The following is a 72,089-nucleotide window of genomic DNA, read 5'->3' on the forward strand; positions in this document are numbered from 1 at the left end:
TGTGTGATAACTGGTGGATAGTAATGCTAAGATGTGAAAACAATGCTAATCCAGACAAAACATAAACTCATATCATTCACCAGCTGCTCTTGTATATAATGGAGCAAAAAACAAATTTTGACTGTACATGCAATTTAGTTTAGTTTAGTTACACTGGCCATACTTCATATTGATTGTCTAGATGTAGATATGTAACACAGCAGCAGAAGTCATGAGTAGATCTGATGAATCATTTCTATTGATTATTATAAGTTGACCTTTCAAGTTGTTGGACTGATGTTTTGTTGGTGGGAGAAATTTCATTTACGCATAGCAGCAATTTAAGTCTGATTGCTACCAAATATAATCTGGCTGGTGTGACTGAAATGCATTCGGCATTCATATGTGCCTAGCATTAATTTAAGAATGCCCTTCCTCAGATTAGTCATCCAGATACAGATCAGTGCACCAGTTGTAAAAGGAGATAAGTTTGCCAAACATTAGGGTAGTCAGCAACAACCACAGTGTAGTCTCAGATAGCTTTCTCTTGTGGTTGTTAGGCATAAACCTAAACAACAACAGATCATTTGCAGTCAGTAGGACGTTTTTTTTTTTTTATTAAAACAACCTAAAGCTTAAGACTTTTTGATCTGTGTGACCTGTTGTACTAACTCTATGGAGATCTTGCTATTTCTCAAACAGCTAACAGTAAATGGTTAATATCAAATGCATCTATAGTATGTTTTGAATCATGCAATTAAAACACACATTGCCTTGCATCATTTTCTCCCTCGCAAACTTGATAAATTCACTTCCTCTTTTAGGCATTTGTTTTTCTTTCTGTCACTTCCGTAGCTATTCCACGCTCTCCTCCAGAACACTTCTGTTTTGTAAAGTTTTATTTTTTTCTACTGCTGTTGTGTTCTATTCAACTTCCTTTGTAATCAACATCTATTAAATTGTGTGTGCCTTTGTAGTATTTTTCTTTTTGTTAGTGTTTCCTCAAGTTCCACTGTGTTTGATCTCTCAGGGTCACCACAGAAAACTCAAACTTTTTACCTCAGGCAAATTCCTTATTAATGTTTCCAAGAGAGGTAAGCCAAATTGCCGTGTTCCTGCAAACACTGAGAGCTTTTAGCTTATGTCTATCAGATTTTATATTAACCAGCAGGATATGAGCTTCTGTGCTTAACTCCTCTTATGAACCGTTCTTTTGTTCCGTGTGACCTCTTGCTGAATTTTTTGTGGTTCTCATGAATGTACAATTCCCACAAGAGAAATGTTTTCTGTTCTGTGGTGTACAGCCTTATCTGTGAAAGGAATCTGCACCAACATGTTGGCAAAGCTGCAGACTTCTCTGTTCAAATTTTTAGTATTATTTTCTTTTGTTTAAAAAGTCCTGTGGTGTGTCAAAACAGAGTTGTACGTAGTGCAGTCAAAACACCTACACATAATCTCTTGTGTACACAGTATACTGTACAAAATCTTCTCAGAGTTAATTATTGTCCCCAGGCTGGCTCACTGCCAGATTCGTATAAGACAAGCTGGAATCTCCCCAAGCACGTGAGGAAAAAAAGAAAGATAATTTGTTATCACTGTTTGTGTCATGTTTAAATTTTATAGACTGGCAACACCTTGTAACTATGACACTGTTTACATTCTAACTATGACCAGGTGTAAATGTTCAAATTATCGTGGACAACCAAATAAGAAATAAGATGAGTGAATGCTTTTTTCTTTTTTTTTTTCCTCTTTGCTTTTGCTCCATAATTGCTGATAAAAGACACTATGTAGCTGCACTGGCTCATCCGGTATCTAAAACAGGTAACAACAGATAAGAGCATAACAAGGACAAAGTTTCCATTTGTTGTTACAAGTAATGAGTGGTCTATTTTTTAAAAGATCTTTTGGCAATATGGCAACTTTAAAGACCGGGATCCAATTGTGTACAGTAATTGAAAGGAGAAATGAGATTAGTATAAAACCCCTGGAAGAATAAAAACAACAGAAAATGACACAAAGATGTGCTCACAACACATCAAACAACTCTAGTTAGGACTTGATTGATGATGTAGAGGCCCTCACATCAGATGGTTGTTTCAGTGGGGTAAACAAATTTCTGACTATGAAGACCGAGAAGTAGATATAATATATATAAGTCTTATACACTTCAGTGTAAAAGAGTCTTATTGGAAGGCACATTATCTGTTTGTAAAGTAGTTTACACTTGTCATAGTGGCAGAAAACTTTCTGGTACTCTCTGGTATATAAAGTCGAAAGACTATAAGTACCAGAAAGTACTAAAGACAAACTCAGAGAGCATCAGAAACAATCCAGAGAGTCTTCATTTGACTCATTTACGAAGTTATAGCAGAGCTATCCTCTGAACAAAATCTCTACCAAATAAGCCTCAGAGGAAAACTAAAAATAGAATTTCTTCTTTGTAAACAGGACAAATCAATTGAACAGCATGACACCTGCTCTAAGAGTAATATTTATTGCACTATTGTTGTATTAGGCTGGGTTAGTGTTAATTAGGTCAGCTGGCTAAAGTTCCATTGTATCTTTACAGTCCAAATTTGACCAACAATGGTGCAATGGTATAATGGATGGAAAAAAGTGAAAAGTTTATAAAAATGTTCCTTTTGGCCTGAAATTTACCAAATGTGCTGTTGTGTTTACTTTTTTGTATCTTGCATTCACTTTCAAACAAGACAACATACAGATGGTTACTGAATTGTGGGAATTCTTATATGAAGCTAAATTGCATAATGGTTTTAGATCAAATCCACATCCATCCATCCATTCTCTTTTGCTTATCCAATTCAGGGTCACAGGGGTGCTGGAGCATATCCCAGCTGTCTTAGGGAAAGATGCAGGCTACGCTAGCAACAGTGCTAGCCACTGCATCACTGTGCTGCCACATGGTTTGCTGCATGTTTTTTTTTTTTTTTTTTTTAAATTTTCAGTTTACTGTGTGGGTAGTTAGGGTTCAAATGCAAGACAAAGGTGCACTTGGTAAGAACAGGCTAGCCTATTTATTAATGCTCAACATGAATAAAAAAAACCCCCCAAAATAAAAACAGATCAGAGGATTACAGAGACAGAGCAGCTTGGAGTAAAACCAAAACCACCCCAAAACCCTGGAACTGGACCATAATAGTAAGTTATAGCTTGCTGATAACTTAGGTGATGAATTAATATATTACGTTATTAATTAATTTTATTTCTGTAAATATTCAACCTAAATAGATGATAAAGTTAATATCAACAAGTCATAGTCTTCTCCTGGTAATATATGATTTCTACAATACAATGTAAGTTTTTGACAAGGGTAGCTATGCACAAAATTAGTAACCAGGTTGTGAAAGACACAGCAAACAGTTCTATCAGTCATTAAGCCGCAATATCTCTCTGATATGCCATGGAAAGCGTCATCCAGTAAGTGTAAAGATCTATTACTGCATCTGACATTTACCCAGCAGTCAATAGTTGATGGCAAACAGTTCTTTCATTGACATGTGTTGGCAGTGCTGGGCCCACTGCCCTGATATGACAAATGTATCTGGCAGCAGACTTTTTTCAGTGATGAGTGTTCTTTACTCTGGTTTAATGAGGCTGTTTACATGCTGTGCACAAACACAGCTGCACTTGGTTGATGATTCCGTTTAAGTTATCATGTTCGTCCTCCGCAGGGACAGATGCTGCACATGGTTTATGTGCACAGGTTGTTTTTCTATCATATATCAAAAGTTCTTTACCAGCACTGTTGCCGTATAGACAAAGAGCAGTAAGATAAATACAGTAAATGAAATTAGTTGCTGTTATCTAAACTATCCTCAAAAGTACTTTCTTATGGTCATCTCGCTTCGACTCTGACAGTTACTTTTTTTAAAGAAACCACTTGCTGTGAAAGTTGTTTTCAAGAACCACGACTTTCCTGTAAGAATTTCCAATAAAAGCTTTCTACCTTAAGGGAGACAGATAGGAAAACTTGAACAAATACCAGCAAAAACATCTTACTAACTAGAAACTTCTAGAGGGAGAAATGCCAAAGCAGGGTGAACTGAAGAACTAAATCACAAATTATACAAACAGTGAAAAACATCCAATCCATTAACAGATGACTGGGAATAAACATGGCAGGAATGCCTCTTTCAGAAGGGAAATGTCAAGTTAAATCACACAGCGTTTGAATATTCCCATCAGCATCCCTCAAACTAGGAAAAGAAAAGTAATAACAACAATTATTCAAACTTAATACAGCTTTGTTACAACAGACATTTAGATTTAGAAGAACAGAAAAAGCATTCTAGTAATCGCTAAATATTTGATAGAAGTAACACCTGTGCTTAATAAGACAAATGCTTTCTATTACCACACGACGAGTAAAGAAAAAAAAAAGAGTGATGCTATATTAGGGCGTTAGAGCAAAACAGAGCAAAAGTATTCTGGAGAGTCTTGAATAATTATAAATCATTACAGTCTGCTCTGTTCAAATCAATACTCTGGTCAGGAAAGCATTAAAGAAAACATTACGAACTTTAAGTTCTGCTTCCATGTTTCACTGCTAGTGCGCTTCAGTCGCACATGCTCGCTCAATGTTGTGGTAAATTACTACATTCAACTGGAACATAATAATTGCAGATGTTATTAGTCACACCCAACAAATCAAAGCATCCACCACGTAAAAGCTCTATTATACAGGATAGTGTGGGTAGATTTGTGTTTTGTTTAGGTGCTTTTGTTTCAGGCATTTTAAGGAGGAGTTTACAAACAAAGAGCAAGAGGGATTAAAAATGAATTAGAGTTAAGGTATTCTGTTTTATTGCAAAACCCAAAAGGAAAAAATACTCAGCAAAGAGAAATGTGTGCTGTCTCAGTGGCATTTGACTCCACCTATAAGCCCTTGTTTTGTGTCCTATTAATGTTGCCAGAGAATGAGTAATCAATGAATGGTCATATTCAGTGACTGATTAAAACCAGGCACTGAATATGACATGAAACAAAACAAAAAAAAAAAAAAAAATCAAAATAATGTCACAAATCTTATTGTTTACTAAAGAAGCTTCCTTTTAACTGAAGTAGCCCTAGAGTGATCCAGCACTCTGGGGATTCAGGGGTTGACTTTAGTTCACTGAGCAGCCTCCATTGTTGCTTTCTAAAGCCATAAATGTGTGTATATGTATGTGTGTCACCACAACACACAAGCACAGAAGGCTGCTTTGTAGTAAATGTGCCCTGTTGAGAAACGTGATAATTGTGTTCTTGTCAAACATCTTGATCATATCTTTATATAAGTCATAAAATATGCAATAACATTTTAGATACTGCCATGAAAATTGACATTAATTATAAAGATAAAATAGTAGCTATGTGATAATTTTACTTTCCCCCATAGAGATAAAATCTGATTACAATGAAAAACTAATTAGATACAGTGGGAAAAGTGAGGCAGCTGCAGTAGGGCAGAGCTGCAACACTCACATGTACTGCATTCATCGTCTCTAAGCTGCTGCAGTGTCAGTGGGCACAGGTCCACTACTGCATCAACTATTATGTCTGCTCAGGATAAGCTTCTCCGGACATCTTCTCAGTTGAAAGATAAGAAGATTAACTGTTTGGCTTCTGAGCATTCAACCTTACAGTTAAATAATAACTGAATGTTCAACATAAGTTGAAGCAGTAAAGAACTAAAATAAATCACACTGGGAAAAGTAAAACTGTTTGAAAACATTTAAGAGGGCAGAGCAGCAGGAGACATCCAGTGAGTTCAGTATACAAACAAATCCCTGAATAATCACCACATCCTGGACACTACTTCTGCTTTCTCTAAATATACCTTAAAACTTGTAATCGTCTCAAAATGACCAAGCTGCTCAGATTTTTAGAGAAGACTTTACATACACCATCAGGCAGGCAACATAGACACCAGCAGCTGTTCAAATCTCCCCGATGTTAGCTTATTTACCACTGGGGCTTCACAGGTGCCAGCAATTAAGGAGGCTGATTGCCTTAGGAGTGTCTCTAAGCATACAGTAAACCTGAAATCTTTATCTTTTTATAATTATCAACACATCTCATTAAAAGATGAAAACCAGATATAAGCGGAGATACTCCAAGCCCATTGCCTGTAGCCTGTGTAGTGAAAACTGAAATAGTGAATGCGTCAAGGACAACATACTCCAGATGTCTCAAAAACTTAATTTTCATTTCAACAATTCTTCCACCCCAAAAAAAGTCACTTTAATGCTATTTTGTGATTTAAATATCCTATTTGTTACAAAATAATATATGTTCTGTGTTATATCACTTCCTTCCTAACACAAGAGCTTATACACCTTTCATAGCACTGAAATACATTTTTCATTCTTTTATAATACAGTTGAGGTATTGGAAAGAGGGATTTTCAGTGTTTTTCTATGCTCAGTGAATAACTGGATAAATACATCGCTTTAGGATCTTTAGCCATGCTACCAGCTGTGTGAGGCTGTACATAAAAACACAGTAGTGCTTTGGTATCCTTTTGGTATCCTTGAAGTAAGAGTGAGTGAAAGGGAAAAATATATATAAAACAATACTAATCTAAAACTGGCAAGTATAATTTGCATGGTTGCAAAAATGTGCCATTCAAGGATGTGAATGTTGTAGGTTTGTTCCCTGAACCAGTAAATTATATTTAAGTAGAGGAAGTGAAAAATGCCCACCTTCCTGCTTTCCTATACTAAGGAAACCTTAAGCAATGCAACCTTTAAAGAGGAAAGAAAAGTTTCTAACTCCAGCATGTCGGTCCGGGTGAACAACCTGTCACATGACATAAACAGGCTCTTCCACACTTATCATATTTATAATGTGGTTTAAAAACATGAACATTACAGTAAACATATGGATTTTCCTGTTTGAATGCAGCTAGCCATCAAACATTACAGCCACTTACTGCTAAAGAGACAGACAGTGAAAGTGGAAAGTAAAACTCATTGTTGCAGCCAGTGGCAGCCCAAAAATGATCCCTTTAGACTGATTTTTAGTTTTAGTGTCCTCTGAGTTATCCATTCTGTCACTAGTTAGCTAACATAAAGTAATGTAAGCCTGTTAGCCGCAACCAACTAACCAACCACATGACATCACATTCCATACTGACAGAAGATGGCACTAAGCATGTTTTTAAAACTTCAAGTTTAAATCCAACTTCCCAGACAGTGTTACATCTATGTCAGTTTGTGAGAGGTGTGGTGTAGTGTTTCAGTTAGTTTTGTTTGTTTTTTTTTTTTTTTTTTTTTTTTTTTTTTTTTTTTGCAGTGGACAACTAGAGCTGTGTCTGGGCTTAAATATTTAAGACAAGATAGAGTCGATATGTCAAACGACCTACAAAATGTTACTACTGGGCATTGAAACCTGCCACTTTTTCCACTTCCTGTCTAACTGGTGGATGGTTAAATGACAAGTATGGAAAGCTACTAACTGACGGAGTTACTTTGGCTAGAACACTGTATTGTCCATCAAGGTGACATTTTCCACCCCTTAGATCAACTAGTAAATTTTATGTGCCTCCATAATAAACTAAGAAATATCTATCTATCTATCTATCTATCTATCTATCTATCTATCTATCTATCTTTCTTGACTGTATAACAAGACAGGTTTATGATCATCATGATGACAACAGTGTGCTATTTTATAGTGATATTAAGTTTCACTTAATGATTTTTTTTCATCCTGCCATCATGGACACTATTGCAAATAAAGGTTTATGTGAAAATTCAATTCAACATTTAGAATGTGCTGAAAGATTGGAACTACAACCTAGGCAGATTGTTTTAAATGTTAAGCGACAAAACAAGCTTGAAATAGACATGAAAACAATATGTTTAAACTCACCTCATGTTGGACAGGCTCAAGTGTTCCTTAGCTGGACTTTTCATAACACATTCTAACCTGTTCTGTTGTCAGCGCTTAGTGAGAAGTGACTCACCACTGGATCAGTAAGCTTGTGGGCACTCTGTTAGCTCTGCTAGTCTGTATGTGTTTTTGGCCCTCCCTCTGTCTCATTCTTTTTCTCTCTCACTCACTCTTCAGTCTTTGTGTTTGTGCGTGAGCATGTGTGTGTGAGCGTGTGTGAGCGTGTGTGTGTGTGTGCGTGTGTGTGCGTGTGTGTGTGTGTGGCTCAGGAACGTGGAAAGTAGTTTTTTTTGCCTCAGAGGCTCCACATATTTTTAATCATGTTTGCTACGCTGTAACACGAACATTAGAGCCAGAACTGTTGAGAAATATCAGTTTCATCACAGCCATTACTCTGGTCATGCACATAAATTTTATTTTATTTTGTTAAAACCTTGAAATATTGTTTTTTTTTTTTATCTAACCCAATAAAACTCACACTTAAAAATAAAGATTGACTATGTGCTAAGACTATTTTGATAGTGAAAACAAAAAAGTTAAAATAACAACTGCTGAAAAAAGAAAAAGCAGTTTTATGAAAATGTCCACCCTGTTCCAAGTTTCAGTGAACACCTCTGCCAAAAACTGCCTGTGTAATTAGACAGGCCCATGAAGATAATCTGTTGGGTGGAGGAATGTCAGTTCATCTCTGCCCTCGGCCATTTTCACAGTTTGGTTGTCTTATTCATTTGTATATTTTATTAGTTATTATGTCATTTCCTCTGTGGGTTTACATCCCTATAAAACTATGAGTGAGGTTTTGTCTCTAACTACAGCAACACTGCAACAAACTGAGAAATATTTTGTAAATATGGTTTGGTCACAAAATGGTGAATAAATCACTCGCTACACTGGACAGCATCTGTCTCCTGCACTTCTTTAGCCACGAAGGTCAAGTCCTACCACAATCAGACCAGATATTTTTGTTTCTTATGGTCTGAGAGGCCCTCAAATGCCTTTTGGGGCTGCAGTGTGCCTTTTACTGAGGAGTGGCTTCTATCTCACCACTCTACCATACAGGCCTTATTGGTGGAGTGCTCCAATACGTTTGAAATGGTTGTCCTCCAGAGCAATGCTGGAGCTGGAGTAACAACTGGGTTCTCAGTCACTTACTTACTGAGGCCCTTCTACCCCGGTTGCTCAGATCAGCCAGGCGACCAGCTCTAGGAAGAGTCCTGGTGGTTCTAAACTTCTTTCATTTATAAATGATGGAGGCCATTGTGCTCATTGGGACCTTCAATGCAATGGTAACCTAATAGCTGACAGCATTAAACAGCAGTGTTTTTTAAAACTACTAAGTCTATTACCCCAACCACAAATCAAACATATTTACAGCCTCAATACATTTACTTCGAGTTAGAAACTGTAGTTCCCAACAATTAATTGAAAAGACAAATTAGCTGTAAGCCAAGTGCATTTCTTCATATGTAGCTCATTTTTTCCAGAGCCATTTCAAAACAAAATTGTACTGTTTACTTAACTAACAGAAGGTTAGTATGAGGCAAGTGGTGGAGAAATGCAGAAACTCACTGGGTCAAAATCTGTGATTACTAGTTCAGCTCAAGCACTTTCATTTGAAAAAACAAAAGAAAAAACCAGAGTATGAGTATTTCTCCAGTAAAAGTCAATTCTGTGTTTTTTCCCTGCTACAATCACTGAGGAGATTGACATGTGGTTGGTTTCTCCAAATATGTTTGTGTAAACAGATGCTCCTTGTATAACAACAGAAGAATGGATTTAACCGACTAACTTGAATGAATGTACTGGTACCTCAAAGCTGACACAACATAGGAACAAGTTTAGAGGTTCTATATCACAGATAAATGAAGGAATGAAGGGGCTTGTTTCAGCAGTGAGGAATCCAGGAAGTGAAGAAGGAACAGTGAGGAGCGAGCAAGTGTCAGTAGGCTGGCGATATCGCCTGAGATGAGAAAGAGTGGGGGATGTGTTACGACCTGGCTCAAAAACCGCAACATGAAAAAGGAGACGAATACCAGAGTGTTAGTGAGAAGAGGTTTTATCTTAAAATGGCATAGCCGGTTGGCTAAAATGGCTGGTGCCACCAAGGTAAAGACTAGTAAGCTTCTGGAAAGCCTACCTCAAGTATGCTTTTATCCACACCTGACTAGGTGTGGCCAATTAGCACCAGCTGAACACATTGAGGAGATTAGGGGCTGCAGAGGGGCTGTTACATCCTGGAAAAGAAAATAACTCTCCCTGGAATTACATCCTGTTACGGATGTAATTCCAGGGAGAGTTATTTTCTTTTCCAGTGGCAAACAAACCAGAGATGGTAAGAGATGGCTGGGCAGAGACCGACTAACTAACACAATGAGTAATACTGAAACAGGGCAGGACAAGTGCTAACTCAATCACTAAGCATGAAAGATCTTTACCACAAATATGCCAGCAGTGGTAATAAATGGTTGCTATGACAAATCCTTAAATACACTGCAAACTAGTGAGCTGGGGAGCAGGTGCACCTGTCAGAAACCTTGCTGTGGCTGGTATGCAGCCACACCTCTCAGGGATCTAGGAAGTTGGTAAGAACCAGCTTACTAAAAATCAATGGAAAGAACAGGAAGAATAGAGAAGGAAATGGGAGAAAAAGGTGGACCTCAGAAGGACTGCAGACCATGGCAGACTTATGTTTTATTTAATGGCTATTTGTGACTATTAATGACTTTTGGTTTTCCTTGTTTCAGTTAAAAAATAGGTTGGCGATGGACAAAAATTTGCATAGCGAGTTTCTGGAATAAGACAGCAACTCGTATTCAAGATTCTTGATGATAGCATTTCTTTGTTCTCAAGTGGAAAGTTTAAAAATTAATTGAACCGTGGGGAAAAAGTCCCCTTTTAACTGTGGAAGATCTCAAGTGGTTTATATTCATTTTAAAAAGAAGACCAAAGCATGGGCCAAATTATTGCTAAAATCAAAGGTGTGCCCTTAAGGCTGCTTTAAAGGGTCTTCGGTTGAGGAGACACACTTAGGCCCATTATCTTTTATTATTTCACATAGCAAAGCAAGAAAAATAACTTCAAGTCAAAGGGAGTTCTGCAAAGCTTTACTCCAGCATAGGCATATGCATTATTACAAAGAATTCACCAGGGAATTCCTACTAAATTTGATGGCAATCCCTTCAGTAATTGCTGAGATTCACAAAGGGAATGCCACAGTGGAAAGTTAGATAATCCAAGTCAACAGCATAATTCCTCCATGGAAGATAAATGTCTGTACACAATCTTATTGCAGTCCATCCAACATTATTTCTCACTGGATTAGAATAATGAGCTGATTGATCAGCTGATTGATGATGAGTCCTTCTTGAGCCATTCTGCTGCAGGTGTGACTTAATGTGGAACAGCTGGTTTGACAGTTTTGTGTTTGGTATTAAAGCTACTTTAAAGGTATTTCCAGTAGATGCCATTTATTATGCTTTTTTACTAGCTTTGTTCATTTACTGTGCTTCCTCTCCTTTTACAAGGTCACTGCTGTATGCTGACTCATTTGCTTTCATTGTAATACCTTCTGTTTTATGGTATGACTCATCTGATTGCAGACATTTTCCAGAGGTTTCAGAGAGACTCTGACTCAGCTCCGTTTTTGCTCCCATCATACACTACTAACTATAGTACTGTCTGCCTGTTCAGCTCACTGAGTCTGTGCTTAGTCACAGGTTTTCCTGAGCCTTTTGTGAGTTTAATGGTTTGAAGTCTGTGATGATGCACATTCCAAAAGTAATCTGGATTTGTTTGTGATGGAAAGCTCTCAGCTTCTCCACTGACCTAATTTTTGTTTTATAGTTAGTTTTGGCCATAGGAGGGAGTTTACTGCTTATAAAAACCTTAATTTTTGCCTTTATGTACGGCTTTAGTTAGACTTACTGTTCTACAATGATTGCAGTCTATTAGAGAATGCAGCGTTGGAGACAATTCATCGGTGGCCTTCAGCGAGAAACCTTCACTGAACATTTTGTTTTCATATTTCAGCACTAGACATTTATTTTTCAGTCCCTTTTCCCCTCTAATATTTGTAGTAGTTCAAATATGGAGCTGAAAGCTGTATAGTAATGTAAAAGTTATATATAATTACATATACATTTATTTTTCATAAATAAGATTCAGAGGTCTTGAAAAGTAACAATGAAAAGTCATTATTTTTGTGTGCCTATCACGCACATGCCAAGGTGTTAATGCAGCGCAACATCACCTTAGCGTTCATTGTTTTTTTTGTTGTTTTTTTTTTTTACATAATGGGCCACTGTGATGAGAAAATGAGGTTATGAGAAATCAAAACAAAGCCTCTGTGCTCTTTTCCGTCAAATACTTCATTTCCTGACTCACCTAAATACCAGCCCACACAAACAATGAAGCACTTGAGGTTGATGCGGCAGAACTGACCTGTTTCATTGCTGATTACTGCAGAAGTCAGGTTTGACCTGCAGATTATTGCTTTGTTGATTTAAGGATTTTAGCTGAATGCTTTGAAGCAACATGGAAGCAACCTAATAAAGTTAAACGGCATGCAAACAAAAAACAAACAAGGAAATAAATACTATAGACTGGTGTTATGAATCCTTTGGGGCTGTAAAGCCTTTGTAATACGCTTGTCAATATGCCAAATATTGGGCAACAGATGACAAAACCTGCTTGTCTTGACAGGCAAATCCAAATGAGTGCCAACCTCTTGTGAACTGTGTGTGGAAATCTGTAAAATGTGGTGTGAACAACAATTAGATTTTGAATGAACTTGAACAAAATGCAAAAATCTATCAAATAAAAAGTAAAGGTTGCATTAAACAATTAAGACCTTTGTAAAAGAAATGTGTAAAATATATGTAAAAATAATCATTATACTTCCTAAATCAATTATTTATATTTATACTTGTTGCTTTTAAATAAAGACAATACATCATTTATTTATACTTATATTTTATTAATGTTCACCACACATGTTCAGGGAAACACATGTCAAATATGGATTTGTTACATGAATATCTATTATACTATAGATATCATTTATTTAAAAATACATGTTATGAGATGTTGTTATGTAGACTGGCATGGCACCAATATAAATCTCTTTTTTATATAATAGAGTTTGGCATGTTACTTTTAAAATTAGATATATTAAGACACAGAATCATGGGCACACATCATGTACAGTACAGTGTACTCAAAACCCCAGAGCAGACAAAACAGCGACCCGCCTCACTCGTTTACAGCAAACAGCATGATCTAACCAAAAATGGTTTCCTGAAGCAAATCAAGTGCTTGATTTGAAGGAGATTAGCCTTTATCAAACTGGCTCCAATGACAGTTATGAGTGTGAAACAACCTAATTTCAGCATTTCTATGAGTGTCCATATTAAAGCAAGACCTAAAATAAACTGCAGATGTCGTCTCAAGATGCTATTTGGGTTTAAATGCTGTACTACCTTCATTGTGGATATTTGAATAAAGGAATCCTGAAGAACGTAAAAGTGTGGTCAACATCCACAATCTCAGACTTTTATCTTTTTATGCTATTCTCAGATGCAATGATTAAATATACTGAATTCCTATGTAGTCACAATTGTAGTCACCAGTCTATCAGGAGTCATTGGTTAGGTAAGTAACTATTGTGAATGCATCTACTGCAGTACTGTATTTATTTTTGAGTTATTATGCTCATTTAAAAACTGTTACAATTTACCTAGCAAACTAAGAGGAAAAATATCACTGCAGGATCAAAAGCTTGTATACAAGGTTTGCACCTGACTACAACAATATGAATAAAAGAAGAAATGTAACAAAGTAGTTGTTTAACAGTAAAAGAGCTAGCAGTTACACATAAACCCGTCTTCACTAAGAAGATTAAACAATTTTCATTCTCATCACGATTTTTCAGAAGTTTAATTTGACACTTTTCATCCATAACTTCCTCTAAAAATGATATCTGCCACCTTAGATCTTCACATTCATCTTAAAACTAACCACGTCTTCACTCTCACAGTGACATGCACCATATGCCATGCTCAAGTAGCAATGTCATGCTACGTCCGTCTATGCTACTTGTAAAGGACAGCTATTATCCATAAGAGGTAAGGTAAATTTGAGAATATAAACTGCCTCTTAAGCACCAGAACAAACGACTAATGCTTTTCTTTATCTGTTGCTTTCAGTAAGTAGATTGTATGGACAAGGGGCACAGTGATGAAGCTTAAGATATCAGGATCATTTGGCTTGTTAGAACTGGACAGAACAGGCAATTCTTCTTAAAGTGTCCTGAAAAACAACTATCTGGATGAAATTACATCTACCCATACAGTACTTATTAGTCGAAGTATAGAGAAGGTTATCGAGGAAATTACTTTAACACATCTTTGTATGCCGAGTTAGTTTGACGCCAAAATTCTCTGGCAAGATAAAAGTTGTTAACAGCCTCTACTAACGGTTTACCAGGCTGGTGGCTGGTGTTATATTCCCACCCTCGTGGCGACACAGAGACACAAAGACAACTAATATGCATGTTAGACCTGCGGTATTTCTGTGTTTGTTGTTTGACTGAGAGGAAGACCGATGTTGTACATGTGCTCAGGGTTTGTCTGACAGGAAACATTATGCAAGGTATGGAGCAAGGGACTTCACAAATAAGCATAAGAGGAAGCGGTAAGTGCCAGGCGGATGAGGCTCAACACAGCTTTGTTTTTTTTCAATTTTCTTTTTCCTTTTTTGGCACAGTCAATAGGTTGCATCAGTGCAAGGCATAAAATAAGCAGATCCTTAAGCAGCAACACACAACCAAGAAAAGTGAGAAATGTAAGTGTGTCTCACAATTTTCACATTTGGGAACATGTCTGCTGGCCCTATCCCTCATGGTATAAAATAAGTTCTTTAATACAGGACATGACAAGCCAGCTCTATTGTCTAATTAGCTATTAATGACATTTCTGCCACTGTGGAAAGCTCGGCATGGCTAGATTTATGTACCATTAGTGAATGATAATTCTCAAAGCTCTGGAGGACATGCTAATCCACTGCATAATTCATCACCACACAAGTCTACTTCTTTAGTCAGCTGATCAGTATTCATAAGGTTGGGCATAGTTTTTGGCACTTCAGTACTGCTCAACTGCAGCTACATTGACAAATCATTCATTTTGCATTTGGCTTTAATTTGTTTTCTCATAATTCCCCCCAATGTTATCAGAAAAAATTAAAAGACGATGCACTAGGTGCATTTCAAGTGAGACGTTTTGTCCTAAGCCCAGTGTTCTCACCCCTGGTAGTGGTTGCTGCTGTAGATTAGTAAAGAATATTTTTGGAATATGTCAAGCCTTTTGTTTCACAGCATACAAGTGTGAAAAAATAACAGTTGTCCTGTCTGTTTGCTCTGATGTCCCCTGGAAAGAGGTAAAGCAGTCAATGGTCACATTTCACATTCTAACTATGGCATAAAAACCCGAACCATCAAGACAAATCATCACACATGTAGGCAGCAATGGTAGAAATCAGCATTTGCAGAACAATAAAATATAGAACATATACCTCACATCTAAGTACAAGCCTTTATTTCTGCTGAAAAACCACTGAATGCAACTCTGTTATGCTTTCCTTTTAGCTTCATCTGCCCTTATGATAATGTAAGTATGTTATTCTTAAAGTTGCAATACTGTAACACCTTGTTCACATCTTTACACATTGCCAGGCTGGAAGATGTTGTATTTAATTTGCAGCACATTAGCTTGATTTTAGAAGAAATAGCTCTCTTCCCAAAAACCTAATGGACACAGGAGACTAATGACCTCCAGACAGCATACCCAAAACAAGCTCAATGATGATTGTTAACATAACTTTCACACAGCTTTTAGTTATTTATGCAGCTTTGCAGAGATTAATATCTTTACTGAATTCTTATATTTAAGATTTTTCAGTTAAAAGCTTGTAAATTGCAGTTTGCTTTGCAGTTCTCACAAAGTAACCTTTGTATGCTATAAACAATGTTGTGATACTTCTCACATTCTGATGTTTAGGGCATCAAAAGAAAACAAACCAAAAAATGGACAAAGCTGTGAACAAGGCGTAATAATGTCTGATAAAATCTTCTAAAAAGATGCAAGAAACTGCTTTGTCAGAAGAGGAGGTGCAGAGACACAGTGATGTTCGAGGGTGAGCTCGTGCTCACCCGCCTACTTCCTGTCAAAAAGCTGACACTTCCTCCCAGCAATGCTGTTAGACTCAGCTGCACTAATTATAGCGCCAAGTCCAACTGAGTCTGCAGTATTCTGCCTCAACTGCAAAATTGTGCTTAGGAGTTTATGTCCCAGAAGTGTTAAGGCTTTTGAAATCTCAATACCAGACATTTTTCTAAGTACTAATGAGCTATATTAATGTATAGCTCATTACAAGTATAACAAGATGAATGATTAGATGCAAGAGCAGTATTAAAGGTTTACACATTCACAAATAAGCACAATCAATCAATTTCAAAATAAGTAGATAAATGGTAGAAAGAAGTGGCCTGGTATTGGTGTTTTTTGCCAAACTTATAAGATATGTTTATCTTTTTTTGTCAGAGAGGAAAGGTTCGCAAAGCACTTTATGGTTGAATTATGTTTGAACTTGCAAAACATGTGAGTTCATGGACACTAACTCCTAATCACTTTAGTTTAAATGGCCTTGTATCCGTCTTCTATTTTTGATCTGATTAAGACAGCTAAAGCTGCGGCTATTTTGTTTTATTCTAAAAAATATAGAATAAACCCCTTATTCACTGATATTTTCTGGACCCTCTCTAAAAACCGAAATAGAAAAAGGCAAATTGCCGCTGTACAACGCAACTGTGCACTTGAATGCTCTGCGAACCTCATCTCTGAGCAATGGCTCCTTTTCTTTCCTGTCATTGGGAGCCAGTAAGGATGAGGAGTTAGCATTAGTTTTAGCTGCAGTTAATGAAGCCACAGGGTAGCCACGGCGAGCAGGAGTGATGGCCCCAAGGTGAAGGCGAGGGAGGCAGCCAGAAGCCTCCCATCGTTTACCAGCCTGAAGGAAATAACCTCCACCTTGAATCCGTCTTCGGTGGCCATGCAGCGAAAGACACCTTCCTTTAGGGGTGTGTCAACAACTGGCCCCAGGACACAGAAGTCTCCAGAAAAAATGCAGGGGTAGTTCTTAATGCAGTTGTCCTTTTCCCATCGATAAGTGGCATGGAAGGAGTGCACAGGGCAAGGGAGAAAGACTGATGTGTTAGACTGCACGAATACTTCTCTAGGGGAAGTTCGACGCAGCTTCAGAGCTGTCAAGAAAGAGAAATAAGGAATTTTATACCTGAAATTCACCATTTAACATTACAGCTGTAAATGCTGAGTGAAGATCTCTCTGTGGACACCTGATAACCGAACCCACATAACGCTTTTTCATCTTTCATTTTTCCAGCTCTGAACCTTTAGCATTGTTTTATAAATTGTTGCTGAGGGAGAATAAAAAAGCAACAACAGTAAAAAGCTGACAATTGTCAGATGTTCAGGGACCCAAAAATCTGAAGTCTGCATATTCATTATGCCTAATGTTTGTTTATAATTATTTAAAATCATGTGCAAATTTGATTGGGAACATTTACACAGCACAATATTATTATAGTTTAGGAGCCCAAGGCAAATTCTATATTATTTCCTGTCTCTTCAAGTATTCAAAATGGACCCACAGATCATTTTTGGGCTGAGGCCTCTGGTGAGTTCATCTAATAATAACTTTGCAAGAGAAAGTTGTGATTAAGTTTGGATGATTAAGCTTCTTGAACTTCTTTCAGATTCTTATTTAGGTACAGTAAGCAGAATAAAATGCGACTGGTTCAACAGAAGTCAAAATCAAAAGATCTTGAAATACACATCATATTCAAGACCACTAAGTACTGGAAAATACCAAATATAGAAATTACATTAATCACATAACGTCATCCAGCCTCTGGTAGTTATCAGATTTCAATTTTCACTATTTTCTAATTTTTTCTTGTTAACTTGTATAATTCCATATTCAGTATTTCTTACTGTTTTCCACTACACAATTCACAGTTAAACAATTATAATGTAACCAACTGTCCAAGAAGTCACTGGAAATGATAACAAACCCCCTCATCTGAATTTTTAAACCTAGTCATAAAGATGAAGGAAGCAAGGCTGCTTTGTCTTAAGACCAGAATCTGGCTCTGCATTTTGAATATTATCACTGTAAACAGCATACCCTTTGAGGCTAGAAAGCCTGGCAGGCAGTACCGTGCTATGAGATTTCGCACTGCTTTGCATTACTGCTGTTTCTTGGATTAATCCTGATATGAGTTTAAAGATTTTAGGCATTTGCTTCTCATAATCTCTGTATAGTGTTTTTCAAGAAAATAGATCAACCTCTTACTGTATTTATAGGAAGGTCATTTGACACCAGTGGCACAACTTCGAATAAATGCAATGCTAAGGTCAGATCACTTGAGTAGATCGCTTTCTCTTGAGAGACTACAAACTGCAATCATTTTATGAGGTCATAACTGGATTTGAACTCTGAAACAGGGCAAGCCATAATATGTTAAAAAAAATCTCTCCCTCCGGGTTTTTGGAATCTGCTCAATTATATGATAATCATCTTTTTTTTACTGTAGCTGCTCAGAAAGGTTCCTATTTTGGTTTAATTAAGATGCAGAGAAAGTGGAAGAAAGTTGATAAGGGCTCACCAGCAGCTTCCCCGCAAACTGAGGAGTTTGAATGGTCCAAATTCTGAATGATTCCCCTGTTGGAAAATAATACAGAGGACAAATTTCTTATTAGTGCCCCAAATGGCTTATGAGCTACTGCATTGTTAAAAATTAAAACGTGCAGACAAATGACTCCAAAATGTGGCAGAGGAAGGACAAAGGAGTTAAAGGCTTGAAACTCTATACAATTAACTTTAAATTTTTTTTCTAACTGAAAATGAACAACATGTATTGAACCAATTGAAAACATATTAATCATGTCAAACAGTGAAAGCAGCAGTAGCATGTCATGTCTTCCTCCCCCGAGAAACTGAAGCTACTTTGTATTTGCAGCCATTTTAATGCTAAATTATTCTAAATAAAAAAATATGGAATATGTTTTTTTCTGCTGGAATTGATGCTGTGTTGTTAAGATTGCTAATGAAAGCCTGTTGTCTGCTCAAATAAAAACAGACGGTAGCTCTGGAGCAGTAACATCACATCTAATCATACCCAGTTGAGGAATTGTACGCGGGTGGGATGGCAATGCACTTCCTCCTGGACTTGTCCCAGCCACAGTATGGATCCCGGGAAAGGATGCACTCTCTGCATGTGTCACCATAGCGACCGCAGTCAGCCAGAGGCAGTCGCTGGACCTCCATCGCTGTAGCAACATACAGGTGTCCCTTTGGAGGACGATGCAATATAGCAGCATCAATATTAAAGCCATAAATGGCAGACAGAGCTATCTTTATACTTAAACCACTGCAAGTAGTCATCTTGACTGACAGTGAAACTAATACCCAGAATAACATAATTTCACGGGACAAACTAAGGACAAATGACTATTTCATATTAACAATTTCAGCCTCAATTATATCAAATTACCATAAGAAAGCAAATAGAGGATGTATTTGTAGGTTTATTATATTTAGAAAATTGAAAAAAAAGGCAATTGACATGTGGGGAAACTTATTAAAGCAACAATTTTAAATGAACTATTCCTCATTGTTATTATTATAGCTCTTGTTGCATAATATCCACCAAAAAACAAAACAAAACATGGAAATCAAAATGCTGATGGTGGGAAGATGTCCTTGCTATCTTTAGAGGTTTTCTGCACTGCATAGCTGATGAGGTGGCACATATATATAAATGTATTCCAGTGCGTCTTTAATCATCTTGGAGAAAAGGATGATTAATTTGTTCAACATACATTGTATTATATATATTGTTCAAGCTACAATATATATATAATATAATAATAATAAAAAAATGATTGTGAGATAGACCAGCTGCACAAAGCTTACATAATAATATAATATCCCAAAACTCTCAATGTAATACACTCATTGACCACTTCATTAGATACATCTATTCAACAGATTCTTAATTCAAATATCTAATTAGCCAATCACAATGGTGCCACTCCTGCCAGCTAAGGATAGAAAACTGAGGGTACATTTCACATGGAATTGGTTGGTCAATAGAAGATTGGAAAAAAAAACCTGGTCTGATGAGTCTCAATTTCTTCTGCAACATTTAAAAAGTAGGCTCAGAATTTGGCATAAACTTTATAAAAGCATGTTTCCATCCTGGCTTGTAAAAATGGTCCCGGCTTGTTGGGGTTTAATGGTGTGTTGGATATTTCCTTTGCACACTTTGAGTACCTTAGTACTAAGTAACTGCATTGTTTGAATGCCACAGGCTACATGCTTATTGTTGCTGACCATGTTCATCCCTGTATGACCATAGCGTACCCATCCTCCGATTGCCATATCCAGAAGGATAATGCACAATTTCAAAAAGCTAAAAAAGTGGTTTATTGAACATGACCATGAGTTCACTGTATTCAGATGGACTCCAAAGTCACCAGATCTCAATTCAGTACAGCACCTTTGCAGCTGACAAATCTGCAGCAGCTGTGTGATCCTATCGTGTCAATATGGACCAAAATCTTTGAAGAATGTTTTCAGCTACTTGCTGATCAAGTTAGTTCTGAAAGCAAACAGGACACCCAGCCCACTACTCATAATGTGTAAAGTATTCACATTTACCATGATTCTCTGAAAACAAACAAAAAAACAAAACAAGAAAAAAAACCTTAAATGCAATTTCGAAGAGAAACTAGATTCATCTTAACACACTGGGGACTGTAAATCATGTAATTGCTAAATTACTACTAGGGAGGTGTACCTAATGAAGTAGCTTGTGCGTTGTGGCAAGGATAACCAGCTCTAGTACAATTAATTTTCTTTGAATGTTTCACAGGCTGTGGCCCTTCGTAGCATAGCCCAAGCCCTAATGCATATTTATAATGTAACTAAAATCACACTCTACCACACAAATCAACATAATTACTCATACCTTTTGGGAATCAATAGCCATGTTTAGAACAGGACCCTCATTGTGAAACAGAGAGTATTGAGATATGATGAAGACATCCTCATTGGTATGAAGAACTTTGAGAATTTTGCCTTGTTCTGTTTAAGACAAAGGAGAAAAGAGGAAACGATTACATATGAAAAAGCCACACATTCTTTATGGTATTTTTATTATTATTATTTATTTGTTAAAACTTAGTTGCAGCCCCTGTTATGCTTCTGATGAGGTTTTATGACAGATAGGCAGTCCAGATGCAAAATGGCAGTTTACTAAATGTTCAAAAGCAAAGTTTTTAATGCAGTTTCACATTAAAAGTATATTTCTTGCAAACTGAGCTGAAACATTTTGGCCATAACAAAGAGATTATGGTAAATCTCAATTTATTGGCCTAGGTTTGCACAAACCAGGTTCCAAGTGTTCCAAATGGTCTGTCCTTATTAATTAAACAAATTAAATCAACATGCATCAGTAGAACACAATGTCATTTGGCATCAGTAAGGTCTTAAAAGGGCCCCGTGTCAACATTTTGTTTGAAGACTTGCATTATTTCAATTTTATTCATACATATCTCGTCATGAATATCTTGTCGTCTGTCAAACTACCACTCAGCAATCCTCAACCAGATAGTATTCCAACATCAAAAAGAACATGGATTAAAAACAGCCAGTGGCTGTCGGAAGATTAATCCTCCAATATATAATAAGAATTACTGCAAGTTTAATGAGTTCAGGAACAAGAAGTCATACTTTTAAGTAACTTTCAAATTTGAGCTTTTAGTGTGAAAATGCTTCTGCAAGCCTCGATTTATTATTGTTCTATTAGCGTGAGCCACCGAATTTGCTGCAAAACAACTTAGTAAATTGACTTCTACTACACGTCTGTTTTTCTCATTACTGCTGAGTACAATAACACAGAGCTCGAGTAAAAATGCATTGAATGTGTTTCTGTATTTCATTAACTGTATCCTTGCTACTAACTGTTAGCTGCTCTCTCTTCTTTTGGATTGTCTGTATTTGTGTTTTCAACATGGAAAGGGGATTTTTATTGCTGCACAAATGAGGAAAGTCATGTTCACAGCACATCGTCTGTGTAAATACTTGATCCAACTGTCACTTAGAGCGAAGGAAGTAAGCCCTATTTGGAGGATTTAGTACACCATTCTTCAACTTTGCTAATTTATGTTGGTCAATAATGTTGCTTTGCATTCAGCTTGAGTTTGAAAACTGACAAGTCACTATTCTAGCTTTGAGCCACTTTGATTTGTACAATCAGGTTACACTACTAAACAGCCAAGTTCAGCATTGCTCTCAGGTTTTTCATAATCTCTTCTGCTTATTTTCCTTGTTTTTTAGTTCTTTTTTTGCTGCAAACTGTTTCATAAAAATTTGAAATGTAAATATTCTACCCTCAGTGCAGTACATGCACTTCGATGGTCCTTTGTTGCTGCCAGAAAACAAAACAGTTCAAACTTGTTTTATTCTTTTGTTGCGTCTTTTTTTTCCTCTCTCAGTTTTTTTCTCCCTACTGTGAAAATGTGATTACTGTGATACCTTTTTTTTTCTCACATCCTCATTTCCTGAATGCTCCTTCTGTGAGGCTCTTTCTCATTTATAGTTAGACAGGCAGGTTCTTGCTGCCACTTGGACTTCTTTTGTCCTCAAACTGCCTCGTCTCTTTTTCATAAACTTCAAATCTTTTATCCCCTGTTGTCAAAGATAACATTCCACGTTTTATCTAATTTATTCTCATGTGGTTCTTTAATCCTGTCAAATGCTATTTTCAGCTCCTTTATCTAAACAGTGTATATCAGCACAAAGACAGCCGCAAGATATTCTGAGGGGGGAAAGGGTGACAGTGCTGAACTCAGTGGCATCTGCTGAGTAAATCAGTTTTTTTCTTGTTATATTTAGCTTTTTCAGATGGGGTTTGCTGACACATCATACTCATCTACTGTAAATTCTTATCCAAGTACCCTTTTAAAACTTTGCAATTATGTGCGCCTATTATATAAAAGCTTTCCAGGTATGATAACGATTAAAATTGACCTGTTTTTGGTAGCTCTCTTCTCTCTAAGTTATGATACATTCAGTACATTCACTTCCCCAGATTGTTTTTCTAGTCAAGCAGTTCATTGGTCTGAAAATAACATAAAGTCATCTTGAAACAAGTGCATGGCTCCGACATTTCTTCCATCCCTCAAGGGAGATTTCTGCTATATCACCTCAATGACTGAAATGGTCCAGGCAGTTCTGCATCTTGTAGTGTTCACTATGTCACTGAGGTAAAGCAGGAAAACAAATCTTTCACTACTGCCCTTTATCTTTGCTCCATTTCAAGTAGTCCCCTGTAACAAAGGCTAAATGCTCCACTTTTTCCACTGCCTCTCAAAGGTTGCAATCTATTTTTCCTTTGTTGCTTTTTCCTACGTGACGCCTCAGGATTCTTGACACAAGATACTCACAGTCAGAAGTCTTTGGGCTATTGAACTTCAGGGGCCAATTACAGCTCACTTAAAAGTATTTTTTTCCTTCTCTCCCTTTTTTATACATCAATAACACTTAGTCTATATGCCTATATAGATATCAGAATATCTAACATTTGACATTAACTTTTATTGTCTGCTTACATGAGCAGAAAAGGTACGGAGAGAATACTTTACAACACTGGGATTGGAGAGTGAAACCCGTGTTCATTCATCATTTTTCTGAATCACTTATCCAATTCGGGCAGCATGGTGGAACAGTAGTTGTTGCCTCACAGCAAGAACGTCCTGGGTTCAAAACCACCAGCTCTCCACATGTTTTTGGATTAATTGGTGATTCTAAATTGCCAATAGGTGTGAATATGAGTGTGAATGGTTGGGAATTATCTATCTCTCTGTGTTAGCCCTGTGACAGACTGGCAACCTGTTTAGGATGTATCCTACCTCTCGCCCTATTGGAGCCGGGATAGTTTTCAGCCCTCTTTTCCACCCTGAATTGGATAAGTGGAAGTGTCCATCACAGAGAGAGTGAGACAACCATTCATTCTCACATTCACACCTTCAGCTAATTTAGAATCACCAATTAACCTTACATGCATGTCTCTGGATTATGGGAGGAAGCTGGAGTACCTAGAGAGAACCCAGAAAGGCACAGGGAGAACATCGAACTCTGCACAGAAAGGTCCCAGCTGGCAGCCCAATTTGAACTGTGGACTTTCTTGCTGTGAGGTGACAGTGATAACTGTCCCAGTGTGTCTAAAAACAGTGCTATTGAATCTTACAGTGGATTCTACAGAATTTCTTAGTATCAGTTTCCACATTTAAGCTCTGGCCTCTGTGTGTTTCCTTCTTAGGTGTTAGTGTTCATGTCTGTATTAGTTTCTTTTGGCTTGTTTTCCTGTTTTGCTTGACTGTTAGTTTTCTATCATGTTTTGTTTTAGTTCTGCTTCCCACATTTCTCTGTCTGATTTCGTGTCTATTTTCATATTGATTGAGCATTTTGTTCTTCTGTGTCTTAGATTAAGTTACAATTTTTGGTTTAGTAAACAGCAGTTAGGCTTTTGCTTGACTCCTCCGCATTCTGCATTCTGGGTCTACTCTTTTACTCTCTACACAGCTATGTTGAGACAGTTTTTCTGCTGAAGGGGTTATTTGATCTCTCCTTTTATGCCTGATGCCTCAGCAACTTTCAAAGAATCAGTTTCCCGCCACCTTAGCTTTATTTCAATCAGATTGGGATCAGGCTGCAGCTGCCCTCAACCAAGACTTTAACTTTGATCTTAAATGCAGCCCTGGCTCTCGGTTTCTTCACTCCATGTAGCCAAGACTGTGGGATACATTTTTTAAAAAGATTATTCCATCAATACTAAAACAGCATCCAAATCCACACACAGGAGCTAGAGATAACATTTTGTCTATTCCATGTAATTTTCTTCCTTGTGAAAACCCAGCACCTACTGTACATTATCAGACTCAACCACTGGCTGAGATTTGGGTACATTATCTATACCACTCTAGCACTACAATGACTCTGCTGTGTGAAAGCAGTTTTGCAGCAGCTTGCAGAAAATATCCTTTTACAGTTATTGAAGTAGCCAGTTATTATATGCATAAATTCTGTTGAAATATTTGTTGGCTAGAGATCAAAAGACTAAGAAACTCACTCTGTCAAAAACTGCTGTGTTTTGTCAGTTCATATTTTATAGTCTAGTCCCACTGAGACTAGTTAGATGGGTTTAAAAAGCAAAATATACAGTGCACTATTTAGCTAATTAGGAGTTGGGCACCACCCTGTCAGCTTGTTCTAGGTCAACACGCTAAAGTGAGTTCCATTAGCCTTCAAATACATCACTTTGGCAAAGAGCTGTGACTAGAATAAGCAAGACGTTGATGCAGAAATTAGATGAGAGGAAGTTGAGTAAGTCACGTTTTCCACTTCCATAGAAACTGCCATCAAATTGGTGCTTTGCATAACAGCACCAAGAGTCTTGTCGTTCTACTTGAGCCTTTGAGTGTGAGTGCTAAATCCCTCCCCCTCTTCACTTTAATTCCCATGTCTTTTAAACCCTAATTAGGTTACTGACCTATTGCCAACAACCTATCTGGTTGTTATTTTGTTGCTGTTGTTGCAACTTTTTCTTTTGATTCTTTTGATTGTTTCTGTACAATTTCTCTTTGTATAATTAGAAAAAAAAAAGCTTTTCTAGCTTTTCTATCGAAAAAAATAGCTTTTCGATCCTTTTTCTAAATATACTATTCTGGAAAAAACATAAAGAATAATAACTGTATTATATTTAGTGTTACTCAACAAAACTCATGCAATCCTTTTCTGACAGGAAAAAATATTTAACCTGACTTTTCACCATCACTAGGTGTCATTTTATATTGGATCAAAGTTGTTGTTTGGTCTGCTTTGAAATTTGAATTGTAGCATTCTAATCAAACTAAATAAATTTGTCCGAACAGTAGCAAATACAACATAACTGATTTAAAGCAGACTAACAAAGTGTACAACAAAGTGTAAATGCCAGCTTCAGCTCGTCTTCAGCTCAGTCTTACTGGCAGTAATTATATTGAACATTGGAGCACTCAGTGATATTTTTTGTCCTGCCTACTAATTTTTGCTTTGCTTTTTTTTTTTTTTTTTTGCTCTGCTTTGTAAAATACTTTTAATTTAAATGATTTTTTTCATTTAAGAGGAACCTTGCACATAATTAAATTAAAGCAAGGTAAATGAGCCAGAATAGGTTAAATAAGACTTACCAGTGCTTTTACCAAGAAAGACTAATGTCTGAAGAAAATGCCTCTCTATGATTCCATCGTCTGTGGTTTCGAGGTGGACATGAGCTCATCACTTGTACCCCTTTGATTAAATTAAGACTGTTATAATGCAACTACCCAACTATGGATGAGCTGCCTGTCTTCTTCACTCGCTAAAGACTGAATTATTTCAAGAAGGCAGCTTCTCACCATCATTTACACAGATACAAGAGTATGTTTGAAATAATTTATGCAGATTGATGAGCTTGACGGGTTGCACAGAATGAATATTTATACCCAGCACTCTGAGGTGGAGGTGATGCAATATTGAACAGAAGGGAAAATGAACGCTCTCAAACCACACTTCAGAAAAGATCACAAAGGGAATCTGAAACTTCAACCCATAAATTGCAAAAACTGAACTGTAACATATAACCTGTGTTGTAATGGATAACACAAGCTCTGTTCTGCATGCCAATTACTGTCCCTGAAAGTAAAAACAAGAAACAGGAAATATTTTGTCAGTAGGAAACAGTAGTACAACGTGTTCCCACAGCCTCAGATACCAGTGTGACTCAAACTGCTCTACTTTCTTTTTAGGCCACCATAGAGACCCATTGCTGTTCATAGCTCACCATCCGTTCCCTCCTATTACTGGCACAGTTTGTAGAGCTCACAGTGATGGGACATCAACCTGCCTTTTTTAATACCACCTTGTTTTTTTGTGTTAAAAATATAACCAGCCCAGAGAAGCTTTATGAATGACAAGCACATATACACTGCAGCAGTCACAATTTGCACTTTGAAAGATGACACTCGCTCATCTTTTGGTGAACTTGAGAGTGGTGAGACACTCATGCACACACGAGCATAAGACTTGTGATGGTTGCCATAGCGATCTCCCTGAGGCACAACACAATTTTTCCAGTAACTGCTATGGGCACCAGCAGCTCAGAATTGCTGCTTTGATCAAATAGAAATAGTCTTGTGAAGGCTATGGATTGTTTGACTAGATTTTGAGAAGAAAATATTTTGACAGTTTGTCAGTTTTTCACATTTAATATTCACAGCTTGTATAGAGAATTTAAGAATATCTTAGCTGTGATTTTTAAAAAATCATATTTTAGTCTGTGTTTGTTTTTCGTTTCTAATCTAGTGTTGCATGTTGAACTGGGACAGTAGAGAGTGGCTAATATGCAAATGCTGCTCATCAGAAGCAGTATTTGCTTTTCCCTGACCAGCTGAAGTGAAGTGCAGAATATTATATTGTAAAGAAAAACAATTCTTAAGGAAAGGACTGCAGAGGTGAACGTAAATACTACTGATGTGGGGACAATGCAGCTAAAGAACAGAAAATAGTTACTCATTAGTTGCTTTCAGATGGCTAACAAAACACTTTAACATGACAAGAGACATTGTCAGCTAACAACACAAAGCACATATGCTTGTACATAAACACACACTCAGACACACACCTGTTCCAAGGTAAAGAACGCTGTAGTGTTCATCGTTGACTGCCCGTACGATGTCCGCCACTGTATGTGTGATTTGGTCATCTGAGGGCAGGTCAAGTGGAGCCACACCAACAGGCCGGATCACATCCTCAATTTCTGGGTGGTATCTCATCACCCCAAGAGTTTTCACATTGTTTTGATTCTCCGCTGCTCCGGGGGTTTTGCGGAGACACTAAGGGAAAAAGTGACGTACTCTATTCCGATGGACTCCAAATCATTTTTTTTGTATTGATTCATTCCTTTAAAAATAACACCTGAATTATATTTAAAAATATGAATTAACTCATTAAACTTTTTGTACTGGGCTTTAATTAAAAAATTAGCAGGATTGATGGTTTGTTAGGTTTTACTTACAGTCCCAGGGCGTGTGCCAGTGAGTTGACCACTGTAGCCCTTCAGTTTAGATGTGGAGAAGGCCTGGTCAATATCTTCAATGGAGTAGGCACAGATCACTGTTCTGCCCCTGAACAAAAGCAAGGAAGGAGTCATTACAACCACAATAAAGGCATGGAAAGTGGCTTTTAAGTAGAAGACAAGAATTTTGAGTCTGTGTCTGAGGTTAATGTATTAACCCCATGCATGTAAATGTTGCTGAACTGCAGAGCTCCTTCAGTGACAGACTGCTGCATCCTCGATGCATGAAGGAGCGTTTCTGCAGGTCCTTCCTCCCTGCAGCTGTCAGACTGTACAATCAAAACTGCTCCCAACAAACATAGAGGTTTACATCAGCGCTGTAACTTGCACTATTTTATCAACCGATTCACACTACAACCTGGGTTTGCCTCTTATCTGTATTCATTTTATTTAATTTAATAATGGTACAGTACTCTGTTTTTGGTAACCATTGTCCTTGATGTAAATATGTAAAAATTGTGTATGTTTCTGTTCTGTGTCTTGTGTACTGTTTGTTTGTATATGTGTCTTTCTTGCTGCTGTTACACCCAAATTCCCCTTGTGGGACAATTAAAGGATTATTCTATTCTATTCTATTCTATTCTATTACAGATACAACATTTCAAGTAATTATATTAATTGTAGAAATTTAGTTGTTACATTTTATTTTATAAGATGGGAAAACTGAGCTTGATATTTCTCTACACGTGAAAGATAAATTCCCATCTCTTCCTCACAGTGAGGGATATACCAGATCTGGAATCAGAAAAAAGCTGGATCGGGTAATTCATACTCACCATGCATTGGAAAAGAGGCCATACAGAACCCCAGCCCTTTTATCCTGAGCAGTCAGCACCACTGCCTGCTTCAAGTTGTTGTACTGTTGCTGAGTGTTTCCTGCACCGCACATCACCCGTGCCTTCAAGAAGGTGGTCCAAGAGTCTGCCATCAGGGTTTTGACACCCCCTTCATCAACCTTGAAATATAAATAAAAACGGTCATAACAATGTCCTGAAGGTGATTTTTTTTTCCTTTTTGATTTTGGTCTGAAACCAGAACAAAATTAAAGTATCTTTGTCCTCTGCAAAAATATTGTCCTCTAATCCGGGCCACCAGCAATCCTTTTCTCTTCTCTCTGTCAGTTTGGGAGTAATTTTGCTTGAATATACAGGCTGGTCCTGTAACCTAGTTTAGTACACAGGTGGGCACATCAAATCTAGCTTTTTAAAACTTGCCCTCTAACAAATTGCTAACTGAATTATGTGGATTCGGCAAAGTGGGACACAAGACAGAGCCACTGAACAAGCAGTCAGCAAACACATTAATGCTGTTTATTGTAACTGAACATGCACACCAACTGATAACAGATGGAGAAGGGTGGACTAGTTCTGCTAAAGGTCACCTCCACAATATTCTAAAGCTGTCTGTGGAAGGATATGGATATAAATTATGAATTATTGAGCACTTGGCAGGAGTCTTTGAGCCTTTGAGCTAAAGTTTCTGCTCAGTAAAGAGAGACTGGTCAGGACTTATTGTGATGTGCTAGTTTGACACACTTTCCTAACACCTAATCGCAACAGTAATCAATGAATGCCTCAATGTTTTTCTTTGACCATCAATAATTTCATTAAGGATTCTTTTCTTTGAAATTCATTTAACAATCAATTGAGTGGGTCAGTCAGGAATCACATAGGAGAGCAGAAGATTTCCAAAAACGGCAGGATTTTTACCATGCATATTCGGCCTATGCGAGCCCTGTATGGCTCCTCGTCCACTCTGGCTGTCTTGTTGAATTCACTGAAGAAAAAGTAGATTTCCTCCTTGTATTTTTCTGAAGAGGGGATTATAGATGCTCCAGCAAACTGTGGATCTGATAATGAGCCAGATAAGCAACACTTTATTATTTCACATAATAACATATTTTATTAGTGAAAAAAAAGAAATTGGGAGAATCAGTAGCTGTGTAAATGGTTAATCACAGTAGTTAGATTTCTGAGAGCGAATACACCTACATGATTTTTTCCCAAGGGAATAATAGTAGATGATTTACAGACAGAACCACCCACCATCTCCATATGCATTAGTCTAAACCTGTACGGTTTCTGCGTGACTTCCCTCCTCCTACTCACTTAACAGCCAAACGTTCTCTGACTTCAGGAGTTTCTGGGAGCCAAACGTACGCCGTATCGAGCCGGAATGACCTTCTACCGACGACATAGCAGAATACAGACTCCCATCTGAGACAGCGAGGAAGAAAAATGGACAAGAAAGGAGAGGGTGAACAGTGGGTAAAAAAAATACAAGGCATACTGCGAGCTTGATGGATTTGTACAAGGCTCAGGGGGAGAAGAAGACAGATTGGAGTGACATAAGAAAAGGAGTGACTGAGGAAGATACAGAGAAGAGAACATTAAACAGAAAGCAGGGGAGTCGAGAAAAAAAGAGGATCGGGGGACAAAGACAAAATAAAAAAAAAAAAAACAGGGGAGGGAAAGAAAAGCCAGAGCAAAGAAGACATCAAGCCAGAATAGCTCACAGCACCGATGAGCAGCTACCAATCACCATGTTCCTAGAAACCCCACTTAGAGCTCTGTCTCCATAGCAATGCAGAGGGGAGCATTTGAAATCATGGCACTAACATCTTAATTAGGATTGATCTTTATTTGAATGCTGCTCAGCTCAAGCAAAGGGCCGGCTCGTTGCTTCCACAATCGATCCCAATCTGAACGAGCATCCTGCAGTGCGACCTCTCACTGATTTGAGTGTTTCTCCAAACAATCCCTCTGAAGAGTGCAGTTTAACAAATAGTGTCTCTCATCCAGCAGTATGACTATTGAAATGTTGGTTTAATTAGAAACATCTCTATTATGTTAATGTGATCCCAAATAACCACACAACCAGGAGCTCTATTTGCTGGGGAATGAAGCGGGGCATTTAGGTCTTGTAAATCAGTCTCATGAAACGGGTGAATTATATCACCAAAATTTCCCTTTGATTTAGGACAAATACAAATGAAGAGCATTACAGTTCATTAGCAGATCTGTATTTTCACCAAATATTAACTGGGGTTGCCACTTAAGAGGGCATCATCACTGCTTTAGACAGAGATTAGATAATTGGAGAAAAACAATAAATAAAATAGTGGTCTGCGGATGTTTAATCTTTTGTATGATCTGTTAAGGTGCAAGAATACTCATAAAACTGTCCATTTTCAAACCATTTTGAAACATTTTGAGCATAGTTGGTGGTAGCAAGAAGACATGAGCTTTTCAGGGTGTCAGATGTGGCACTCTACATCAATGCTTTAGTGTTTGTGTCCTCTTTGACGTACACCTTAATGCTATAGGTATTATTGTGTATGTAAGACTCATTAAGTGATTCATGTGGTGAATGCCATTATTCATTCAACTGCCTTCCACTAAGCGTTACTCTTAACTATATAAAACTGATTGAAATGACTTATGTTGCTCAACTGTGATGGATAAAAACACACAAACCATTTAACAACTTTAAGTGCTGGAGGCATTAATCTATTAAAGTAATACTTTCATTACTTCCTTTATTGATTTATCATTAATTCTTTAATTAATGGATGACATATATTCTAAGGCTGGCTAATTAGTTTTACTTTTACAACCTCAAAGCCAATATACTGGCCTATGGCTGCTGTCCACATATAGCATTTTATTAATGACTGGCACATAGTGACAATGATAAATTGCACAGTAAGCTTTATATAATACATTATGTGGTTGCACAAGTGGGTCTGTACTTGTTAGATTGGAGTCATTAGAAATGAGTCATGATTTATTTTTGTTCAAAAGTGTTATGCTGAAGAAACTATTTAAAATGTGAACAATAAGGAATTAACCCAGATGGTAATTATTCATTCTTAAAGTACAATAATAGTTTCAAACCTATTTGCATTTACGTCATTTTGATGGCGCAAACTGAACAGAGGACCCAAATTGAATACAGACACCATATGCTTTAGAAAAGTAACACATAGGCTTTTAAAATCTGCAAACACATCAGTCTTGTAGAGCACTGACTCTTTAAAACATTGCGAGGTACTTCAGATAAAAGCATTCACTCATTTGCATTACATGAATAGAGGTTGATAATAAGAGACAGATGGCTCCTGGGAGTCAGAGGCTCACAAGTGTCACACTGCTGCTCCTATCGCAAATGAGCAAAGTTAATATAAAGATTTGAAGGTGGCTTTGTTCTAAAATAAGATCTTTGGCAAAGCTGTCACTTTGCAATAGAAAGTAAGAGTTCTGAAACAGTGTCCCTCTTACAAAAATGAACTGAGTGAGATTTGAGAAAAAAACAATAACATTAATTTGTCATTACTACCAGTTTCTTCTCTTATTACTATCCCAAAAGAATGATCACTGGGAATAAGCAGTGAAGTTGCATACCCATAGTTGTTTTAACCTTTTCTTATGGCTGTTGCTGTTCTTCTCATGTTTTATGTCTTTTATTCACTTTATTAGTTGAATTTATACCTCATGTGAGCTGGTATGTCATTGTTTTTTTTTTTAATTACATCTTTTATTTATTCTTCTGAAGAGCACTTAGTGGTTGTGGTTGTTTTAAAGGCATTTGCAAATAAAGGTGGTATGGTATCATTTTTATTTGCCACTCAGGTCAGTTTTTATGCTTAAAAAACAGTCCTGCAGTGCCACCAGTTGATGCAAGGTTGACAAACCTTTCATTCACATGCCTCATTTTTAAGAAAAACTTTGGCTCAAGAAGCATGGATTTAATTGATACTATACTTTTATTTTCCATGCAGCATTTTATAAAAAAGAAAAACTTTTTAAATTTTAAAATGCTTTTCCAAATATCAGAAAAAATCTTTTCCAAATATCGGATGAGCTTAGATACAAGGTAAATGTTTGATTTCTAAAATCAGATGTCAGTCACAGCCAGGATATTCTACTTTAAAAAAACAAAACAAAAGCCAAAACAACCCACAATCTCGTTGTACATGTACAATGACAATAAAGGGATATTCTATTCTATTCTCGAAACCAGAAGCCTCAAGATGCCCAAAGGCCAAATGATTAATCCCAAGGTCAACTTGTGATGTAAGTTATATCGAATTTTCATGGATAGCTACCGGATGTCAGTAATTATTAACAGGTCACATTTATTCTTCAGATCTTTACTAAAATCAGATTGTATTATCTTTAGACCAAGCCTCAGTGAAGTTATAAGATGGATTCAACATTTTCAAAGCCATTTGTTTCCTACTGCCAATGAAATTTGGCAGCAAAGCTACCAGACAGAAAGTGAGATCAAATTTCAGCAACTGTTTCACGTGTTGGCACCAAACTTGGTCTACGGATGCAGCACTGTTCCCTGACATTCGAGATTTCTTGGGAAACGTTGCAATAAACACAAAAATGCATTTTCTTTCTTATCACGTGCTTGCAGACACACGTTTAACAAGATCCCATCAGTTGCCATGGTGACTGAACCCTGTTGAACCCCTTGCCCTCTTATCGCTGCTTGCAGATGAATTTTTCTGTATTTCACTGTTGGTAACCATCACACCTGTAATCATCATCCAGTCTCATTCTGATTACAGGCTTCTCTGCAGCACAATTAACTTTAAGCTTTGATTGCTTTCATAAGATGCTAGTTTGGTGTCCAGTTCTATCATGAATACTGACAGTAAAATGAATTGAACAGGATCGATTTTTTACATCACTAAACTAAATGCCAGTCCCTCAAGATTTTCTCCATTAAAAGCAATGCATTGTCCAGGATTGTAACATCTAGTCCTCTACTGAATCATTAATTGACTGCCTTCAAAATTTGAAGATGTATTTTATTTTACAGGTATATAAATTATTTTTGTTACCTTTGCACCATTGTCAAGTCACATGCTCTTATGGGCTCAGTAATTCACAAATGTCATATGTAGTTTTGCTCTTTAAAATATAGGTGGTATTGTAGTATTCTAGTGAGATACATGGGGTATATAACACCTGTGCCTCCTGTAGCCTTTGCCTATACTCTCTGTGTTGATGCAATTGAACCAAGCTCATCATAGTAAACCGTGTTAAGTGAATCCCAAGACTTTGCTATGATTTAACCAAATAAAAGAAAGAATGAAAATAAGCAACAAATCCTAACTACGCGCTAAGGCTTGGATTGTGGATTTAGTTTTTATCTTAGTTAATGGCTACCACCACTGTACTAATATTCTTATAGTTGTAAATTATATTCTTTTTGTTGCTGGTGTGGATGAGGGTCAATCTCTTCAGATCAAACCATTAAAAACTACAACAAACTCTCCTTTGGTTTGAACACTTAAGGCACATTGGAAGCCAGTATGCTGTATGCTGCCTATAGGTGAGATCTATCGGGTCTACCGACAACAACAAAAGTCTGCTTTGTCAGGCGTATTTTATTGTAGTGCCTTCATTTGCTAGCATCAAAACAGTATTCTTTTCTCTCTTATCATACACATAAACTTACAGTACTGCAGGTATTTTTTGTGTTACCTGCAGGCAAGCTGATGGCCCTATGGGAAGGGAATTGCGGTGATATGTGAGAGGCTGAAGATATCTGCCCAGCACCCTGTACATCAGTCAGCACTGTGTCATTAACCTGCAGAAAGAAGGCAAAGTCAGTCAAGCCCAGTGGAGGTGCAGCTTTTTAAACTCTATTCATTTCATTTTGTGTCTAAATGTATTACACCCACCATCCACTTATCTTTCTACTACAACACAGAGTTTAGAACATTTCAACTTAGCCATGGGGTAACATATTCATTACGAAGTGAAAATGTCCTCTGTGGAAAGAAAAACTCCCAGCCCTAATCTAACCAACTGAGGAAATAAGAGAGAAGATAAATAAATTCTAATTACAATTGATCCATGGATTACTTAGACTCTAAATGAAGCACTCACATCAGTACAAAGGGAAGCACACGTACTTAAAGAAACCTCTTACCAGCATCCAGCACCTGGGGTTTCCAGCATTTGTCCCACATACTATGAATGTGTCATTTACTTTCTGAATGACCGTGATGAAATTATCACACTCCAGCTGTTAGAGAAAAAGGCACATGAGTCAGATAAACAGACAGAGACAAAGGCAGAAAATGATTCAGAAGCAAGATGAAAATGGGAAAGAAGTGCAGATTGGTAGAGGGATTACAGATTAAAATGAGAAAGGGAAAACAGGAGAGAATGTGAAAAGGAGATTAGAGAGAAAGGTACAGCACAAAGGGAGAAAGACAACAAGAAAAACACCAAGGGACTGAAAAAGCAAACAGGGAAAGAGGCAAACGTGGAATAGAGGGCTTGAGAAACAAAGCAAGAGCACAACACACGGCAGATTATGAGAGAAAGAGTGGATTACCGAAAGAGATTTAAGAAAAATTGGAAGCCATTCATGCACCAAACATTTTTGGCAGACAGCACTCAGGAGGCTTAGACCTGCAGTACATCACTGCAATATTCCATATGCATGACTTGTTTACTAAGCACAAAAAACAGACTCCTATCCCAAATCCAATGCTAGATGGAAATGAAAATATATTCCTAGTAGTACTCACAATTAATAGATGTTTCTGGAATGTGCGTTTAATAAAATATGAGATGTGTATTTTTTTTCGTAAGCAATCTATCACAAATCCAAATGGGTCTCTGGAGACAGTGAAGGTGCATCGCAAAATCCAAAAACCGGGGCCAGAGCTTGTGTGAATGTGAGTAGGTGGATATGTAGGTGGTCGGATAGGCAATAGTGTGGGCTGACATTTCTTTATTTATTTATGTTTGGTTTTCACTGAGTGTATGCAAGTTTCTGTTCTTCTGAGAACTACTTTGGGCAGTGATTTTCAGTTGTTCAGGCTAAAATGCAGGAGTGAAGTCAAAGTAAGTGAGTTTAAATGTCAAGTTATACGCCTGAAATGCTATAAGCCATCTGGCGGAGGAACAAGCAAGTTTTTGTTCTTGAGGAACAAAAACTTGGTTGTTCTTTCGGGCCGGTACTTGATGTCAGTCTCAAATTTAAACCAATGCGTTGTTCTGTAGTTTCACTTTTCCACTCAGTAGAAGCTGATGTTAAGCATTTTGTAAGCAAGCAAGAGGGAGTTTTGTGTAAAATACCAACCATTCTTCACATATCAGAGTCCCCAAGCCATGCTATACTAACTGATGAGAAGTGAGTCATTTCTTCAGAACTAACAAAGCTCCTCCAGAGGCATAAATCACATCATTAAACTACTTTATGGAATGAGTGGCTGTCCTTGGATTTGGTAGATTCAAGTCTGTGAAATTACACTCAGTCTGCTACCTACGGATAACCTTCGACCTTCATCTCACTTGTTTTCCACACACTCAGTGGTTGTGAATTACTGAAAATGTGGTCTCTTGTCCTTCATTCCCCTTCATGGGACAAGGTTTTGCTGCATGACTCAGGGTATTTCATTCTCCATCATATGTTGTTATCAGACTTTCTGTAAGCTTTAGCTCTGGTTGCCCTTTCTTCTGTGCCATAACTTCAGCTACATTTTTTTATTACTGGTTTTTGCCTTATGACATGAAGGGTAATTTTGTGCTTTAGTAGAATTCCAGGCCGACTAAATGTTACCATCAGATACATTCTGAAGTGCATTTTTGCACAGAGCAATCACTATAGAATTTGTAATCTACCTTATATTTATATCATCTAGGGAAAGAATGTAAGAGGGTGCTGAACCAAAAACCTTGTTGTGATTTCTTTGGTTGCTTGCAGATTGCTGCGGACACAAATGGTTTGCATGGGAAACAGTGACTTGTCTGTAAATATTGGCCATTTATTTTCTGGGCTATAGTGAAGCTTCTTATAGTTTCACTTACAGCTTCATTAAAGAAATCAGAAGTGGAGCACATTTGCCTTCAAACTAAACAGTGTGCCTTGTCACTGCAACCAACACATTTCAAAAACTTTTTGAAGCCAGTAGGTCTCTAGCTTGAGTCACGCTTTTCACAGTTTCACTGCCACCTGGTGAGTAATTTGGCAGTGTTTGCAGACATGTAAACTTCTCCCATGTATAGTAAGGGCATCTGCAGCAATCTGCTACTGCACAAAGCAAGTGCAAGGACATTTTTGGTTCAACACTTTATATCTCCTTGCGACAAGTTTTAAACTAGCAACTGCCAGCAACCCCTAGCAACCAATCACCAACCACTTATGGAATACACTCTTTTCCCTAGTGATCGCTTACAAGTGGGTCACTGATTGGTCTATAGGCCTGTGTGAATGGGGCTTTAGCAGTTGATTTCACAGAGACTGCCAGTAACCTCCTGCAACTAGTTGCAATGGGTTTTCACCCAGCTTGTGGGTGCCTCTCTCTAGACCTCTTTGACTGGGGCCTTAGTTATGCTGCTGTAGGCTCAGGCTTCTGGGGACTTCCAGTGAGTACTGAGCATTTCTTTTCCATTCCTCGTTTTCAGCATCATAACATTTGCATGCCACCACTGCATGGCACCTTACTTCTCACCAGTCACAAGTGGTTGCTCATAAGCGGTGTTGTGAATTTATACTTTATAAACAAAGCTGCATTGAACTGAATTCACAACTTATTTAATTATTGTTCCATAAAATATTGAATTGAGAGACTTTCTCTGTCTGCTCTGGTATTATAGTGCTTCCATGCAGCAGGAATTTAATTATTTCTTTGTACAGCACATGGACTCTTGTGGCATCATAGTCCCAAAACTATACGTTGACCTTTTACTTTACCTTCATAATGAAAGCTCGTAGGTGTAGGTGGTGTAAGTATTCAACTAAAGGTTTATAATCCCCTTATTTGCTGTACTGAACAAATGCAGAATTTGACCCTCAGTATTTAATGGAAGCTACTGTGTCTTATTCACAGAGTATTTAAACTCTCAATTGAAGATTTATCTTGCCACTTTTTTTGTTTTAATACTGCTATTGTCTCATTCTCTCTGTGGAATCACAAATTATTCAATGCAATTATCCACTGCTCACTCAGCTGTACAGTGTTTGTTTATCGAGGTGACAGTGTCTCCTGTGTAATTTTATCTCATCTGCATGGATTATCATTTTCTATGCTGTTGTTTGTTACTGCATGTTTTTACAATGCTCATTTGAATTATTTGGTGTCTTAAGTTCTTAAGATTTAACATAAGCTTTATGCGAATAATTGAATTGAACAGTCAGAACTGAACATTCTGACTTTGGACACCAACCTTGCTCCAGATGATGATAATGATGATGGTAATAAGAAAGAGGATGGTATCAATTATGGATGAAGGGGGTTACTGAAGTGATGAAGGTGCTGACGGTGAAGAAGACTTTCTACCTCGAGTGGCGCAGCCTCTGCCTTGCAGGTATCAATTGCAGTCTGATCCGATACCGCTGGGATCTGTGGGAGGAGTGATTGTTTAGTTTGTGCCAACTTACTTCACACTTCTCTGTTTCAGCATGCACTGAGCTTGCTGCAGCTTCTAAAATACAATACACACAATATTATACGACACTATGGCTTTTCAGTGCCTTCAAGAGTCAATTTCTTATTTGACAGCTTCACTTTGGAGTCCTCGTTTACCTTGCTTCCACATTTTCACAGAATATCCTTCAACAGCCCTACAGAAATGGCCATGAATTTGAAAGGAACATTCTCAGGGTAAAAGACACTGTCTTACACTGTTTTACAACAATGAAAATGTTGAAGCTCAATTCTCTGCTTTGAATTGACAAGTTGTGGACCATCTAAAATGATACCAGTGCATATTTTATATGCATTAATTTGAACAATTTACAATTGCTACACTTACTGTACAGTGTAAGTCATACTAACCTTATTGGACAAATGACCAACAGTCACCTCCCGGTATGCATGGTGATTTGTGAATATTCCCTGACTAATTTGGAGTTACGTTCTACAGAAAAATCCAGGAATAGTGCGGAAGCCGACAGTATAGCGTAATTCCTCCACTCTTACCTGAGACAGTCCTTCCACAAATGAACAGTGTAAAGTGGCATAACAAATTCATCCTTTTGAAAAAAAAATTGCTTGTGCATTATATCTGTCAAACAAACTTTGGTTCTTCATTGCAAAGTAAATAACTGTTTTTTTTTTTACCTTTTACCACAAATGTCTGACTCTACAAGTGTTGAATCTCAATAAACAATCCCCCACTGTTTCATTCTGTGTCAGTGATAGCAAGATTTGATGTATAATGCTCTTAGGCATTTATTTTCTTCTGTCTATACTCTTTGTCACCGTTTGGTTTTCCATCCCTGTTTCCTGTTTTATTGTGTTAGCCTTTTGTCTGTGTGCATTATGTTCATTTCTGCTTCCTGTGTTATTAGTCAGACTTAGTTCAGCTGTGTTCTCACCTGTTTTTTTTTTATCATCAGTGTATTTAAGCCATCAGTTTCCCTCTGTTCATTGTCTTGTCATCATCAATCTCTTGTGTGCTTCCAGTTCAGCTCATTCATTCATTCATTCATTCATTCATTCACTCACTCAGTCAGTCAGTCAGTGTCTTATGTTCTGTTCATCTCGTGTTTGTAATAAACACCGTCCGCATCCTTCACCAGCCTGCGAGTCCTGCATTTGGGTCCTCTCTTCTCTCTCTCTACACACTGATGTGACAACTCCTCTAAGCTGCACTGCAAGTAACTTATCCTGTCAAACTGTCACTTACTGTGAAAGTAAAAGTAAGAACACAACATCTCACTTGAAAGCATCTCCTAATTGCCAAATGCATCACCTTTCTCTGAGACACAACCACCAAATAAGCCTTCGATCATTCCAAAAAGTAGGGCATATTTATATTTAGCAAACTACATATTTGAGTTTACAGTCAATTTCAATTTGCTTGGCTAGTCAGTGTTTATGCTGTAGTGCACACAGTGTAATCTCGTGGCTACAGTGTGTTCACCTTATTAGCTCAGTGAATTATGTTTTCTATCCTCATAGAAAGAAATTAATGTATGCCTGACCTAACTGCCTTGGCCTTCACTAGATTTGCTTTACTGGGCCAGCAGCAGACTAGCGATCTCTCTCTCTGCCCTCTTTGGCTCTCTGTGTCGTCCTCACAGCAGGATAGCAGCTATATTTGTTTTCATCCCACAGCTCATGTCAAACAGTAACAGGGTTAGCCATACTTTCAAAAGCAAGAGGCTTTTGTGAATTAAAATACGTTTCCAGGGTGTCTATTTTCAGCAGGTATAGAAATGCTGGTTACATTTAATTCCCAGTGCCAAATACAGTGCATTTTCCAAGAAACGTGATAAACACATCATGTAATGCTTACTAGTACCATGCTATAATGTCCTAAATGTGACCACCTCCTGACAACTTTGGTAAAGCGGTTCATTAATTAGACCTTTATTCATTCCAAAAAATTGAAACCAGTGATTTTAAGAACAAATAAACAGTTGTCCATTAAGAATTTATCATTAAAAAGTCAGACAGCCCTGTTTTGTACTTCTTGAGTCTTTATGCAAAGTTAAGCTCACTATCAGCTAAAGTAGATGTATAAAGAAAATGTTCCAAAGTGACTAAACACATTTAATAGCTCACTCCTATTCTATCCAGAGTAGACTGGCAGGTCTGTGATAACATGGACTTCCCTGTTCACACCTGGAGGCTGCCCACTAGCTGGTGCAGAATGTCTCTAATTTTTGGATGTGGAAAAAAAAATGTTTCTTCATTTGGCTTAAAGGTCTGGATAGAGGTATTTAGAATCAGTCTGCCTAATTAAATCTCTACTTAGATCAATATTCTGCTGTGAGTCATGCAACTTTTAAGGACATCACGTCCAAACTCAGTTGCTAAAGTTGCTTATGAAGGTGGTGGACAGCGTCAAGGTTTGGAAGTATTTATGTGGCAGTTTGTCTTATCATTTATATTTACTTTACAGTTCCATATTTAAAATAAAATAGATAAATAAAATATACATAATAATACACCATCCTAAAAGAACCACTTTATTTAATCACCTGGGTATAAGTCACAAAAATCAGCTAAAAGCAAACAGTACCTGCAGGTCGCGAACCCCTCTGTCTGTGAACGTCAACATGTAGATCATTGCCTTGCCGCCTACGTAAAGGGTGTCACTCCCTTCCTGGTGGTACATGCTGATATAGTTCTCTGGTCTGTTGAAATGGAACCTGGAGGGCTCTGAGGGACAAATAAAAGGGATGAGCCAACAGATGAGAGCTTTGCCAGAGTACATTGTTGTTTTTATTATGAAAATTTATGTTTTAACATGTACAATTAAAATGCTCCCTGTGGTAATAGATGAAAAAACAAGGACAATAGCAAACATTTCAGTTTTTAATAAAATCCGTTCCTACTGCTATTAATATGTCTGTCAAGCTTTTGAATTCTTATTACTGCTGTCCATCATTTCCTCTCCTTTCTTGCTTGGTTATCATTCAGTAGTACAGTTTTGTGCACCCCTTGTTTACCCATTGTATTTCCTTTTACCTTCAAAGGAAGGCCTTAATTCATCATGGCGTATATGGGTACACTGTGGTCATAAAGGGATAGACAATAGTGAGGTAAGAGGCAAATTTGAAATAACATCCAATTCTAGTGAGCCTGTCCAATTTGTTGCCTCAGTTTTTGGGTTTAGCTGAGAACAGGGAAACCAGTGTGGTCTGCTACTGCTGTTGTCAGTCTGCTTTATTGTGTATTTAATTATGTTCGTCTGTATACCTTGGCTGTAATGAGTTGTTACTTGAGTTACTGTTACTTTCCTTTCAGCTTTGAGCAGTCTAACCATTCTTCTCTGACCACAGCAAGACAATAACAAGGAAATTTTCCCATAAAACTGCTGTTCACTGGATATTTTCTCCCTCACACCATTCTCTGTAAACCCCTAGAGAAAAAGATTCAACTGTATCAGCAGTTTCTGAAAAAGTCAAACCAAACAAACACCCACGCCACATTCAAAGTTTCTTCCCCTTTCTGTTTTCTTTGCAGAACTCTTATAAGGTTGATTTCATATTTTTCTTGGATTTTTGTGTGAAAACATTCAACTTTTAATTCTGGACCTTCCTCCTTATGTGTGTCTTTTTACCTGTGAACTGTTAAAATACCACAGCTACTACAAAATAATTAAGAATAAAAAGGAGAAGTAAGGAAATGTAGATTTTTCAAATCATACTTTAAAAGCTGTTTCCAATTCATAAGAAATCAATAGAAAATGTTTTATTGTAAGGTCAAAAACAGCAACAAAAGCTCAATGCATGAAAGCAAAATTCGGTATCAGGAAGTTATTATAGATGATCCAGAATTAGCCAGCCTAAACCTTTTTTTTAATCTATATGTAAACTAACCTCAGTAGAATGTAATTTAAGTACTTTTAAGTACTGTCTGTGCTATGATTTAGCAAAACACTTGATCCAGTACTACTGCCCTTTGTGGTTTTACATTAAACAGTGAGTCAACCCTACTTATGTGTCAGAGGAAAAGGGCATCTGGTGGGAGCACAAAAATCTCCAGAATAATCATGTGGGCAAATCCTATCACAGATTGTTGGTTGAATCAAAAGTACATTTGGGCATCTCTGAATCACAGATCCAATCAGACTCACACTTACCTACACTGCAACTGTGCCTGTGTTTAGAAATAGATTAAACCCCCACCTACTAGTTAAAAGACAAATTTAAATAAAGAAACGCTCCAAATTATTTTCCGGAGTTCTTAAAAGCTGTGTCTGATAATAATTGCTATGGAACTAAAATATTAGCGTATAAAACATCTCATACAGCCATCCTTTTTCATTTGATTAGCACATTTCATCATTTATTTGATTAAAAGATACTTCAGAAAAACATCTGAAAGCTTTACATCAAAAACCATCATGCCCCATTAATGCATCTGTGAGACTAGATGTTCTTTTTATCCCTGAAGTGAAAAAGACATCGAGTTTGATAGCAGGAACCAGGATGCAGTACTGGTGAGTGGTAGCAATACAGGTTGCTGGCAAGTTTCTATGGAAACAGCGGCCGCTTTTATTGGCAGTAATCTACTTGATGAGCCTGGTACTTCACAAGGAAGTGAGAAACATACAAAGAAGTGGCCTATAGAGAAACTAGAGTATAGTTTCACAGTGACAGTCTTAAGGCAGACATAAGAGCGTGCAGATTTGAAAAAACACAACAGATTTGTATGAATATTTGCTTTAGCAGTTAACAGAAGCAAAGCGGGATCCTAAGGCTATGTTACTTCACTCTGTTTTCAAAAGCAGAAAAAAATTGTTAAGCTTCTTGGATTGGACAAAAGCAAACATTTAAAAAAAATAATCAGAAACAATTTTAAAGGTGTTCACCCAAATACAGCTTTACCACATGCAGTGGCCCTAATCCTCTTCTCTAATAAGGGGACTTCCAAAAATGTAAAATTAGGAACCTTCGGTCTACATCTGAGACACTGTTTCAGTAAACCCAGCTTTCTCTACTCAGCACAACAATTTTATTATTTTATTTTATTTTTTTATGAAAGCCACCCGTCAGATGATGTCATTTCCTATCAGCAGCGTAGCCGTTGTTGTTGAAGGTCACTTTGCACCCCACAAGGCAAGAATAAAGAGTGTAGAAGATCTAAAACAATAATTAATCTCTCAGAGTGGTTTTCCTCCTGATTATTACGTGGCATAATCTGAAAATACCATGAAACAGAACAGCAGCTTTATCAGTTGTCAGGTAAGTGTGGTTTTCCTTAGCTAATGGTCTAAAATGTTTCCCCTGATAGTACAGTGCTAAAACTGTGGACACGTCTTTGCTTCGTTAAAAAAATAAATAATTGGACCTTAAATATAATCATACATTACAACACATCAGACCAGTGTTTCTAAGGTTTTTAAAGTGTTTTTAAAAAAAATAGCATATCACAAATAATATTTACACTGGCCGCATCTGTTTTATGGATTTAACCAGTCACAACACCAGTGACCATCACAGATCTGAATGTGTTAATCTTCTCTTTGCTGTATTGGATTGATATACAAAAATATACATATATATTTTAAATATTATCATAAAAATATGTAATATTTTTTATTACATGTCACATCCCATCTAATAACAAGGCTTAAGTCCCAGTCTTAACCACATACTATCCACACAACCACTTATTGGGTTCATATTATGTGAAGCGCTAAGACTTATGGTGTTATATTTAAGTCTGGTCTTTTACATTAATTTTGTAATACAGCTTCTAAAATTGTTGCAGTTTCATATCACTTGCACATGTATCCCCTGTAAGAAAGGTCATTTAAATGACTTAGGGCACAGTTGTTCTGATGTACTGGAATTTTACCACAGCCTACTCTAGTATTTACTGAGAATGGTCCAAAAAAGAGAGAAGCTATCCAGTGAGCAGCAGCTCTCTGTGTGAAAATACCTTCTTGGTGCAGATGTGTCTAGTGGGAGAAGACACTGCCAAATCTAAAACATTAAATGATCTCAAATCAGTTCACTGTCTTTTATCCTGTCTTCCTTCTCTCTTCATAACTGGTCCAGCCGATGGCCGCCCCTCCCTGAGGCTGGTTCTGCAGGAGGTTTCTTCCTGTTAAAAGGGAGTTTCTCCTTCCCACTGTTGCCAAAGTGTTTGCTCCATAATTGGTGGATTTTTCTTTGTATGTATCATTGCAGGGTCTGTCTTTCAATATAAAGCGCCTTGAGGTGACTGTTGTTGTGATTTGTGTCGTATAAATAAAATTGAATTGAATTGAATTGAATTCAAATGACATCCACCAAGTCTTGATCCAATAAAGCGCCTTTTGGATGTAGTGGAATTGGATATTTGCATCATGGATGTGGAGATGACAAGTCTGTAGCAATTGTGTAATACCATCATGCCAATATGGTGAACAAATATCTGAGGAATGTTTCCTTGTTAAAACTATACTACAAATCATTAATGCAGTTCTGAAGGAAAACGGGGGCCCAGCCGGTCACTAGCAAGGTGAACCTAATGAAGTGGCCAGTAAGTGTAGTAGTAATGGCTTGTTTGTAGAAGCCAAAATAAAATGTATGATTTTAGCATTGTACATTGTACTTTTTGGGTCTTCAAATGATAGTGAAAAAGATTTATTTTGCATCTATAACTGCTTATTCAATTCATGGTCGTGGGAGAGTGGATTTAGGCCAACTTTCATAGTACAGATAATTCATTTTGGTTTTAATGCTGAAGAGGAAAATGTATTAAAGAGTGCCAAAAACCTAAATCTTATGTTTTTGTCTGTACAGGTGGAAATCACTTGAGAAAGTGAAAGTTTTGGTCTGCTGACAGTCCGAGGAAGTTTTTGGACATTTAGTCACAAAGTAAAAGACGTTTTCCAACTTGAAAAGAAAAAAATACTTGTGAATTCCATGGTTGTTCTGAGTGTAAGTATCGTTTATATGCTCAGATGATGCCTATGCTCTCCTTTGATTGTACGTAACAATGTGTAATTTCCAATAATAAATGGAGAAAAGTGATTATTACTGTATAAGTTTTGTAGGTAATATATAAAGTCGGTTGAATAGTGAAACGTCCATTATGCAGAAAATTACTTAAGCAGCAGTTACTTAGGCTGCTATGATACTTAAAATAATTTAAAGTACAATTTGCGTCTCTTGTTGAGGAATTCTTTTCTTCTGAGATAAAAGTAGGATGTAGTCTCAATTCAGTCTTTAAGTATTTATTTGCCTCAAGCAGATAAATACTTAAACATGTACATGGATTCCCCCTCTGGCAGAAAACCACAGTCTACAAGCAGTTAGCTGTAGCCAACTTCCTGAAAGTGAAAGCCCAACTTATTACACAGGATTATATATTGAATTGTGGTTCTATCTAACTGGTAAAAACTTTGGGGAGAGGCCGTCGTTCAGACTTGGCCTTCCCTTGTTGGTTGATGGGCTGGTCACAACCTCCTGTCATTCCTCTTCCGATGGTCAGACGAGGTCGCATCTGGGATACTAACCTCCCTCTCCTGTTTCTGTATAATGACTTTTACCCTGGTTACATGGCTACATCTCTGCACTCAATCTGACCTTCACCTTTTTTCTTTCTTTTTCTCATAATCTAGACAAAGTCATAAGATGCATGACCCTCAGAGATGTAGGTGTGAAATCTAACTATGCGTACTTGCAGAATTAAACTCAGAGCAACGGTAACAGTGGCCTGCCCAATTTGGGCTTCATCACTGCGTACCAAGCTGCAGGCAAAATCACAAAAAATGCACATAAAGTAAGGTTTATAAACATGCTCAACCTCACATTCTTTCCGTGTAAAATACCTGGAAATTAGACAAGATTAAGTGACTCCGTGATACGGCTTGAACACCAGAAAATGCATGTTACTTACAGCGTAATTGTTTCCTGCAAAAACCTGAGTTGTTGCCCGCAAATTACACATAAGTACATTGTGCTAGTGCCTTGTTGCCCACAAATTGCATGCACCTTAGTCGCTCTCTAACACGTCCCACACCCCAGAAAGAACGGGGTACTTACAACGTACTTGTTTCATTGTTTCTTGCAAAAACCTGATTTGTGGCCCGCAAATTGCACATAAGTACAGGTTACTTGCACCTTGTTGCTCGCAAATTGCATACAAGAACAGGGTATTTGTACCTTGTTGCTCGCAAATTGCATGCAAGTACAGGGTATTTGCGCCTTTATTGTAGGTTTTACAGTGTAATTGTTTCACTGTTTCCTGCAAAAACCTGACTTGTTGCCTGGAAAATGCATGTAAGTACAGGGTACTTGCACCTTATTCGTGGGATGTGTTATAACATTTGATGGGGATATTGTCGCACAAAAAAGTTCCTTGGTAGGCAAATATACAAAGTATATAATAATTGTGAACATGAATTTGCACCATATTCACTACACTTAGGTTTTTTTTCTGTTTAATGAATAAAAATGTTGTACAATTTTTTTTATTTACACTAATGATGTAGACGTCTCAAAAACCCACCAAAACTAATGTATTAAACATGATACAGTAGACATTAAGGGGTTAACATAATTATACTACAGGTAGTCTCCTCCCCCACCTATCCCTTATTAGAAAACATTTTTGAGTATGAGTGTCTGTGACCTGCCTCGAGAGCAAAAGCAGAGTGTAGGAGCATATTGTGCATTCATATTAACAGCATCTTTTTCCATGTCTCCACACAATTTTTCAAAGGGCCAGACACATCTGAGTGTAATCTGAGCTCCTAAATGTTCTCTGCTGTGCTGTGTCAGTGTGTATCTTTCCTTTTTCTTTTCTCAGACACTTACTCATTACTACTGGTTGGAAGTCATGAATTTTCAAAAGGTCAGCTTTCCAGGAACTAAGAAAAACAATCTTGTTTTTTAGCTGGTTGCTTAAAAAAAGCTTCATTAAACTCAGTGGCTGACGACTTAACTTCTTGGAGGAGCGTGTAATACTTGAAGGTTTTTTCATATTAGTGAGTCACTTTTAAATGAACTAAGTTCTATTTGCACTAAAAATGTGCACATTAAAGAAGAGTAGAACACAGTTGTTTTTTTAACAGCATCTTAAAATTAGCAAGAAAGATAACAGCAGAGTCAAGGTAAGGGATCTTTTGAAGCTTTTCTGTTTGGCACTAGCAAATCATATGCCTGCTGCTTTTTGTTTGTTTGTTTGTTTTTACTTGCATAGAAGCTTTTAATTCAGTTTTTTTAAAAGGTGGATCTCAAGGTCTCACATTATTAACATGAGAAGAGAATATCCATAAGACTCATAGTTGAAGAGTATTTTGTATTGATGTGTTTAAGTCTCCAAGAGAAAAGGTCAACACAAAAGATCACTGAACTTCAGGAAAATTGTCTGATATTTAGGATGTTGCACATGTCAAATTATATTTGACAGGACGTGGTGTTTCTCTCTCTCAGGGTGTTTCTTTAAAATTATCTTCCTGTGTTCACTCTCTTTTGCTGCTGGCTGTCTTCCTCTCTCTCCTGATTTCTCTGTTTGTCCTACTTTGCCAATATATGCATTTTATGTAATTGCCAAATGTGACTGTCACTCATTAGGTATGTACACACAATATAAAGGAAAGCATGTCTCATGCTTGCCTTTTTAAAAAACTCTATTGTTAACCTTATTCCAAATCCTTATTATGTTGCAGTCCCTTAAGGAAGTGAGGAGAACAGAACAGTTTTTCCTCAATTAAACAAAAAAAGTGCAAACAAAACAGTGGGTGAATATTGTTGGTTTCTGTTTTACTGATATTAAAGCTGCTGTTATGACTATTCTACATAAATATCTGGCTTAAATCTCTATGTGTAATGTGCTGTACACTCACTAGTGCATTACACACTAATGAGTGGGTACACCTGTTCACTGCTCATAATCCAATCAGCCAATCACATGGCAGTGACTCAATGCACATGGCCAAGATGCCTGCTGAAGCTGAGCATCATAATTGGGAAGAACATGGCATTTTCGTTTGTCCCAGATGCGCTAGTCTAAGTATCTAAGAAAATTCTGATCTACTGGGACTTTCCCACACAACCATCTCTAGGGTTTATAGAGAAAGGTCCAAAAAAAGAAAATATCCAGTGAGCTGCAGTTCTCTGGACAAAAATTCCTTGTTAATGTCAGAGGAGGATGGTCAGAATGCAGGAAGGCAACAGGAAGTTAAACTGGTAACAGCTATCATGAAGTGTGGAATTGGGACCCAAATAGTGACATTTGATAAGGTAGTTGAAAAAGTCCAAAAATACAAACTCCACAAGGGAATAGGCAAAATAGAATCCAGAGTTTACAGGGAGCACACAAGTGCAGGTTAATAGATGCTGAGACAAAAACTGAGGGGAAAAATTCACCATACAAGAGAGCAGTAAAGGAAAGTGAACACAGCTGGGCTATGAGACGCAGGTGTTAATAATGAAAGACAATGAGACATGAGGGGAATTAACCCAACACAAGACACTAGAAACAAGGAACAACCAAAATAAAACAGAAAGTGAGAACCATAACCAAACAGGGAAACAGACACATGAATGAACTTAACATAGGGGAGATCACAAGATGTTACAAGAAACACTGAGGACAAAAAATAAACTCTAATACAATTTGGAAATAAGAGTTTGAGGCTCAAAAGAACAAAGAAATACACAAGATGGAAACTTCAAAAATAAGCAAACTAAGAATGAAACAGAAAATATTTATCAATAAACAGAAATGATAAAGTAAATAGGCTCAAAATAACAGGCCAATGATGCAGGACCATGACAGGGTCAGAATTTGGCATAAACAATATGAAAGCATAAAAGCACCACCACAACCACCATCATCCTGTCTAATATTAACATTTGAGGTTGTTGATGGTGGTGTCACTTTGTTGAGCATATTTTCTTGGTGCACCTTGGACCCCTTACAATCAATTTAGAATCATTTAAAGGCAACAGCCTTCCTATTGTACCTTAGCATGTCCATCCCTTTATGACCTCAGTGTGCCCATCTTTTGATTGCTGCTTCCAGCAGGATGACACAGGAATTGTGGTGGCCAGTTAGCATGAGGTGGCAGTAGGTGACCTGCTCAGGAGGTAGAGCAGGTCACCTACTGATCGGAAGGTTGTTGGTTCGATCAATGGCTACTCTAGTCTGCATGTCAAGTATCCTTGGGTAAGCTACTAACCCCAAGTTGCTGTCCGATGCATCCATCAGAGTGTGAATGTAGTTAGAAAGCACTCAGTTTAGAGAAAGTGCTTGTGAGAATGGGTGTGAATGTGACATGTTGTCTAGAGCGCTTTAAGTAATCTGGGAGAGTAGAAAAGCGCTATATAAGAATCAGTCCATTTACCATAATGGATGTGAAGTGGACAATTTTGCAGCATGTGTAAGATGTTATCACGTCAACATGGACCTAAATCTGTGAGGAATGTTTTCAACACCTTGTTGAATATATGCTTAGAGAAAAAAGGGTCCAACCCAGTACTAGCAAGGTCTACTAATAAACTGTAGTTTTTATGTACAGCTCACAAAGTATTATCATGCTACTCTGCAATTTCCCTCTGCTTTGTTTTTTGGCATATTTCAGCCAGCTGCTTTGGTTTAACTGGCCTTTAATTTGATCATTTTAACTTGTTAGTAGTTGTTATTAAAAACAGAGCAAAACATAGAGTGATTCCTCAATTTAGAATCATCAGCTAGTCCGAAAGACCACTCTTAAGTAAAAAAGCAATCCAATTATTTTTCACACAGTAGGCATATTAACATCTTACAGCACTCTGCGAAAAACCATGTAAGTTATACTATAATTGCACTGGATATGATGATTTATTAGTTGTTTAATTCTCTGTATCATCCTTGGTAGTGTCCCATCCACACAAAAAAGAGAAAGAGAACAATGGAGAACATATCGATTGACTCATTTTAGTGACTGTTCTAAAGAGGTGTTTCTTCAGCCTAAAGATCCTTCTGGATGCTGTATTTTATTGGGAAGTAGCATTGCTTTGATTTATACTGAGATATGGATATTGCAAATGTGTAGCCAAATTAAATTAATTAGGGTCAAGACTCTAAATACCACAACTTAAAATTATGACCACCATAAAATTCAAATGTATTGTACCGGCATCCTCTTTGTTGTTTGGGGGAAAGATATTTACAGTTTTGATGAAAGCTTGTTGTGCTTAGCTTGAATGCACTTATTGTAATGGACTTGGACAAAGGTGTAGTCTATACCAAATGAATGCAAAGTAATTCCAACCCTTGCTTCTATAATATCTTAATCAAAAGCACCAGGTCCTATCTTAACCACTAAAGGAAATACTATTTTAACCTAAAAAAAAAATAATTATAACCTTCAAACAACTCTGTGAAGGTATGAAACCCTGTCAAATGTCCTCATTTGGCAAACGCCTACGAAATGAGGACATTTTTACCATTAGAGCACCTCGGAGCTGTCCGAGGCGCTGAAGCTTCAGACTGCGCCTTTGATGGATTTCCTCTGACAGTGTTCCATGTGTAATTGTGTGTGTCTCTGGGTTTGTGTGTCCTAAGGATAGGCGTTCATTGCTAACCCTGAAATTGCGTAACAATGAATTTGATTGATATGACACGCACGTCCAGGGCGGTCATCTTGTGCGTTTTGTACATCCGCGGGGAGGGTTAGAGATACCAATACCTTGACACACAGCACCCATCTCTATTGATTGCTCAATATATTAGAGGACTGTGTGAGGTGTAAAAAGGCGTGAGTGGAATAGATAACAAGGAGGCGGGTTGGAATTTTCCATTCATTGCTCCACGCTCCTTTTCCCCATCTTGGCTTTTCTGTACATGTGTACACATATAGGATATATTTATTTATTTTGTCTGTTACACTAAAGCAGTTCTCTTTTTCACTGAATAGGACCCTTCCTCTGCAGTGTGAAGCAGCTGCCGTGTCCCGCATTGCAGCTCCGCAAGGACGCGGGAGGCAGAGTGACTGTGCCAACCTCCAAAGAGTCATATTTCACAGTAATGATGTTTTTCGGCGGTGGCAGACGGGTGTTTAAAGGGTACAGCCTTGAGGTGCGTTAGGGGGGGAAAGCCGCCATGTTCCCCCTCTTGGCAGAGGAAATGTTGCTTTAAAGCACTTGTGGTTTTATTCCGCTCTGTGCGTCCGGAAGATGTGAAGATATGGAGGGGCAGCCACTACAATTAGAGTCTATGCAAACTAGACACGAACACACCGTTAACTTGTAATGCTCTGAGATAAACGGAACACACAAGTTGGCAAAAGGACGGATAGAAAGGCACGAGTTGCACAAATTAGATGCAAATTATACAGATTGGACAGACGACCGTGTTCACGGAGAAACCTGAAAAAATGGTAACACAAAGAAACTGATTTCAGTAGGCCTACATTAGGTTAACAGTTGTTAAAACTGAGATTTATACAGAAAAAAAAAAAAAAAAAACGCTTTCTTCTTGGTGCTCGTCTTATTAAAGCCCGGGGACATGTGTGCAGGGCCTGAACGGCGGAGCGCGTAATTTACTACCTGGTCATCGGGGGGGAGGGGGGTGTTGTTTTCAGAGATTAATCCAGAGGTAGCCCTGTTTTTATTGGCTTTATGTGTGCATGTTTTTTCCAATTAAAGGAAAACAAAATATAATAGGAAGTACTGAAAAACGGGTGCATTACCCCATGACATAACTCACATCTGCTCATCCCCCCATCCACTCATCCGTCCATCCCTCCATCAGTGCAACTATTCACTCATTCATTCCGTACACAAAACAAGAACACAAAACATTCTTGACTCCTAAAAATAATTTGCTGAATGTATTAGAACATCACGATATATGAAGGTTACAGCAGTTACTTACCGCGCAGAACAAATTTCAGCCGAGGTGACTTTCCGACGATAACCGTGGCGAAAAGCGACAGCAGTACGAAATAATTCATCTTTCCCGTCACTCTGTAGCGTGAAGTCGATTATAAAATTAACTAAACCGTACGAAGCGCTCCCTCAAACCCTTCTTCTTCCTTGCAGCCGCCTGACCCCCCAGATATGCCACGTCCCAGAGCCGCGAGAACGACTGCTGGTTCCGGTCCTGTCTTGTCCGTCTGTTTCGCCGGCAATTCAGTTTGGTAAAGTCGGGGTATCAGGCTCCACCTCAGAAACAAAAGGCACAGGGGGCAGCGCAGCCTTTCAGCAGGGGCGCTGGAATGAAAACTCGGAGTGCACAAACGAGCGCAAACACGTCGCTTTTGCTTCACAGCTGGCGCGTGTACGCATTACACATCATACCTGTTGCTGATAAAAAATGATTTTCATAGATATTTTGAATCGTACACGGTATCTCTTAAAGGTATAATGCACATTTGTCTCATCGTACAGCCTTGGAAATTTTCTAATGCCAATTAAATATATGGCAAACTAAAGTATTTACACGTCCTTAATCATAAGCAACCTAATTTTAATCCCAGTCTATTATGCACCTATAGGCATTGTAACATGATCATTACATGTCTGCAGAGGGTTTCCTTGAGGTTGATAATTCTGCAAGAGTCAGCATTTTCACTTAATGAGTTTTCTTTAAAAGCCTATTGATATATTTTACCCAAGATACCCAGAAACCCATAGCAACCATCAGGGAGACCCCAAATGTCTGGGATTGGAAGTTTAACAGAAAGAGTATCAAGTTTTACCATCAACCAATGATGATATTTCAGCAACTCCCTCACTGTAATAGCTAATCAATATGCCTCCATAAATTGCCTGAGTGCCTAAATAAGAATGAATCAGCAGGTTTACTCTGCTGCGCTTGCATTTCGGAAGTTAATTGACTCAAATTTGAAAAACCGAACCACTCTTAATGGTGAATGCCTCTTAGTGAAGGCAACTAAACAGATGCTTCCATTTTCATAAAATCGCTCTCTGTAGGCACTATCTAAACCTTCATCTGGGCTTCTATGAGAAATTTCTATGAGCAGTGAGCTCCTTGGAGGGAAATCAGCAGGATAACACATTGAGAAACAAATTAGAGCCATTCCTGTGTTTCCCTCACCGAGAAAGCACTCTATGAGGCACCCAGGTGGATCCTTGGAAGAAACAAGCCTCTGAAATCCCGCCCACTAGGGGGGCAATTTACTATTTTTAACTTCTTTCAAAGGCCTTTACTGTCTCCTTGTGTAACCCCTTATAATCAAGACCTTTGAGCTTAGTCAGAGAGTCACCCCTCACTTGCTAATGGAAGAGCAACTACACACTCATTCAGAATTGGCTTTTTTTATTGAATTCACACAGGGACACAGGGGGGATATATTCTGATCCATATGTGGATTCTTTATTTATTTATTATTTTTATGTTTTTGGTATTAAAAGCATATGGAGATTTCAGATAGACTGTACACAAATACACAACTTAGGACACTCAGGCCACACCAGTTTATCATCAAATGGCAACATATTTTGCATTGTATATTTATGGTACTGTGTTGAGTCTGCATGTTTTCTTATTATTATCCTTAATGGATCCACCAGCAATGTTTGTAAGATTATTCAGAATGTTAAGGTTAAATTTGCACGAAATATTTACCAGAGGTAGGGCTTGGCCCAAGCTCAAAGTGATTACTTTATGGAATTGATCCAGATCTCAGTCTTGATCTGGATTCATGGAAGAAGTCTTTAACATTTAGTATCATATATTCACAACTAAATAATAAAAAATTAGGCAACATCATCTTGTTTTGCATGAAAAAGGCACAAACCAATTCAAATCTACACATATTTGCAAATCCAGAGGCTCAATTCATGTATGACATGGAGGAAAAAAATTGTCTTTGTTTGAGGTATGCAGTGCACTTTGGTATCAGTAATGCACTCTATCTAGATTACAGTTAGCTAACTGGTTTTCCACTCTTTATGCTTTCACTCCTTATTGGGTAAATAGCAATTTAACACAACTTCAGCTGTAAATAAACCCTTATGTGTTTGTTAAACAAATCTCCTCGCTTAACAATGAAGTAATGCATGTACTCTTTTATTTGGGTGTATAATGTTCAACCTCCAGATGGCGCCAAAAGCAGGGTTTTTAGTCTCGATTTCATTACTTCAAACCAATGTTCCCTCTAATTTTTCATGTGTCTGAGCGAACACACAAACTCCCTGAGCGATCGCTTGGACCACTGTGAGCGACATCAGACGTGTGCACTGTGGTCACACCAGCATCTAATCAATCCAAGTTACATGGTTTATTAAAATAATCAAATTACAGCATTTACATTTATGTTAGACTACTTTTAAACTGCTTTAGCTCATTTACAATGAAAATGTAAAAAAAAAAATCTAGCCATAGGCCTGTGTAGTATGTTAACACTATTGGAAACAAAAATAAGTTGAACTCCAATTTTGAAAACACAACTTTCTTTTTTTTGTTTTCTTTTTTTTTTTTTTTTTATTAAGCTCTGACTTGTATTATGAGTGTAAAGTGTAGAAGTAAATTTAAATCTAATTTGATATACAAAGGTTATAAAGCTAGTTATGTAGCTAGTTGGTGGTTACGTGTTTTGATATTTACATGTTTACGCGTTTGAATGTTTAGACATGCATGTTCAAACCAGTAATAAGTATGTGTTATATCTACCTAGTTGTTTTCCCTGTTTTGATCTGAGTATAAGATTTCCTGGCTTCTGAGAGGCCAGTGAAGTATTCATGAGGGCGGTACACAGGAAGTGTTTTGTTGTTGTTGCGGTGTGCTAAGAGTAAAGAGGCTGCTAAAAAGTTATCCGTCTCTCTCTTGCTGTTCCTAATTATTCAGAGAGATTCCAAACCATCTAGTGAACCCTCACGTTACATCTGGTGGCAGCGGTGGGATTTATTTTCTTGATGGCTTTGTGTATTTGGTGAGTTTTACTCCCAAGCTGCGGATACAATCGTTTTATTTCCGCTGGGATTTTTTTCCCTCTCTGTGAACAGCTGATGAACTGAAAATAATAACAGTAATAATTTTTGGAGATAGTAAGGATTGTTGCAGCTTTTCTCTCTGTTTTTGTGATTTTTGTGATTTTTTTTGAGCTGGATATTTGTTGGGAACATGTCGGCTGACGAGAGTGAATCTGTGCACGAGCTACGCTCTTCTCCTGTGCTGCATTCGAGGTCAGTGGATGCATTACAGACTGTTGCTGCTCCCGCCCACCATACCGTCTCCGGTGCCCTGACAATAGATCTTCCACCTGTTTTTAAAGGAGATGGGACTGAATCTTTTACAAGTTGGTCTCGTCGCTTTGAAGTGGCGGTGCAAGCTATGACTCCACCTGAGGTAGATTTGGCAACTGTGATGTCCTCTGTTCTGCCTACTCGTTTAGCAGATGCTGCATTTTTGTACTGGGACAGTTTGCCTTCATCAACCCAGAAAGACTATGATCTAGTGAAGGATAAGCTGAAAGAGGTTTTCGGTCCAAAATATTCTCTGCCGTTCTTCCAGACACATGTGAATGCTCGCCCCCGGAAACCAGGTGAAAGTTTGGATGTATACAGCGCAGATATTAACCGTCTTGTGCTTGAAGCTTTCCCTAACTATGACTACAATGCCTTGGAAGGGGAAAAATTTCGCCGTTTTGTTGCAGGGTTGGACCCCACCTTGCAATCTAAGATTCATGAGATGGGTGCAGAGGATCTCGACGGAGCCCTGCGCATTGCCAGTCGTTGTGAGAGAGCACGGGCAGCATTGCAACTTACAGCTGCAGGATCCTCTCCTATTCCGTCTTCGGAACAGGTTGCTATGATACGTCCTCAGCCTACTGATGCTAAACTCCTTCAAGCGGTTGAGGAGCTCACGCTTACTGTAACCAGCCTGAAACATGAAGTACAGCAGTTACGGGAGAAACAGAGTTACCTTGCCCAACGTTTGGACTCCAGTCGTGATAGATCCTCCTCTTCCAATGTTCAGTACAGCACCCGCAGTGCATCCCCATTGCCTTATCATGCCGGACAACATCCCAGAGACTATTGCTCGCCTGAGAGGCGTTATCATCGTGATCCAGAGTCTCACCGTGAATGTCCTTCTTCCCCTGTTCCCCAGAGATTCAATGAGTGGGACAAATGTGAGAAACACGATCAACGCACATTCCAATCCCAATGGCCCTCCCAGTATTCCAGGTACAATTACCCTGACAATAACAGATACCGACGCAGTCCCAGTCCTGCTCCACGTAGAGTTAGAGATGCAGGGTCCTACAGTAGGACCAGTGTTCGTTTCCAGTCCCCGGAAAGGCCTGCACATTTCACCTCCGGCCCACAGGGAAACTTTCATTAGCTGCTGTTGAGGGGCAAACATCAGCTACAGTATCAGAGCCCCAATACAATATCCCCCAGTTCCCCTCGGACTCTGATGGATCAGTCTCCTCTAATGTCTTGGCTATTGTTGAGGGCATTGAAGTGTGTGCTCTAATTGACTCTGGTTCCTTTGTCTCCCTTGTGAGTGAAGATTTTCGAAACTCTCATCCAGCTTTGAAAAAACGGCCTATGGTAGCATCCTCTGTGCCAGCTCGTTCAGTCAATGGAGAACGTCTGGAAATCTTAGGCAAGTTAACCGTTGGTATTAGGCTTGGGTCTCAGGTATGGCAGCAGGACTTTGAAGTCCTCAGAGGTGCTTACCAGCCAGTCATACTAGGTTGGGATTTTCTGCAGAGGCACCATGCTCTTCTCGACCTCAAAAACAAAGTACTGCAACTGTGGGACATGAAAATTCCCCTGTTGCCCAAAGGACATGAGGTGGCTGCCTGTTGTAATGTTTCTGTGTTAGCGCCAACCAAAATCCCAGCTATGAGCGAAACTCTGATCACAGCCTGTGTGTCAGCAGCCACACCGGCTTCTCCTGTTCCAACAGACTACTATGGTGTCTTGATCCCTAATCCAACTTGTGACATTGTTGTGGCTCACACTCTCAGTGAAGTTCAGAATGGTACTACAGTGGTTCGAATGCTTAATCCCTCCAGCGATGAAATCGAACTGCACCCTGGACAGCATCTTGGTGAGTTTCATTCAGGCTCATCTGTTGATATCATCCCACTGGAGCAGACATGCCGTGCTACTTCACCTGTGTATGATTCGACTCTGCCGGTAGAAATCGATGAAACAAACTTGTCACACTCCCAGGTTCAGTCCCTGACATCACTTCTCCAGAAGTATTCAGGAATCTTCAGTAAGCACTCAGAAGACAGAGGTCACACAGGCATAATCAAGCATCATATTCACACAGGTGATGCTACACCGATTAAACAAAGAGCCTATAGAGTGACACCCGAACAGAGAGCTGAAATACAGACTCAAGTTGACAACCTTTTAAAGGCAGGTGTCATCGAAGAAAGCTACAGCCCATGGGCTGCCCCAGTTGTGTTGGTGCGAAAGAAGAATGGTACATGGCGTTTCTGTCTCGACTATAGGAAACTCAATGCAGTGACAATCAAAGACTCTCATCCTCTTCCAAGGGTTGATGATGCACTGGATGCTCTGTCAGGTTCTGCCTGGTTCTCCACAATGGACCTTCAACATGGCTATTGGCAGGTTGAACTGGAAGAGAAGGATCGTGAGAAAACTGCTTTCACAACCGGCAGTGGACTTTACCACTTCACGGTTATGCCCATGGGACTCACAAACGCTCCAGCCACATGTCAGCGGTTAATGGAGATGGTACTTCGTGGCCTTCCCTGGAAAACCTGCTTAGTGTATTTAGATGATGTCCTCATTTACAGCCGCTCTTTTGCAGAACATCTCCAGCACCTGGAAGAAATTTTCGGCAGATTCCAGGCAAGTGGCTTGAAGCTAAACCCCTCAAAATGCTGTTTTGCCAAAGATCAGGTACAATTTCTGGGCCACATTGTATCAAAAAATGGCATTCAGCCTGACCCCAGAAATGTGAACAGTGTGCAGGCCTGGCCTATTCCACAAACAGCGACAGAAGTAAGGTCATTCCTTGGACTTTGTTCATATTATCGCAAGTTCATTCAAAACTTTGCGCACCACAGTGTTCCCCTACATGCTCTCACTGAAAAACATGCAACTTTTCAATGGACTTCTCAGTGCCAGGATGCATTCATGTATCTGAAACATGCCCTCTCAAACCCTCCAGTGGTTTCATTTCCTGACTTCACATTGCCATTTTCTCTGTATACTGATGCTTCAAGCACGGCTATTGGCAGTGTACTAGCTCAGAAACAGGGACAGCAAGAGAAAGTCATTGCCTATGCTAGCCATGCGCTTACAAAGGCAGAAAGAAAGTGGTCGACTTATGATCGAGAACTCTGGGCCATTGTTTGGGCAGTTAGACATTTTCGTCACTATCTCTACAAGCAGCCATTTGTTATTGTCACGGATCACAAGCCCCTCCTGGGTCTTCGGAAAATACCCATTGACAGTGATAGAACTGGTCGCCGTGCTCGCTGGGCTCTTGAACTTGATCCTTTTGAATGGACTGTGATTCATAAAGATGGCCACCGCCACCTCAATGCGGACGCACTGTCACGTCGCCCTGTCACTGGTGAAACCGTAGAGCAGGACACGGTCTGCACTGCTTCTGCTAACTTGAAACCTGAAGAAAGGTGCATAGGTCCTGCAGGCCTGTCCAACCATAGTCCCTGCAGTACTGACCAAAAACACATTCCATGCAATGACTTTCCTGATCCACGACTGCAGTGTGCAGCGCTATCTGTTTCATCCACATTTGTGCTTGAGCTGCCTGAAGATGATCTCAAAAGTGAACAACAAAAAGATCCTGTATTGTCAGAAGTCATTGGCTGGAAAGCTAGGGGTCGGAAACCACCCTACTGGCGTATGAAAAAGTGCCCACCTCAGGGAAAAGTGCTATGGCATGAGTACTCTAGACTTACCTTTCACAATGGCTTACTCTGTCGTAAAGCTTTCAACCCATCCCAAAAGTCAGTGTTGCATCAGTTGGTTGTTCCTGAGTCTTTAAAAGACACTGTCCTACAGCTGCTGCACGGCAACCCAGTGTCCGGTCACCTATCAGCAGATAAGGTCCTGAAACGTGCTCAGCAGCTATATTACTGGCCATTCATGTCACGTGACATCAAAATATGGTGTACACGATGCACTCCATGTGATGCCAGACGGAATCCCACACCTCATCACAGAGCTCCAATGAAAACAATTGTTGCTGCGGAGCCATTTCAAAAGGTGGCAGCTGACATACTTGAACTCCCCATTACGAGTCGTGGCAACAGGTATGTGCTCGTTGTTCAAGACTATTTCTCGAAATATGTCAATCTCTATGCTATCCCAGACCAACGTGCCACAACAGTTGCAAAATGCCTGTTTGACAACTTCATCTGTCAGCACGGCATCCCTGAAATGCTACACACAGACCAAGGCCGTCAATTTGAATCTGACCTGGTGAAACACCTGTGTCAGCTGCTAGGCATCCAGAAGACACGGACCAGTCCATATCACCCTCAATGTGATGGGATGGTCGAGAGGTTCAACCGAACACTTATTGACCAGTTAGCTAAGTTACTCCTTCAGCAGCCTGGCGAATGGGATGACTGCCTCAATCAAGTTGCTTTGGCTTACAACACCAGTCCTCACTCTACCACGGGGTTTACGCCATTCTTTCTCACACATGGACATGAGGCACGGATGCCTGCTAATATGCTGTTGCCTACCAACATGCCAGCATCATCTACTTCTGCTTCTCCTGCTGACTACGTCACCCAGTTGACTCAGAGACTTCAGTCTGCCTTCAGCACTGCTGCATGGAACAGGGATTGTGCCCACAACCAGCAGAAACAACTGTACGATAGGGGCATCAAACACACTCCTTATGTTCCGGGTGACTTGGTGTGGTTAAATGACCCCACTACAGCAAAGCAGAAACTTGCTCCACATTGGAAGGGCCCCTTTGAGATATTGGAGTGCCTTGGAACAGATGGAGAAAACCCTGGTGTCACGTACAGGATTCGTTACCTCCTGGACCAATCAGACAAGACTCAAATTGTTCACTACAATCGTCTCAGGCCTTACAATGCACCTGTCCCTAAAGGTGGAACCAACTCGCCTGCTGGTGACATACCTGGACAGCCCCAGATTCCACAATTGACTGCATTATCAGGTGCTTTGCCCTTCACAGCTTCAAAATCTGCAGCTAAAGGGAGCCGGAATGTTCAGGGCCGCAGCCCTGCAACCTCATCAGACCCTCAGGTTTGTCAGCCACCACCTCTAAACCAGTCACGACCCCATTCTCACTCTCCTTTGTCCCCTTCTCCTCGGTCTGAGACTGTAACTACTTCCCCCTCTGGCCATGTGGTGATACACCAATCAGACATTGTCCCCTCACCTTCTCATCGAGTATCTGGTGTTTCACAGCAATGTGGGAGACGTCAAGTTGTGCCTCCCAGATACCTCAAGGACTATGTTTTGAACTGAACTTGTTTCTGGTTTTGCTGTTGTTTTATTGTTGCCCCCTTGCTCGCAGCATGTTGTTTGGGAAACGGGGACGTTTCTTATGTGAGGGGGGGAGGAAAATGTAAAGTGTAGAAGTAAATTTAAATCTAATTTGATATACAAAGGTTATAAAGCTAGTTATGTAGCTAGTTGGTGGTTACGTGTTTTGATATTTACATGTTTACGCGTTTGAATGTTTAGACATGCATGTTCAAACCAGTAATAAGTATGTGTTATATCTACCTAGTTGTTTTCCCTGTTTTGATCTGAGTATAAGATTTCCTGGCTTCTGAGAGGCCAGTGAAGTATTCATGAGGGCGGTACACAGGAAGTGTTTTGTTGTTGTTGCGGTGTGCTAAGAGTAAAGAGGCTGCTAAAAAGTTATCCGTCTCTCTCTTGCTGTTCCTAATTATTCAGAGAGATTCCAAACCATCTAGTGAACCCTCACGTTACATGAGTATGAGTCTGTGGTCTGGGAGAGAGTCCTGTAACTCTCTGTCTGCAAAATACAGTATATAATGACCAATGTTGGGCAATTAATTATATAGTTACTCCTCAAAAAAGTAACTCAGTTTGGCAAACAACAAAGTTTTTTGCAGCTATTTTTTTTTAAATGCAGCCAAGGCGTTTTTTTAAATAAGCATTTCAAACTATTTACAGAACAATCAGCTGTTCTGCATCAAATTTGATGCCACACAAACTATTTGTGCCACTCCAAAAAATAATTTCTGTCCACTATGAGGTAAAGGAGAACAACAGCCTGATACCTGCAGGCCTGACAACAGGAGATGTATCACTGCTGTAACACCTGTAACATTCAGCAGTCGCCTCATTGTTCTGACACACACAACAAAACTATTGACTACACTACACACCAACTACACACTAACTACACAAGATTTGCGCTAAACGTCTCAAATCTCTCACATCTCAAACACCGCCGTCACTCCTAAAACTTCCCCCCGTTTCTTAACAACTAGATGCCACGTTGCCATATCATTTTTTGATTGGTCGACATGGTACTTTTTTGGACGAATAGGAAAGAGAGAGGGGGGTGGGGGTTTGTTTTTGCTCACAGGGGGAGAGTGCTTTCCAGCCTTTTTTCTTATAAAACGCCGTTTTTACCGTTTCTTCCCGCAGTAAATATAAACAACATAGTATTCAGGAAGGAAACCAAACACCGCATATATTTTTATCATAATTCTGGTGTTACGTGGCCTATCAACACAATTTAAAAACTGGTATAATTGTTCGTCTGTACTGCTCGCATCTCCAATGATTGTACACGTTGTCATTAACGTGGCTTCCCTCCACATCACCCACGCCGCTTTGCTAGCTAAAACTCCAGCGTCGGCACATAAGGATGCTGTCATCGCCTGTCAGCAACGTTGATTGGCTGCATATGAATGTGAATCGCATTATTGGCTGGACTATGGGAAAGGTGGCGTCGTTCTAATCCCATAGGGAGCAGCCAGTCACTTACTGACTAACACTGCAAAACAGAATTGTTAAAGTATTAATTTTTATTTCAATTCAGGTTAATTTTGTTTTGTGCGCAACGCAGATTTTCTGTGCGCAGAGACCGTGCCAGCAGTGCGCAATTGCGCACGTGCGCAGCTTAGAGGGAACATTGCTTCAAACTAAGACTGAAGAAGTCACTTGGAGTAGTGGGGAAACGTTTCTCCCATTGAAAACTCTACTTCCAGATGAACAGAATTTTGGGAATTACTTCAAACTAAGGATTACAACAAGGCTGTCCTGTCAGTTTTAAGACCACCCGGAGTGGCTTTCTGTCAAATTGAAGTTTACAGTTAACACAATTTACAGAAGCAAGATAAATCTGATATTTAATGATAATGAATTAACCTTTAACAGAGATTATGATTAATTTGCTTGCTTATTTTGTTTTCTCTGTAGTTGGACAGAAAACAAGCCTAAAAGTATCACATAGATATTTCAAACACTGTCATCTGCATCAAAGGGTCCCAGTCCATTAATGCGTGAAGCAACCTGTTAACAACACAGTTTGTAGTCGTGGCAAATAAAAATGCTTTCTGACTGTGACATTTTAATAATGTATTAATTATTTTAAATATTTCTAATTAAAATTAAAGTTAAATTATTTAAAGATATTTTATTACCATTAAGTAAAACTCACCAACTAAAATGAATCTAGTTAAGCACTTGTTTACATTGGTATAATGATCAGGCTTTAAAAGTAAGCATATTCAAACTTGATTTGAAAAACTTGACGTTTCACGTGAATTAGTATTAAATTAGCAAATACCTTGTGTGAGTATGTGCATGTGCCTGTGTCTTCTTTGTAATTAATTTAATTCTTCCCTTTTAGTTCAAAGTGTCTCAAGCTAAATGATGCAAAATGGTTATTTAAGGAGAAATTTACTTGCAAAACACTTAAAGATTAGTGAGGTAAATAACAGTATGCTTGTTATTCTATTCTACAGTAGGAGTAACTGCAGAATAACAGTGGAAACAGGCAATACTGAATACTTTCAGTCTTGTTTGGTCATTTCATATCACAGTAAAAAAGTGATGTAAAATTCTGTAATGTATTATTACTGATAGCGTTGCTAATTAGTTCTTTGAGCAGGTGAAATAAAAATCCTGCACACCACAGCACAGTAATGTCAGTCAGTCCAGTGTGGCGAGAAATCTAAAATATTGAATGGATTGTGATGAGATTTGGTACAAGTCTTGATGCCCTAAAGAGGATTAGGCCTGAAAGCTTTGGTGATTCCCTCACTTGACTTTATTTTCATAGTGCCACCAACATTTTTCAACTGTGTTGCGCTGGGACAAGACCAGGATACAACATAAAATAAAAGAACATCTAAGAGTTTAGTGATCAGACAAAGTCAGCAATTGTGACTAAACAGTCAGCACAGTCATTTACTTCCGCAGCATAAAAAAACTATGAGTAACATGGACAAAACATCAGTAAACAGAGCTGATGCCTGCCTTTTTACTCCTACTCAGTCAATGTTTTAACAGTTGTTATTCCTTAAAGAAACATGTGTGTAGAAAGTCTGAAAAAATGTTCATACTGAGCATGTCAGTATTACATATAAAGCTTTTTTGTTCATTTTGTAATGAAATAGCAAATCTTGCAGTGAAATATCTGGTTGTGGGAACAGCATTTTGTTATTCAATGTAGTTTTACTATTTTTTCTAGTATGCAGTCATCATAAGGAGTGATCATATTAGAAATTCACTCATATCAAAAAAGCCTGCTATCTGTCTTAAGCTACCTTTTTCTGTTTGAAAATGTAGCGTCATGTTCAATTTAGTTAGAGTAATACTGCCACCGAGGTCTTTTCTTTCTTTCTCTTTCTTTTCTTTTCTGAGGGTCTTTTATCTGAAGGCCTGCAGGGACTGTTTATGTCCACACTAGGACAATTGAAACTGAGTCACACCTGATAAAACAAGAAAATTACAGCAGTTAAGGCTACAAAGCCATGTTAAATCAAAACTGAAACAGTTAAGAATATCAGCCCCAACAAAACATCAAGATAAAGGTGTTTTCTAAATTAATGGAGCTTGACTTTTCATTCTTTGAGGATAAAAATAAAGAACGGTAATAAAAAAGACCCAGTACTCTGCTTTGAGACCTTTGTTAGTTGGTTGTAGATTAGATGGTCTCGGTGTTAAGCCTATTCCCTTGTCATTAAGGATAGTGTCAAATAAATACCAACATCATAAATTTAAAATGCACCTTATGTTGTAAAGAAATGTTCCCATAGTTGCATTAAAAATAGAGGAGTCTGAAATGAACTAAGAGCAAAGACCACGGTGTTCTCAGTGGTGTGGGCATGCCAGTCATGAGGGGAGTGACTTATAAACACCACTTTAATCTGCCTTTTTGGCTTTCTGTCCAATGGGAGCACATAGTTGTATTAAAATAGATAATATGACGGGCCAAGCTGGGCTGGAGGATAGCACCCGCCAGACAGACCTATATAACAGATTGAGACATGCAGAGGTAATCCAAAAGGGTTTAAATCTCTGCTCATACACGTGATTATCATTTTTTTTCCTCCATTTTTCTGGGTTATTCTGGGCAACTGCATTAGACAAACAAAATTATTTTCTGTCCAGTGAATTTACTGCAAGTCTCTGAAGTGTGCTAAGGTGAAACGAGGGTTCATTATTTAACATTTATCTCACACTCAGGGACAATATTGTGTTTTGAACAGAGAGTCAGCATTAAAAGATATGTATGCAGGTAAGGAGGAAAGAAACTGCCAGTAAATGTCTAACTAAATAGATTATTTGTAATTTTGTATGTGGTACAAGTGGCTCTGGAAAAAATGTAAAATAAATAAATAAATAAAAGGCAGCCAGACTAGCATTCTTCTGTATACATAATCCTTCAACTTCACAGAAAAGAAAAAGACAAATGTACATCTGTGTGGCTGAGTGCCAGCTGTAGCTTTGCGGTCTTACAATGAGGCAACAAGGCTACGTTTTGGATCAAACTGAAACACACATTCCTCACAACAGACTTACAGCAAAGAGATTAAGTGCTTTCTTTATGCAAAAAAGCTAAGAGCTGCCAATTTTTTCAACAATGGAATAATTTCAGGTAAAGATCTGCTGGCAGATATAAGATGCTTTTTTTTACACTCTAATTCAATAACATTGCAAATAAGTCATCGTACACGGATACACACCAGAATTAAATGTAGGCTTTTAATGACATATCACTGAAAAGTCATTTTTACAAGATATCAAATAATAGACAAACATGTGGATGCTGCATCACCTACATCCTTCTCTCATGGCATAATAAAGCATTGCTTTGTGCGTGGTGCATCTACACGGTTCAGTTTACACACAAAAAGAGTGCATTATTTGAGTGACACTAATCCCCAGAACTAGATAAAATGACAGAATGAACAGTGCACACACAAACGCCCTTGACCTAAATATTTACAAGATGAAAATGATCAGGTGAGCATTCTCTCTGTCAATGGTGAGAATGTTACTGAGGCACATATTTTTTAGCTTGTGTGTGTGTGTGTGTGTCTTTAAGAGGTGAAGGTGGGATGGGATGGGTACAAAATAAATATATATAAAAAAAAACTAACTTTTTTCCTGCTGTATATATTTATATAAAAAGCAAAATCAATGCAATTTTTGATAGAACAAAGATTCATCAAATGGAATCACATGCTAAATACATCTGTAAAAAGACTGACAGACCTGAAAAATGTGTTGTTTGAAAAGGGAAAGGATACATTCTTATGTACATTAGGGTTAGCTATCAATTCCAATTCAGCAACCTTGAAACGTTCTAAAAAGTTCTAATGTCCAAAATGTAACAATTGAATTAAGAATAAGAAATTATTTGGCTACTCTACTCGAATAATTTATTGCATGTATCAAAAGCTTTATGGCTATATATGTACATGTTAAAGTCTTACAACCAATGCTGAATTGACAGTCTTTTATCTCAATTGTTAAGCAGAATTAGCCAGAATTAGCTTGGCTTATACTGTGTTGGCAAAAGAAAGCAAAAGTTAGCACATTAGTACAATACAGATGATTAAACAAGCACCTGGTACTTTTTAAATATGATAGTTGTGAAATTCTAACTGTGGTCTCAGTCACTACATAAACCTATGAGATTTATAACTGTTTAGTAAATACATGCTTCAAAAAAGAAAAAAAGGAATTTTTTCCAAGTACAAGTCTTTGAAAATAAATGCACAGCAACCAGGAGACAGGTCCACCTACAATCTGCTAACATTATCCCATCCCTGGATCATAAGATATTCATTAGTTAGATAACACTGCCAAGTTGGTGCTGAGATGGAACTTTCAACTCTAAAATTAGAAGAGGACTGGCACAAGTGCATCACACTGGCTCCGTTTGCCTTCTTAAGGGGTGTTTAAATAGTAGTGTTGGTTTTTGAGTGTATCAGTGGAAATCACCAATGATACAGAAGAACTCACATTCTATATGAACACTCCTTTTAATTCTAACTCAGCTTTAAATGAGTTTCATGGTAAACCTGCCACCATCACCTCCATCCCCTCCCCCTCCACCCATGGAAGACCGAGGAACAAAGTCAATAGTTGCAGTGTGTTTAATTTGACCTTTGCTCTGGCTCCAGAAAAACATGAAGACAAAACAGATGGCAACTGAGCTAAGGAACGACAGGAAGCCCATGGTGGTTGCAATGATCAAGGTCTTTGCATCGAATGGGTATGGCTTAGCCATTTGAGCTGAGGAGTTTGCAGCTTGGGTATTTGAAGGTTCTACCAAGCCCTCCTCTGTGAACAAAGACATGTTTCGGTTGCGTGGGAGCCCCTTCACATACAAGCTGACAGTCAGAGTGTCATTGCCAGCTGCATTACTTGCCAGGCACTGATATGTGCCACTATCCTGAACTTGGGCAAAACGCACTTCTAAAGTTCCATTTGGTAAAACTCTGATTCTTCCTGCTGGAGAAATCACATTTTTATGGGATGAGATCCAGGTGATAGATGGTGATGGATCCCCATCAGCCTTGCAGGAAAAGAGAACAGTAGTGCCCTCCTCTACTCTTTCCTCTTGCGGCCTACGGTGCATGATGCGAGCAGGGCGGCAGGTAAAAACCCTTGGAAGTTCCTTCTCTAAGAAGTCTTTGAATTCACGCTGTCTTACTGTATCAGGAGAGGAGCAAGTAGGCTGATGTCCATCGAAGTTCAACCGCACTCTGCGACGAAACACCCAGAGAAGCCGGCAGTCACATGCTAGGGGATTCCCATCTAACCGCAGCACCTGAAGGTTCCCAACAGAATGGAAGGCGCTCTCTTCCAAAGTAGTGAGCTGATTGGATGTCACATTAAGCATGCGAAAATAGGCTAGTCCCCTGAAGGCTCCCGGCTCTATTCGTAGCAGGCTGCCACCTGCTAAGTGTAACTCCTGAAGTCTCAAGAGATCCCCAAGCAGGTTACCTTGGATAACAGTGATGGGGTTATAGGACAGGTCCAGGAAGCGCAGATACACTAGGTGACGGAGTGCAGAATAAGGAACTGCACTTAGGTTACAGCTACTGATAACAAGCGAGGTCAAATTTAGACCAATTAGGCTGTTGCCAGCTATAGTGTCCAGTGCTGGCCAGTTTGTGATCAGGAGGCTGCGCAGGTGTTGCAGTTTTCGGAAAGCATTGTTGGGAAGTGTAGAAATGGTGAGGCGTAGCATTCGTAGACGTGTCAGGCTCTGGAGCTGGGACAATGCCTCAGTGGGAATTGAGGTCAGGTTGCTACGGTCTAAGTTGAGCTCCTGTAGATTCTGCAGACCAAAGAAAGCACGCTGGGAGATGAAGACCAAGTCGTTTTCACCAGCTTCCAGTGTCTGCAGATTTACCATTTCTTTAAAGGTATAGTCCAGAAAGACCAAAATCTCATTTTGGCTCAAATCCAGAAAATTCAGACTGGACAGGCCAGAAAACACCCCAACTGGGATGATCTTGAGGCGGTTATTCTTAATCCGAAGTGTCCTGAGATTCTGTAGGCCCAGGAAAGCCTCTACCTCAATCATGGAGATTATATTATCACTGAGGTCCAACTCTTGAAGTTTCACAAGGCCAGAAAATTGGCGGCGTCCCACAGTCTTAATCCTGTTGCGGGATAAATCCAAACGTCTGGCATCACTGGACAAGGCCTCTGGCACCGAATTTAAGTGTTTTCCAGAGCAGATCACTTCTTTGGCCTCAGGTCGACACAGACAGCGTGGAGTACAGCCTCCTGCAGATACGCCCAGTCCAAACTGGAGCAGGATGCTCCACAACCCCCATCGGACGACTGACTCCACAAACATCTTACGCCCGGCCTGAAAAGACATGCAGATAATTACCTTTTTTAAAAAGATTTATAAACATGTTTTTCTCTATAAGAGCTTTACGTTTCTAAGACAGAGTGTAAGCAAAATGTATTTGTATTGAATTCACTGCCCTCACAAGCTTACATTTTAATCAAGACATACCGTTCTAGTCTTGAAGTGCAGATTTTCATAACCAGTGGCAGTCAAGTTGGAGTCAAGCTTAAGTCCACTGATGATTTTCTGTCAACAACATGCCCTTTTGTGTCACCTGAGGATAAAAGAAAATCAGAAAAACCAAGGTTAACTAAGTGAAAAAATGGCAACTCCACAACAGGCTGAGTTGTAAGGCTGAGTAAGTTTCATCATTTATTAGTTGTAAGATCTATTAACCCCATCCATTTAATCAGCTTAGTGTTCCTAGCAGGACAAACCAAATGGATTAAAAACCACCACAAACACAGCTTTCTTAGAAGGCAACCTAGTCCTGTGAGTTAAATGATTCATTTTGTAGCATCTGGCAACACACAGAATAGTGTCTGAGGCACCAGTGTGCATCTCACATGAGGGGAAAGACAACCATTTGACCAGCGTGTTAAACCAATCACTGCCAAAGTGAAAGAAATCCAGATTCAAGATTGTGTAAATTTTGAATCCTGCAATCAGTATATTGCATAATTAATTTTGCTTGTCACTAGGTGCATTGCAACAGCATTTTTACATAAGGAAGTGAACAACAGAAAGTGCCTATTTTTATAGCCAATCTGTTCTAATTACTCACAACTATGAACAGAATATTAATGCAGTCAGTGTTAGAGCTATTGAATCCATCAAGACTTGTGCACAAATATCTTTTGTTTAAATTGTACCTTAATTTGATCTACGGTGTTGCTTTAGAGTAAAGCACCAGAATGATAAACATATTTTCATATAGATGTTTAGAAGACATGATAACACAAAGCAGCCTCCATTGTTGGTACAAATTAAGTAGGAAAATATAACAGCATAAATCTTGTATAAACATATTCTAAAACAATAGCGAAGCTACTGAGTGATAAGTAAAAGCAACCTCCAAACTTTAGGGAACAGAGTCAAATAAGAGCCCTGCTGTCTGTAAAATGCTGCAAAGTGAAATATCAGTAAATTACATAATGCTGCTGTCTGCCTTGCCAGTTGAATTTAAGAAAATGGTGAATGTAGAATGTAATATAAATTATGCATCCCTTCTCCAACAACTACCACTAAGACCTGCTAAAATATGAAGAACAAATCTTACCTAACAGACGTTAAAAGAAACAAATCTTAATTCTTAACACTTTCCCACAGCTGCATGAAAACCTCCAAGTCCAGAAGATGAACTGCACTCACACAGAATATTTCCTTTCATATTAAAAAAAGATACAATACAAAAATAATCCCCAAAATACCAAAACCAAACGGTGTCTGACCTGCAGCAGCTGCAGCTTACTCTTCACCATCAAACAGTTTCCAGAGTGTGGACCCACCCTCGCTGCAGCCTCTCCTCTGAGTGCCTGAGTTGCCAACAGTCCCAGAGCTCTACAGTCTTTGTCTCATCCTTGTTCTTCATGCAAACAGCTCTTATACTGGCAGGCTGGGAGCGCTGACTCACAAACCCAACACTTGTGCTCTTAGACTCACAGGACTCCTTTTAGACCAATATATTAGAGTGCAGTCACACAAGAAAGGCACCGATAAATGTTGGACTTCAGCCACGCATAGTTGGTCATTTCCCAGTTTTTACTGACCACAGCTAAAGTCAAATGGGCTGTAAAATGTTACATTTTATTTCTGGTGTTTGTGAACTATTATTATTCTTATTATTTTGTTTCTGCAGGTTAATTCTTATGCTAATTTTATGTAGTATATGTGATCTCAAGCTCAAGTTCTTCAAATAACTATTAGAAATGACAAAAAATACATAACATGGTATTAAATTTATATTCTTTAAAAACTGTAAAAAAAAACTAAAGAAATGGACCATGGACCATGAGTAGCAAATATAGTATTTTACAAAACTGTATTGGTTTGCTTTGTCCATTGGTGGGGTTCACAAGTTAAATATGCTGATACCCCCCCTCCCCTGAGCTAGGTTGTGAGAGACAGAGACTGACAGCTGGGAGATATCCCAGGCCTGTACCCTGTCAGTTGCCGAGACCTTCCAGCCAATCAGCAATTGGTTTCACACCTCCCCTGCGTCTATCTGCACACCATAAAGATACAGTCCAGCCAAAGGTCACAACTCCAGAGTTATACCCAGGACTCACCAGTCCATCAAATTAGAAAGTGAGGAAATAAATGCATTTGTTATTTCTCACCCTGTGTGGATTGTGGTCACATGAGTGTCATGTTACAGTGTTAATTGTTCTATTTTCTATCATACTGAAACACTTGTTGTTTCTATTCATGATACAATTTCTCATTAGAATGAACAACATAGACATAGACACAAATGGAGAACTGAGGACCCCCTTAAATTTTGTAACCTTCACAAATGAAAAGAAATCAGATATTATATCTGTATTTCCAGGAGAACTCCCTGCATTTAAATATGTCTTACTCTGTAGTTGCTCACGCATGCACAGTAATAGACTACAGCATGGTTTGTATTGGTTTAAGACACTAAGTTGTCAAGATAAACACAAATACACAAAATAAAAATCCTAAAACCTTTACTGTTTTTAAAAATTAGAATAGATACAGAGGTATTTCACCCACTTTGGTCAAATTACCTTTTCCTATGCTGAATTATTTTTCATCAACTTTTTTTTTTTTTTAATATTACCTTAGCAATTCTTAGTGCTACAACTTTCAATTTTGTTTTTTGTGCAAATGACTTTCCCTGTCAGTGACTGGGCTTCTTTGACAGTACAGCTGATGCTGCATGCATGGGGGGATATTCTGGTTGTGTTCCAAATCTACCTTGATCCATGTGTGGCTTTACAGTATGCCACTAAGAAACAATAGGTTATTACAGTCCAAAAGCTACACAGCTAACTGAACGAGATAAAGATGAAAAGAGTTCAGCGGATCATCATATTTTACTACAGTACTGTTTGTAGTTATGCGGGCAAACGAGGGTCAACACACTGCAGTAGACCTCCTACAGGGGGAATCAGTAAAGAAGACTGAAGATGAGGAGACTAGGGGTTAAATTAATCCATTTAATAAAATAAATAAATACAAATCTGTGGTTACCTT

The 72,089-nt window shown here is 38.5% G+C and overlaps 3 protein-coding genes across 5 annotated transcripts in view; all 3 read right to left on the reverse strand.

Annotated features, from left to right (window-relative positions):
• The window catches only part of tlr18 (toll-like receptor 18), a 17,170-nt gene extending 9,174 nt beyond the window's left edge, over positions 1-7,996 (reverse strand). The window contains exon 1 of the mRNA XM_031756743.2: positions 7,858-7,996. Within this exon, the coding sequence (XP_031612603.1) occupies positions 7,858-7,901 (44 nt within the window). The 5' untranslated portion in view covers positions 7,902-7,996. The remainder of the gene's footprint in view (positions 1-7,857) is intronic.
• A 7,545-nt stretch (positions 7,997-15,541) lies between these two features.
• On the reverse strand, positions 15,542-52,702 carry si:ch211-113g11.6 (uncharacterized protein LOC559008 homolog). Its single transcript, XM_031756668.2, has 14 exons — positions 52,467-52,702; positions 41,182-41,321; positions 38,490-38,552; positions 35,126-35,221; positions 34,675-34,780; positions 30,283-30,390; positions 29,884-30,023; positions 28,951-29,129; positions 28,115-28,223; positions 27,722-27,932; positions 20,987-21,102; positions 19,133-19,305; positions 18,620-18,675; positions 15,542-17,194 (listed from the first exon to the last, which is right to left on the reverse strand). Exons 1-14 carry the CDS (start codon positions 52,543-52,545, stop codon positions 16,848-16,850), a joined length of 1,923 nt encoding a protein of 640 aa, XP_031612528.1. The 5' UTR covers positions 52,546-52,702; the 3' UTR covers positions 15,542-16,847.
• A 13,048-nt stretch (positions 52,703-65,750) lies between these two features.
• lingo4b (leucine rich repeat and Ig domain containing 4b) overlaps positions 65,751-72,089 on the reverse strand; it is an 18,253-nt gene continuing 11,914 nt past the window's right edge. Inside the window, exons 1-3 of one of the 3 annotated variants that reach the window (XM_031756742.2) lie at positions 70,319-70,425; positions 69,036-69,141; positions 65,751-68,882 (exon numbers count right to left, since the gene is read on the reverse strand). In XM_031756742.2, coding sequence (XP_031612602.1) covers positions 67,056-68,870 — 1,815 coding nt within the window. In that variant the 5' untranslated portion in view covers positions 68,871-68,882; positions 69,036-69,141; positions 70,319-70,425 and the 3' untranslated portion in view covers positions 65,751-67,055. Of the gene's footprint in view, positions 68,883-69,035; positions 69,142-70,146; positions 70,235-70,318; positions 70,426-72,089 lie in introns of those variants that run through there. The other 2 variants (XM_039619935.1, XM_039619934.1) reach the window with 2 other exon arrangements.

The sequence above is a fragment of the Oreochromis aureus genome, linkage group 11 (genome assembly GCF_013358895.1).
Source record: "Oreochromis aureus strain Israel breed Guangdong linkage group 11, ZZ_aureus, whole genome shotgun sequence".
Taxonomy (NCBI): domain Eukaryota; kingdom Metazoa; phylum Chordata; class Actinopteri; order Cichliformes; family Cichlidae; genus Oreochromis; species Oreochromis aureus.

Bases quoted from the DNA above. Each gene is read 5' to 3' on its own strand.
- si:ch211-113g11.6 (XM_031756668.2), bottom strand. From the start codon at position 52,545: ATGAATTATTTCGTACTGCTGTCGCTTTTCGCCACGGTTATCGTCGGA. The intron at 34,781-35,125 runs GTAAGAGGTTTC...TTCTTTCTGCAG, and splicing joins ACCCCAGGTGCTGGATGCTG to GTTAATGACACAGTGCTGAC. The intron at 21,103-27,721 runs GTGTGTGTCTGA...TGTCTTAAACAG, and splicing joins CGTTCTTTACCTTGGAACAG to AACAAGGCAAAATTCTCAAA.